Consider the following 72,089-nt stretch of genomic DNA (forward strand, 5'->3'; position numbering starts at 1 on the left):
TGCACTTGTGGGACTTTCTGGACAACTATTCAGCTAACTTCCCAGAGAGTATTCAGGGACATGGCTCCCTGCGTGGGACACAACTGGGACGCGTTGCCCAAAGCTGGGACATCAAATATAAAGTTTGCTACTCAGGATGTGGGCATTTCAGGATGTGGCACTTTTAAAACCAGATTGCTTATTTATAAGACCAAAAGTAGAAACATGTTGCTTATACTGACACTGCTGTAAATTAGTTTCATTGTCTTAGGCATGGCTTGAATGTATCCTGTGAGTGCCAGATATGCAGGAGCTACTTTACTTGGACACACACATCCAATTAGTGGTTGGCAGCAGTGCTACATGATTCATGTCTTCTGAATTCCCATGCCTGTGTCTACTAGAAAGGAGTCACCAGCAGTGGCACCCTTAGCATTTGAAGACACAGACAATGCCAAAATTGAGATGGAATTACTGAACTTTGGGTACCATTCTCGGTTGCATTTGGTGGAAACATGGCAACACTCAGGATCCAGATGTGCTGAAAGCAATGTCTCAGTGCTGACCCAGATGGTCACTTTGTCTCTTTATATTCCTTCTTCTTTTATCTGTTGTCTTACCAAGGAAAGTGCTGAGGGCAAGGAACATATTTTTAATCTGCATTTGCAAATGATCCAATAAGGGCATGGCTTATGAATGAGCTCTCGAGGCACTGCTGCAGTAACATAAGTGGTAAATAACAATAATTATGATAATAACAGAGATTGCATCTATTAGCAGAGACACTAATAGAGTTCTAATAAGAATCACAACTGGATGATGCTTTTTAATCAGAATTAATGACGTGTGTTGAAATATGTTGTAGCAGGATGCCATTGATTCAGCAGCTGTGTATCTAAGAGAACCTCAGATTTTTCTCTAAGTACATTCAGGCCAAAGGTAATTAGTTAGAATATAGGTAAAGAAATTATTAAAAGTTACATATTCCTTTGAGAGAAAAATCTATCTATCTATCTATCTGTCTATCTTTCTGTTATCAATTTCTTAGTATTAGAATGGAGATGTGAATGCATTATTTGCCACTAGAACCATCAGAAAATGCTAATATATGTGTCAATTTTCCAGGTGTGTGCATATGTATCAAGCACAAAATGTTTAGGTACTTTACCAAAATGTCGTCATCCTCCTAAAACACTGAAACACAGGTTACCTTGAAAGTGCTGCTAACAGAAGCCATGCATTAAGCAGATAACTGTCAAGATCTTGTATGTCAAAGTAATCTCCTCTGATCAGTAAAAAGTAGTTGTAATAAATACAAACCCCCATTTTACCACAAGCTGACCTACAGCTCATCACTTAGGACACAGCTAAAGAGAGGAGTGTACCTCACAGCAGTGTGGGAGTCAAGATTTCATGTGTTTTCTGCTGAATGTCACTGCTCACTCACTCAGTAGCCTGTCAGCACCTCACGGCACTGCTGGGCAATTGAACAGCAGCAGCAGCAGCAGCAGCAGTGGAAGGTGGTAGACAAGTGACTGTCCAGGACACATTCACCCTTCCTTCCTCAGGGGTCTGTCTCCTGGGCTTGAATGAAGAACACAAGGACAAAGCAATGACTGGTCCTCTTCTCCACTGGCAACTGGGCTGCCCATGGGTGAGCCCCTGGTCTCTGGGAGGATTTCCCTCTCTGTACGCACACCCTGTCAGCGATGGATCACAGTGCTGCTCTGCTGTGTCTCTGCTAACGAGCAATCATGAGTTTCTTGATGTAAATCTCCTTGCATCCCTCCTTAATGACACTGAATTTGTTATGATCATTGTTCTTTTGACATCCCATCTATTATGGCACCATTTATTTAGCGAGGGCTTTTTTTTAAAAAAAAAAAGAAAAAAAAAGGAAAAGAAAATGATTATTCCACTCTGTTCTCGTTCCAGATGGCTTCTATAATTAGTTTAATACTTTTGCAGATGTTGTATGAAAACTTCAGGATGTGAGCCAACAATGGGGAGATGAAGCTAATGAAAGTGAGTTTTCAGCTGATTATTCACAATGTAGAAATAAATATATTCTGTGTGTCAACTAAGTGCAATGCAGAATGCAAAGCATGTATCTGTAGCATTTCATTGCACCAAATGGTGTGTGTTGTGTCAATGTCTCTGGCTTCAGGTCATGTTTGTGTCCCATGTTTCAATGGGCAGGAGGCAGGGAAAGGCCATCATCTTTTCTGCTCAAAATACCAGGGCGCCATGACCAAGAACAAGAGTGAGAGTCTCATTTCCAGTCTTTAACTGCTAACCATTTTTCAGCCTTACCTGGATCATTTCTCTCCCTGCTACAGTCCCCAGAAGGGAGGATGTCCCTGCTTGGTTTTCATGTCTGCTTTCTTATACTTCACTGCTTTTACAACAGCTGCACCACACAAACAGACATCCTGGCCTTCGTTCATATGGTAATGAGATGACCACATAGTTGCTAGTTTTTTGGGATGGCAGTTATTTCATTAAGGGCAATTATTCATTCCCCTTTGGAATTTAGATTACAATAAAAAAAAAAAAAGAAAAAGAAAAAAAAGAGACTTGAGAGAACCTCTCTTGCATTGGAAAACAGTACTTCCCTCTGAAGAATGCCAGTACCCATTTATAAGTTCTTCTGGATAGGTTTCAATGTTAATATCCTTGGCTGAAAATGCTTAGTGATTAATAGCATTGACTGGCTAGTTAAATACATGATCAACCTGGGAGCAGTCATGCTTCTCAAGTAACAACAGTAATTGACAGAATGTTCAGCAAATAAAACTAGTTTAATGCTGTACTAATATATAATTAAAATACCTGTAACTCTTTCGCCCAGTGAGGATACAGTGCTGCCACAGAAATGCCAAGCATTTCAGCTTAAAAAAAGGTACCAGGTTTAAAAAGCCCGATTTTTCTTTTTGAAGCCTCCCTCCCCCTCCACCCCATAAATAGCCAGGGTGGTAATTTTGTATTCAGAGGTGCCAGCAAACACAAGACCATTTCAGTTTACAGTTGCTCCCACACATAGTGCCTGCAAACAGGAGGCGATGTATATTTAAAGAGCTGCTTATTGGCGTCCTCCCCTTCTGCCTGAAACGTATCCCACCTACAGCTCGGGAACATGAATTATTTACTGCCGAATAAAAAGTGGGGGCGTTTAGCCACGACACCCTGATGGCGTGAGTAAGAGAACTCAGCCTCTCCTGTGCATCTCCTGCCCCTCCCGCTGGGCTCGCCCGTGCTGGGCTGAGCACTGTGGAGGGTTCTGTGCAGCCTGTCTGCGCCCCGCAGTGCAGGGATCCTCCTGCTCGTATGGGAGACATCAGCTTAATATGCTTCAAACTTACTGTCCTACCTTTAATCCCCCCCCACCCCTCTCCAGGCACATCCCACATTACTGGCAATGCACGTTCAAATGGAGCGCACGTCTTGAGCTTCCAGAGCTCTGCAGTGTTGTGGTCCAGATCTTTCACCGTCCCTGAAAGCAGGAGCAGAGAGGAGACATTAACCCCGTGTCTGTGCATTACACTGAGCTGCCAGGCACAGCAGTGTGATAATCTCCTTTCTCCTTCCTTTGGCAACACATCTCCAGTTACAGCAGAATTACGACGTGTAGCTCCCCCAGCATTGCTGGCACTGCAGCAGATATTAATCAATGCGTGCTATCCATGGAACTATTTGTTTTTCCCAGATATGTTATTAACCTTCTTTCCATCAATCCAGTGAGGGCCAGAACTGTTTGGAAGTATGTGTGTGTTCATTGCTTTCACAAAGGGTATAGTAAAAAAATTAAAACTCTATAAAACATCAGGTCAGACTCACACCAGTATAATTCTTCTGCAGCTTGTGAAAAGACCAAAGGAGAGCTGGAGTCCAGCCCATCCTAGAGAAAAGCAACAAATATGTGCTGAATTTTGGATCTCTGTTAGAACAAGAGAAAAAAGAAGAAATTAAAATAATTACCTTTATTAATTAAATTAGCTCATAGAACAAAACCATAACCAGAAATAAAAAAAATGGTAGGACGATTAAAAGCAATATTTACTAGTATGGAAGTAGAGGAATCAGGAGCAAGAAATTGAAGTATCTGAAATCTAAATGCTGTGCAAAAATAGAATGAAGCATGAATCCTGTCCTAAAGACCTTATAGTCTTTGAACAGAAAAAGAGGGATCTTTCTCATATGTTTTCGAATTAGGAAACATGATTAGGATGAAGTGTCACATTAAAAGCTAGACAGAGAGTCTGTAGGATGCCCATGAATTATCTCCAAGAGTTGGGAATTGTCTTCTTTTTAAAAAGATTTAGCCCCTCTTTTTCTGGAGAGAAAACAGACTTCAACAGAAATAGCTATCAGATCCTTAACTGAAGAATAGTGAGAGGACATGGAGAGATGCAATGTGGATAAATTGTTGGAATAATGGAAAGTGAGAAATTTGATTGATTTTATACAGTGATCATCTCACTAAGGCTTAGGGTTGCTGTTAAATCTTTGTATTGAACAAAAAGAGAAAAATATTAATGTATATATGTTCACAAATACATGAAAATAAATCAAAATTGCAAAATATTCTCCATTTTATAGCAATTTCTATCTCAAAAGAGCTCCTTTACTCTCTTTTTATTATCATCATTCCCTGGCTGCTGCTTGCGTGCTTTGTGCAGCACCATTACAGAGCTGACACCTGTTGTGATGCATCTACTCTTATAAGCAGGCCTATCTTTAGTACCAGGCTGTGCCTTTTTTTCTCATGTGATTGTTCATGTTGTTGTTTTCCACTGGTTTTTCTTTTTAAGTTAGAAAAAGGAGAAAAAAAAGAGTAATCAAGGAATTTGCAGTCATTTTGCAGAGAGTTACTTGATTATGAGTGTGCTGGATCTGGTGGTGAGAGGGGCAAAGCTGTAGACCCAGGTGTGAGAGAGATGTTGAAACACTTTTCTTAGAAAATTTTTCTTGATGATTCAAATCAAAATCATGAGGATAGAAAAGCTTTAGGGGAACATCATACCAAGACACTGTTGCAGCAATGCCCTTCATGAGTTCAGAGTGTGGTTTAAGCAAACTGTTTAGTCTTTCGGCTGTAGACCTTCCGAGTTCCCCAGTACAGATTCATTGCTTTTAAACAGTCCTCTGGAGTTGTTTTACTGACCGTCTTCCTAGGCTGACCAATTCTTTGTGCGCTTCAACATGCTGATCTGCTCATTTGCATCTACCTTCATAGAACCTCGGAATGGTTTTGGTTGGAAAGCACCTTAAAAAACATCTTTTTCCCACTCCCAGCTGCCATAGGCAGGGACACCTTCTACTAGCCCAGGTTGCCGTAGTTAAGATCTCAGTGAAAATTGATTATTTATCATTTTCATGGGCTGGCAGCAGGGACCTTTCACTTGCCACCATCATCAAGATGAGGAGTCATCCAAGAGCGATTTGCTGCAGGTATTTGTGGAATGGTTGCAAGCTTGAGAACAAAATAAAAACATGATGGCAGGTGAAAATAGCAGGGCTGATCACTGTCCCTCACCTTCAAGTCTGACTAGCTGTGGAAGTTTTGTCTGAAAATCCTCCTATTGGCTCAGTATCACCTTCCTGATGAAATCTGATGTATGATACCAAAGTGTTGGTGACAAGTGATCCTCTTCAATGCAATTTTAGGCTCAGTGTACAGCCTTGCAACACCTCTGATTTCCTAGCACTAACTGCACAGTACACTACCTCTTTAGACAGACATTTTGGGCACTAAAATGCTTAATGCTCCTTACCTGCATGGAGGGTCCTTCAAGCACCAGGTAAGAATTGATTATAAGGCAGATCCACAGCATGCCCTTAATGATCTCAGTCTTGAATTATCTGAATGGTTGAATCACTTTTAATGGTGGAAGGGGACTTGGCTGACAGGTTAGGTCAAGGCTGATCCTAAACCTTGAGGTAAGCAGCACTCACGTCTGAATTTCACGGCTTCAATATTGACTTTATGGGCCATGTGATGGCTCCTATGATGCATTATTCTCTCTTTCACGTTGGACTTGTTCTACAGTTAATGGCTTAACGCCTTTGAGTCGGCACTTTTAGCAGAGGTGACTGCATTTCCTTTCACATGGCTCATGAACAGATAATCAGGGCACTGAACAATACAGCTCATCTCCTATAGGCATTACCTTTCTAAGGGAAAAAGGCTGTGGCATGTTAAACAGCTCTTAGGGATAGTTTCTTTTAATGTGATACAAAGTCTTTCTAAGAGTGATCTACATGACCACAGGACTGTTTTTTTGGTTGTATAGTTCACCTGAATAAAAAGCCTTTAAAATTGAGGAGCAAGTGTATATGGATCTACACATGGCAAATGGCCTCTAGAATCAAACTAAAATCTAAGGTTCAGTACATTCAGATCAAAAATGAATGTCCTGCTATTGCCTTGGCTCAAGCTACATCAATTCCCTGTCTCATCTGTGATAAAAATATCAGAATTAGGACATGATTTAACATCTGTAACTACGATAAAATTGTGCATTGTGGTGCTTTTAATGTCATGAGCATGAGATCTCCATAAGATCTTCTGCTCAGACAGCAGACAGAGTTAAACTTTTCTACCAGGAGAAAATCAGCAGACCAAAATGATACAACCCTAAAGAGAAACTAAGGATTAGAAAACCAACATGGTTTTCTAATCATCTGAATTCAGCACAGGAGATGAATGAACAAATAGAGGACCTTAAAAAAATGAGCATGGTTCTGGTATGTGGGAATTTTACATTCTGGGAAGGTTGTTTCAGAACCTAGGAAAGAGATTTGGTCATGGACCAATCGAAGGCTGAAGCTTGAAAACTGTTTAGTGTTATGTATAATTACTTTTCCCACTATATCAGGAAATTATTTAAATGCAAATTAAACTATGCTGCCAGAAGGTAGATGTATAGCCCTGAATAGAGCTGTTTTAGAAAACAATGTAATTTTAGGAAAATTACCTCCCTTGTCCTGAAGAAAAAGCAACTGCTGTGGAATTAGTGGTACAAATAATGTATTGGTAAGATCAGTTAAACATTGTTATTCTCCAGGTCTTGAGCTACTATAAAACTCCAAAAATGAGTAACAGAGGTTACCTAAGTAAGTCTGAAAGGAGACTTCTGAAGTGAAACAATTTTGCTGGATTTTTTGTAAAACAAGGCATATACCGCTTAACTCCAGCTGATTGGGAGGGTGGGTGGAAACCTGGGAAGGTTTTAAAGCTTAAAATTCTCTTTTTTTGATTCCCCAAACTGGAGGCTTTGTACCTGCCATCCAGATTGGTCTAATTTTGCAACAATCCTCTGAAGCTGCTAGCCATTTTAATTGGGGGATTCCTAGAAACCACCGAGGCCTCACAGTGCGCCTCTCTGAGCCACGTCATGAAAGCCACAGGAGGTCCTTCTAGAACCTTCAAAGGGAGGAAAAGGAAAAAAATATAAAACCACCTGAAAATAATAAATTAGCTCAGATTGATGTAGAGAGAATACCACAGCATACTGGAAGTAGGGAAGTAATTTGTTTGGCTTTCATGAGAGGACTGAACTCTATTGACATTCCCTTTCCATCCATCAAGGTTTACTGCAGGACCATTGCAGGCCATACCACTGGCCAGCAAGAGTCAGGCTTGTGTGAGGAGTCCAGTTCTTGTGGCACATTCAGACCTTCCTTTGCTTTCCCTGGGGATATTAAAAAAAAAAAAAAAAAAAAAAAAGAATGTTTTATTGTAAATTGACACATTTAGGGGATCAAGAGAAAGCAATTCTGGTTGGTTTGCTCAGCCTGACTTTGTACCATCTTACAGAGTGCATGATCAGGTAACTCCCAGCATTACGAAGTGGGGTTTACTCCTTCAAACAGGCTTGTGAAAGAGAAAGCCAAACAAGTAAGCAGAAATAGTGCCAGCATGTGTGGAGTGGGGATGGTGTTAGCTCCTGTCCTGTTGGTCTTTCTGTCAGCCCTGCTGGGACAGGCTTGGTAACAGGTCAGAAACAGTTTTTGTGTGTCCAGAATCTATCACCAAGGGCAAAATCTGAAAAAGATTTTGAATCCTTGGTGGATACAGGTCCTCCTCAAATTAAAAATACAAACACAAAAAACCCAGCTCAAACCAAACCTACAAACACTTTTCCCAAGGAATACTGGAAGCTGCTATCCCCAAGGCCTTTCCAATGATGCTCAGAAAAGGGGGACACAGAGACAAAACAAATGAAATCTTCCCTGTGGACTGTCCCACAGACTCCAGAGCAGAGTGAGTTTCCAGGACTGCATCCGACACACTTGCCCTTAATGTTTAGGTGTCAGTCACAGGTACAGGATGTGGGCAGGGACCCCAGTTCCCATCTGCTCAGAAATTCTGAGAAGAGTTGAGATACAGCCCCTAGTAAAGCGGGATTCATCTGGCTGTAGGAATAACACAAGGCAGGAAACAGCAAGGGAAAAATCAGATGGAAATCTTGCTGAGGATTGGCATTTCCACTAGTGTAAGGGAGCCATCAGATACACCAATGACAGGCAAAAGGGAGAGCAATTTTTTTATGTTGATAGCACCCAGCATGGACTCTCTTGGGCAGGGAATATGTGCACCCTTGTGAAAATACATATGGCCAAATATTTCTCTGGGGTCCGTCATAAAGCACATAATTGCAAGGCATTTCCCACACCTCCCAAGGAGCCGACTGTGACAGCTGCTGAAGGACAAATGCCAGCAGCAATCAGCATCTGGCTAGCAATGTTTCAAGTAATTGTTTGCCCAAGGAAAAGTTCCCCTGTTGCCTGTGGTGTCAAAAGCAAGAGAGTGTCTGGGATGAGATCTGCACCCTGAAACCTGAGGTGTCACTGTGCCTTGCACAATGTAGGGAATTGGGGACCAATCTGCCATCTATTCCCTTCTTATTTCCCCATTTCCAGCAGCCTGCACCTCTGTCTGCCTGGCATGGGAGTGTTAAGAGGGTGTTGAGCTTTGTGTGTACTTGGAAAACTTCTTGTCCCTTATTCCCATGGCTTTTGAAGGCCTCTTGCAGGCTCATTGCATTAAGAATGTCTTTCCTGAGGGCACTCAAACCCATCGTAAAGACACAAACCCATAAATGTTGATCAGGTTACAGTGGCCAGGTGTGCACCACATGCAAAGAGCCCTACTCGAGATAAAAGTTTAAATTACTATGTTGCAGATACAGCAGTCTTGTGGCACGCTGAGGCCTCTTTATGTCACCCTGGCAGCAGAAAGACGTTTCAAACCATTATTTTGCCTAAAGAGCCTCCTCAAATAGGCCACAAGTATGTGAATGCTTACTCATAGTTGAAATTAAACTGCCTAACAGTAAGGATTTTGCTTTCCAGAGCCTGTGGGAGGTAGACGGTGAGACAGCTTCTCCACAGGAATGTGAATGTACTGCTGGGGGGCAGGGGAGGCTCCTGCTGCACAGTGGGGCAGACTGTTTCCATATAAGTGTTGCTCTTCCCTCTTTCTCCCAGAAGATTGTTCTAAAAATGAGACCTTCATATCCTCTGAGAACAGTTATGTGGGGAAAAAAAGGTAATGTGAAGGCAGGGGACCATTCAGCAAAAGTCTGTCAGCAATTTGGTCAGGGAAACACTGAAGCAGGAATCAAGTTCCCTGTGAGATGATGACTTCTGTTGACAAATCAGCTCCTTGTTGAAGGTTTTTGACAGTTTGGCCCTGGATGACTGTTCTCACAAGATTTTTGTTGTTCTGGCATCTCTCTCTGGCCTGAAAGAATTGCCAGAGGAAGGTCATGTTTACCTAGCTATATATAATTTATATAAATTGAATTTGAGGGGGACGCTTTTGATATGAAATATGGATTGTACTGCAAAGTCTGACAAGCTGTCATGCTGGAGGTAGGGACCCTGTCTTTTGTTTAGCTCTGTGAAAAATACAGCAGGATGGTGATAAACACAAGATGTGTGCTGCCTTGGGAAGAGGCTAGACAGAGCATTTCAAAGGTGTGCCCAAGGCTGTTACAGATGAGCTGAAATCTTTCTGCCTACACAACTAGGACACCTTGGTACCTCCAAGGTCCTCTTCAACGCCCCCCTGTTAAGTTCCTGGCTTTGTTTTTACACTGCTCCGGTATCTGGTTTTAGGCTGCTCATTTAGGAGAGAGTAGAAAAGCTGCCAGAGCATCCTCACCATGCAGGAATATGTATCTAGGGAGAAGCTACAATTCATCTTTCTTGGCATCTTCTTTCTTTGCAAGTAACAAGAAATAGAGGACTTGGAAGTTCAGGCAGCCCTTTGCACTTAGACATAGTAAACGAGTGGTGTTCATTTACTGATCACTGATGGTGTGTGAAGTTCAGGTCTGAGGTAGTATCCACACTGTACACACTACTTTGGTGAAATTACTGCTACTATTGCTTAATCAGGAAAGATATTCTTTAATGACCTTCACATCTGAGAGGAAAAAAAGTTAAAAAAAAATCAAAGCAATGAAATGTTCTCTTAAAAACTTAATTAAAATATGAAACCTTTGATTTCAGGCAATTAAATGAGACATTTTGTGCCTTTAAATGAAATGTTCCAGTGCTCTCTCTAAGCAGAATATGCTTATGGCTGGAATGGTCTTCAAGATTATAATGGTCTGGATTAGCAGTGTTTCAGATGTGCATCTCAAAGCAAAAACAGATTTTGCTTCCGAAGGCTAATGCGAGCTGAAGATTCTCTGCTGCTGGCTGTCAGCATTGGCAGCTGCCTATGAAGCTGAAGGACATAGGTGAAAAAGCTATGGAAAATTTGGAGAAAAAAATGTAAATTATGGTGATTCTCTGGAGTTAGATGGCCAAGTAGAGGTGCCCATAAACATCCAACTGAATGCTCAGGCACAACCTGAGATAGTCACTGTCCATTGGGAGCAATCCCACAAAGATACCTTTATTTCCAGCTGAGCCATTCATCTGTTCAGCCTAAGGCATCCCTCAACATTTGGGTGAGGGCAAATGAAGAAGATGAGCTTGGTTTTCAGCCAAATCTCAGCTTTGGAAAGTAGCTCTTACCTGCCTGAATTTAATCTAATTGCACACGGTTGTAGCTTTTGCTTTTACACCCTGCCCTAAAATATTGAATAGCAGCATGCTAGGTAATTAAATATCTGTCATGCCTTCTCCCAGATCTAACAACACTTTGGGGATATATATGATGCATGATTTGTACAACCAGTTAGTAAAAACTTTGTAAAGCACTTTGGGATTCATCTGAATGAAAGGTACAACCATAAATGTAAGATCATTCTCATTATCATTAATATTCTTTTATGAGGGACCTTATCAAAAGCATTTTGAAAAGCCAAGTAAATTATACCTACCAGGTCACCTTTATGTACTATTTTATTAACTTTTCAGGTGAGTAATTGCTTTGAAGGAACAATATTTCCTTACGGTGACTAAAGTGGGTTTTCTCCCTATTGTCATTTATTTGCCTTCATTACGGTGACATTATGGGGTAGAGCTGAGGTCAAGGGCCTGTTGTGCTTAAGGCTGCACAAACACGAAAAGAAAGAATGGTGACATTTTAGGAAACTTGAAAAAAAAATTAATAAAAACTGTAATTAAACTTTCTGGTTTTGTCCATGCTGAGATCCCTGTACTTGGGTCCTGTGTGGCACCAACTGGATGGTGGCTGCAAGGGGTGGGGGATCATCTCCCAGCCAGGGTGTCTCTACCGCTCTTGGGGTGTGAGCCAGCCCAGGAACCGTGAGCTGCTCCCCACAGTGCTGGTGCTGGCTGCGCTGGGACCACTGCCTGGATGGCAGCATTTCCACGGGCATTGCAGGGTTCTGCTCCTGCAGTAGCTCCCAGGGAGTTTTCCCTTGTTGTTGATGCACAATAGGAGCCAGCACTGAATCCTTCCGTTTGTTTTCAAGGGGGATTTCAGCCTGTAAGGCGAGTGGGGCACCTTATTTGACAGGTTCACTATTGTGTGGTTTGTTTTCTCTACAGCCTGGGCAGGGAACCAGCTACGCCAGGTGATTTACTGCCCCAATGAGCTCCCGGCCACATAACTCCTTCCTCAGGTCCTGTTCACCTTCCACAGTGTTAAAGTAAATCACTGCTGAAGTCACTCTCTAATTTCCCACAGAAAGTGGCAGAGACAAGGAATCTCTTTAGTTACATCCGTATGAGTAACTCAGGCCAAGGTTTATTTCTGCTTCAGCATCCTCTCATTTTCAGCCTCTCCCTCTCCCCACAAAGAGGGCTGTGCAGAAGAAATGCCTGCTTTAGCACATCTGACAGCAAGTAACCATGGAGAGTGGTGTCTTCCAGCAGATACATATATTTGAGTTAATTAGGTACAATAAAGCTGTCACATAACAACAGCACTTTCTAAGTTTCACTCATTATATGCCTGGTTGGGGGTTTAATTTTTTTTTCTCTGCTGCATCAGAAATACCTTGATTTTTTTTTCTTTTATAGACCTATATCCCTTTCCTTTGTAGCTTGTCTGCATTTACTCTACCTGTCTTCTCCTCTTTAGTCAGATCTCTTTTTAATTTTTAAAAGAATGTTTATTTTCAATAAACCCTGCTCAGCCATGCAAATTTCATTCTTCCTGTTCTTATTTTCAGATCAAAGGTCCAACCACCATCTGCCTCTCTAGCACAGATTCTTAAATAGCCTCCAGACTGATTACATTAGCCAAACTCACCCTTGGTACAACTCCTGGGGCTACTAGAGGAGTTACACTAGGAACAAATTTGCTCTAAGTTGTTAAAGAGTTTCACTATGCCCTTGAGCCTTCTGTTAATAATTTTTTCATAGTTTTAAAATCTGGCCTTTTAAAGTTCACCCTCACTGCATTACCCCTAGGAGAGTAACCTTCTATTATGATATCAAATCTAATTGCACAGTGATTATGATTACCCAGTGGATTTCTTACTCTCACCTCCCTTAACTCCTGTGCATAATTTAGCACAGAGTTGAGATTCAGTCCCTCCAACAAAGGACTCCTCTGAAAAGCAGTCTTTAAATAATATCAATTAATTGGCTTTTTATACCATGGGCTTTTCAACTGATAGGCAGCAGAGGCATGGAAGTCAGAGCTTTTCCACTACTGACTCAGTGCCCTCCAGAGGGTCAAGCTGCATTGTCCCAATGGTGGTCCTCAGAGCCACAGAATCATGGAATAGCCTGGCCTTGTGCTGTCCCCAGGGGTCTCTGCAGCTCATCCAGCTGGCCTTGGCATTGGCTGAATGGTGACAGGGAGACAGAGGAACTCCTCTAAAAGCCAGAAAAGTGAAAAGGCATAAGGTTTGGAAGTTAAAAACTCTCTACGTGAAAATGGGCAGAGGATAAGGGAAAGAAGGGAGGTTGTGGGGTTCAGTGCACTTTTGGGACAGGTGTTTGGTGACTGCAGTTCTTGCAGCACATGGGCAATATGTGTTAATACAGCTGCACACCCCACTGAAGCCACTTGGACCTTGTCCTCAATCTCCTTTTCATCCCACAACTCTGTATAACGAGCTTGATTGCAGACCAGATCAGTCTGGTGATTTCCAGGAACTGAGACCAAATAACAACCTGTGGGGAGCTTGCTGCTAATTTCAGAATGTAATAGCTCCTGGCGACTGCACTGGTCATTACAAAAATGTTTCCCCTTCAAGGACTCTTGGCAATTCAGTGGAAATATTTAGGGCTGAAGACAGAAGTAAATATTCTGGTCTTCTTAGGTTTCTGAGTGGTAGTACTTTAGCTGAGTTTCAGTCACCCCTTTTATGAATAGTGGTTAGCAGAAAATGCAATTCACGAAACAAAAAAATTAACATTCATTTTCTTTTTTTAAAAAGCTGTGGTCACTGCAAAGAAATGAAGGAAATAAGAACTAGCTCATAAAGATTAATTCATCATGGGAGAAATTCCCTCTATGAGAGGTAATGTGTAGTAGGGTTCTAACTGCTTGTGATAAACGCAAATGAATATTTTCTGTTTGCCCTAGCGACTGCTAATATACATATTTATCTTAATGCATTTGGAAAAAAAAATTTAACTAAAATAAAATAAAGCTCAATGGCTTGTTCTAAATGGATTCCCAACGCTGGCAGAAAAAGATGTACAAGGCACTTTGCTAAACGCTGTTTGAGTGTAGAGCAGCGCTGCTGAAAACACCATAATGGGCTATTGCCTTTCAGCTTTGCAATTGTGACTGCACGGTGCTGTTGGGCAATCTCCTGCTTTATGTATGGGACGTGCTGAGCAGAGGCTGGTGCTGATACTGGGCCAAGCAGTAGCTGTGCTTGGATTGATACCAGTCCTGTTGTTTCCTGCTTTTCACCTGTCACTGATGCAAAGTCCTCCCTGCTGATGGTTCATGATTTCCTTAGAGATGGGAGGTGGCATGACAAGCTAAAGCACTCACAGAAACATTTGGAAGCTGCAGGATTTATTTTTACATGGATCTGACATACCACTTGAGTGTCCTCTCTGTTGTCTCTGGCTGACAGTTCAGTATCACCCTGGTCATTTTCTGTGGTTGTTGTTTGCAGCACTCTGCTTTCAGGAGGTGGTCATGCAAGCATTGGGATTTGTTCAGACAATCACATCAGCCTCTCAGTGGTCGCTCAAGCTTTCTCTGTGCTCCTTTTCCTTTTGAATCACTTGTTCGCCAGGATGCATCCTGCACATTTACACAAGGACCTTAGGCACAAATCAGCTGGGATTTCATCTCTGATATATCAAGAAAACACATCCTCGTCTTTAAGGACATGTGTTGTAGAATGCTATGCAATAAACATAGGAATAAAAATCACAGAGTCATTTAAGTCCAGAGTTAAAAAAAAAATCCCACTGATTTACTGTGCCTAAAGGCTTCCTCTCCCTGCAGTGGATGTTTTTATTAATACTGGATGCATAGAGAAATTGAAAAGAGAAATCCAGCCTGGCACCATCAGAGTAAGTCTTCGTCTCCCCATGCTTGAAGAAGTCTTACCACCAGCATCTACAAGTGCAGGATGATATGAAAAGAAATAAATAGTAGACAGGCATCCACAATAAGCCACATCCCACCCTGCCCATCCTGCCAGGCTGCTCCAGGCTCTGCAGGAGATGGGTGCCAGTCCAGGGTAGGGGATTACATGGGTCTGTGGCCCGATGGTACTAAGGGGCGAGCTATGTTCCCAATAGGTAGCTAATGCATTCCTTGAAAATCTTCCTCTCCTGAAGTAAGTCTCGCTAAACGAAATCAACTGAAGAGCTTTCAAGGACTTAAGAGTGTACCCAGTCTATGCAGTGGGGGATAATTTGTACAATCAGTGGAACAGAGGGCAGAACTGTGTCTGAACCAGGAAGCCAAAGGCAATAATAACTAACGTGCATCCATAAAAAATTCATGGGAAATTTCGTCTTGGGTAAAAGAGAATGAATAACTATGTTGATTAAGTATTAAAAGTTCGTTTTATTTTTAGAAGTACTCAGAAAATTGAAAACATCTGGGAACATTATGCAATTCTTTTTACGTAATATCTTCCATTTACATTTCATCAGTGCCATCAGTTTAACCCTGACCTGTATGGAGGCAATCCACAAGATCCAGGCCTCTTTCTTGCTGGGCTGCAAGAGGTGGCTGAGTCAGGTCCTTCTCCCTCTGTGGAAAAAGCCCCATGAGTATAAATGATGGTCTATGTCAGAGCGTAATGCCCAAACCTTCCTACACATCTGACATTCACCATCCACTAACACCAAGTTTGAGATGGGAATGGCAAGAAAATGTCTTAATCTGTTCAATCTGTTAAAATGTGGAATCCCTGTGAATTTGCCCTGGGACATCCCACAGGATTAGATGTGTCCCCTGTTATATCACAAGCAAGAAGCTTCTAGAGAGAGCTTAGATCTCCAAAGATGGTTTGATATGTCATGACTGAGGTTGGCATCTTGAGGGTAGAAACTGAAGTGCCTTTAAGGGTCTGCTGTCACTTCTGCAGTGACAAGCCCGGGTCTGTTGATACTTAACGGCAAGATATTTTACTCAGAAGTGCTGTGATATTATTCTTTTAATTTTTCTTTAAGGAGGTGAAACACAGAGCCATCAGGAGTATTAAAAGTGTCAGGCTGGGCATGTGGGGTTGTGTTTTCCCTGGGAGAAAACACCAGAGAGCAGATGAGAGCAGGCAGATGGGGTAACGTGGAGCTCCAACCCCTCCAAAGGTCTCTGGCAGAGGGTGGAGCAAAAGGACAGCAACTTTTTGGATCACCTTCCACCTCCAGCAAGCATCCTCACTTTGGCCCAGATTTCTGCAATTTTCATCAGGTACAAATACACCAGAGCGGATTTATTTTGTCCATCATTAAAAGGCTCATTCACAGTCATCGAATCAGCTCTCAACATGGGGGCGAGACCCTGTCCTACAGGGAGCTCTATTCTATACCCCGTGGAGCAATCACCTTTCAAGGACAAGGCTCGTCATTCCCTCCCATGCAGAGAAGCTGCCAGCAGGAGGAACCTGGTTTCATTTGTATGCATTTTCGAGACTGTGGCAGGAGATTAACTCATGTAGGATTTACCAGATGTCTCTCTGTGGAGTGGGCTGCTTTGAAGAGCAAAAGAGTTCTTCAGTCTATGCCTAACCAAAGGAATGAATCATACACCTGCGCACTCGCCTTTCTATCAAGGACACGGTGCCCTGTGGAGGTGGGGGGTTCTGTTCTTGCCTGGAGAATTTCACATCATCACAGGAAGAATATTAGAGGAATGGGGACGAGACAATGCATTGACTTTGCTTTATAGCCTGCCTCCTTCTTAGTCTCTCTGGCAGGTCAGATAAGCCCTGTCTAATCTTGCAATAAAAAGTTTTACCAGTGTCTCTTTCCTTTCTTTTTTTTTTTTTTTTTTTTTTCCCTATTTTAATGTCCCTTAACACTTGCTCAGCTAACATAAGGTCTTTCACCCTTTAAGTGCTTGCAGAAATATGCTTCTCTGGCTAATTTCCAGTGAAAGGAAAGTAGATGGCACACACTGAGAGCTATCTGAATCTAGGTAGAGGCTTCCTAGGAAGTCTAATTGCAGTGGGGGCAATTCAGCTGGTCACACTCATATGGCTGGCTGGGATGTTCCCAGTGAGCTGTGCAAGGTATCTGGTGCAGGAAATCATGCGGGGACAGTGGCATTTGCAGGGTGACTCAGGAGCTGAGGGCAGCAGTGAGGTGTGGAGTCCACCCTCAGCCAGTGCTGAGCAGTGTCTGGAGCTCATAGTGACAGATGAGTTGGATGGGTAATGGGGTCTGGTCTTTCTCACTGCCTTCAAGGACTCTGATTGATTTGTCCAGCTTGCCATGATGTAGTCATTAATCTTGATGACACTTGCTGCAGCTCAGCCTCTGGCATGCCAGAGTAATTCTTTTTGTACCTGCCAACAGTCAGGTCAGATAGCAGCATATGCACTCTCTGGAAGTTGTGGACCTGATTTCTAAGAAAGGTGTGATAGGAAGCCACTAAAGTGAACAGGTCAGGAGATGATCTGCTTTTGGCACAGACTGGAGACAATCAGCTTGTTTCCTGTAGTGAAAGAAAGGAGAGCATGGACCATGTTTTCAAGAGTTCATAACATTCCTGTGACAAATCCAAGACAAATACCACCAATATTAACCCTGTGAGTAGCAGTTAAATGTTTAAATTTCTGTCCACTGAAAATCTACCTTTTATTTTTAATCATGGCTATAACTCTGGAGGAATGAAAGTTCAAATGATTGACCATGAATCATAGTAAAGTCCTCTGCTAGCAAGGTTAGAGTTAGTAGATTATTGACCAGTGTAATGTTAAGTGATAAATTAGTTTTTCCCCATCAGCTCTCTTAATGGGTAGTTGCTCTTTAAGATGTAGCAGGGCTTTGCATTGAATTAGCTGGGAGAGTTAAATAGTATGAACAGCTGGTGGATTCAGCCCAGCACAATACCAGAGCCCTCTGGATGCTGTTGTTCAGACACGTTTCAGAGCTATGTTTTCCTTTACCACTGAGACTGGTAAATCCTTTGTTGAGAGCCGGGACAGGTTTGCAAACACCGAGATAAGAAGACTGTATCTCCCTGTACCATCGCTCACTGACACCTGTTTGCGCTTGACTAATTTTCCAATTATACAGAATCTTTTCAGTGCTGTGATGGGGCGTCCCTGGAAGAGAGGTTGCCAGTAGTCTTGCTGCACCTGAGAAGCTATCTGAATACGTGATGGCAAGCAGCTTCTGAGGCACAGACTTAGGGAAATTTTGTGCCTATAAAGGGGATAATGCTGGAAAATGTATTTGTTCCATGCACTTCTCGGAACTGAGTGACTGAAGAGGTCTCTATCATTACAAGCACCCCTTGGACACTAAAAACATCCTTGACTTACTCTGCTCTGTTTGTATGGCACAATATAATCTACAGCTTCCAGTTTTTTGGATGAGACCCCTTAAGTTCTTAAAGACTCCCAGGCTCAGATGGGGGGAGTGAGGGTGACCTGGTTCCACGCAGTGTCGTTGTCTTGTGATGAAACATCTGCCTCTTCTTCGGGGCCTCAGTGCTACGGTCCCGTGCTGGCTAGCACGATGTCCCAGGCACCGAGCCATCTTCTGCCTGCCCCGAGCGAGGACGGACGGAGACTGAAAGCGGCGCGGGAGGGCAGGCGAAGCACCTGCCTGGGTTCACCCTGCCTCCCGCTGTCGAGGGAGGATAAAGCAGAGGGACTCCTTTATGGGGAAAAAGGTTCATTCCCGAGAGAAACCCACAGAGAAGCCAAAGCCCCGCGGCTTGCGGGGGCCTTTCGTACTCCTGCCAAAGGGAGGAGAAAATGCACAGTAACCAATGATACATCAACCAGGGGGTGCTACAGAGGTGGGGAGAAGGGATTACAGCAAATGGGGGTAGGGGTAGGCAGGGAGGATTAACAAGGACCAATTAGCTGCTGAAGAACCTAGATCTCTAGAAAAGCGGCCAGATATGAGAAATATAGGGAAGGGAGAACTGTGGCTAAAGGTAAGGTACGGATCACAGCCTCTGGGGTGCTCCCTCTAATTTCAGGGGTTTTGGGCTGGGGCAGCATCAAGCCAGTGGACCTTTGGGTCCACCTGATCTGGCTGACCCTGGCTTTGGGCATGGTTCACCACAACACCTCAGGACTTTGGTGGACACTTGACAACACTCTGTTCCTGTTACATAGATTTGGCCTGGCTACCAGAGGTGGAGTTGGTGTCCGCCACTGAAAGTGAGATCAAAGCTTGTAAGTCTGGTCTAGAATAAAATAGTTTATTCCTTATATCTTATATCTTATCTCTTATCTCGATTTGCGAGGCCTTACTCTGTGCTGACTGATGCATTATCACTGTGCAGGCCCAGAGATCACCAAGGCACCCTGTACTTTCAGGAGCTTGCTATGCTTTCCATAGCAGTGGATGGATGTGAGATATATTAACGGGAAGAATCCATGGAAACTAACATGGGAAATCAGCAATGACCCTTGCTCAGCCAAACCTCAGGAAAAAATGGTTTTTCACCCTTGGAGAATTTCTGAGATGAGAATTTTTTCCCTCTTCTAAGACGGAATGAAAAAAATCAAACTCTTGATGTGTTTTTTTTTTCCATTGAACCAATAAGCTGTAAATAACTACATAAAAAGATACTTTCAAACACTTCACTTTGAGCTCTTGACATTTTCCAGTGTTTAATTCCTCTAAAGTACAATTTTCAAAGCAATAAAACTGCATCCCTTCTCCCTTTACCTCAAGTCTTCAAATTACGTTTTCCTGGGACCTCTTGCCTGGCTCTGTTAATGGGGAGATTAATTAGCAACCTTAGACTTAACCATCAGTCAGAGAGCAGCACCGGTGGTTTGCATGGGGTGGGTTTAGTTTCTTTCTCCTGTCTGTGGGTGCCAGGATGTGGGTGCCAAGCCATGCTGGCACAACAATGTGAGATGCTGATCCAAACACTTTTCCGATTGCCCTGGCTGGGACACGGGCATGAAAAGCCACTCTGGCTGTGACTGCTGGTTTGTCACCACAGTTCTCCCTCCAGAGAGATTTTCCTGGGAGGTGGTAGCAACCCCTGGCTTATGTCCCTTTGTCACACAGGGCCTGGGGTGACCCCTCTCCTGACCATCTGTCTGGAGAACACAGTAATCTGTGAGGTGCACCAGCAAAGCAGATTGCGAAATTCATCCCCTCATGAGGCTCCTGCTTCTGCCTCTGGCTCAGGGTACCACCACAGTTTGTACCTCAGATAAAAGTGGTGCCATTCAAGAGATACTCAATTCTGTGATTTCTCAAAGGATCAGACACCTTCTTTTGGTGACATGAAGTTTTACTAATGCAAACATTACACACACTCATACATAGACATAACATGACAATATAGGTATATGTACTTAAAATTGATGTTTATGCTTATATCTGTGCTCGTACACACACAGAAGAGAAAGGTTAATGTATGTTTTGCAAAGACAGAGGACACTTGTTTGTTCACCAGGAAAGAAGAAGGAATCAATATGTTTGGGTAGGGGAAATGGATTATCCTTAAACATCCTGCACAAGACAAAAAAGTTTCTATTTGATGTTGATGCTGATGTGAGTCTGCTCTAAAGGTCAGTCCAATCACACTGTTTTGGCTGTAGCCAGCACAATGAAACACTGCATTCAATCTTTCATTCAATCTTTCAGAAATTTGCATGTATTTTTCTGCATGTTACCATGTTACTGCCTTAAAAGCAAGTTTACTGTGTGGAAGTGGGCAGGTGGATGTGGTGTTTCTGAATAAAGATGAATACTTTTTGTTTCAGCCTCCACTTATATCTTTCCTTTAAAGAGATTTTTTTTTTTTCTTTTCCCCCCATGGTTATTCCATTTGCAATATTGCAAGTTCCCAGACAATAAAAATCCACTCAACCCTAATGCAGGAATAATATAAGAATTTTGGATCTGATATTTTTCATTTTTTTTAAACCCCACTGTATACATTAGGATGTTGAAAAATTTAGGGTGTGTGCCCAGGTGTGTTCTGTTGGTCCGAATTTAAACCCCATCTTCTGGAGATCCAGATGTCTATGCAAATAAACAGTGTTTGCATGGAGTAACTCCACTAGCAGACAGCAAGTGTTGGCTCAGATCTTGCTTCAAATAACAGTGAAGGGGAGCACAAGATGTGCTTGAGATTGCAGACAACCTGGCTTTCCCATCCCAGGCTAATTTTGGAAACGATTTCCCAGAGTAATTTCAGATAAAGAGGCAAAGCCTTAAGCATTTTAGTGAAGTGAAAAAATCAATGATTGCTGAAGGGAATAGGAAAATTTTATTTTTCAAGTTTTTTTTTTTAGATTTCTGACCTCCACACGCAATAAAATTTATAAAGAAACAGTTGTTTAACACCTGCCAAGTGGAAATAAAACAAAAAAAACAACACCTCACAGCAAAATTGTGGCTGTGAAACTACCACAAATATCACTGAAACAGAGATGGGCTGCAAATGGCCTTTTCCTGGCATCTTTCGCAATTTTGACAAATTCACCAGGTGTACCGAGCTGCAAGTGCATGGTGAGCATACATTTAGAAGTGACAGTGTTATACATAAAATCAGCACCGTGTAAAAATCCTTCTGTTCCTTATTTGTACTTTTGAAATGCATGTAAAGGTGCTGCACTCTTATAAGGCCCTATGCTGTGCAGCACCATGATGTGGCCACAGGAGCCTAAGCATTTGTTTCCATAAAATATATCCAGATGTTTGCCTTTTGGCAAGGAGTGGAGCAAGCTGAAACAGCAGTGAAATAAATTTGGTAAGTAATAAAAAGCCTAATACCTTGTTCCTGTCTTCAGTCCTGATTGTTTCATCATTTGCTTTACTTGATTTGAGGCTGCAAGAAGGAAACACAAAAGGAAATTTTTTCGATGAAGCGTCCAAAATTAATACCACTGCCCTGACACAGCAGCAGCAGTGACATAAAAAACAAGTAATGCTTAGCTACAGAGTTTTGTTTTCAGACAGATAATCAAAAGGGAACTTGGAGAAATAATCAATTGCAAAGAGACCTGGTGGTTTGAACAGCGTCCCAGTACAGCGTGCCTCTACTGCGGTTGAAGGCACACGAGATTGGAAAGTGCTGGTGTGGGGGAGGGAAAGTTCTTGGGGGTGCTGGTTGTGGTGGCATCTGTCAGCATCTCTGCTCCCAGCCAGCCACAGGCCACAGCATCTGATGGCAGAGCTTAGTGGAGTGAGGGGGAGAGGAGGGGATGTGCAGGGGATCCACCAGCGCTAGGCACTTGTCTTTCTCCACATTCATCTACTCGTGCTGTGGGACCCTGGTCCTGCTGCAGCACTTTCTGAGTGTGTCACAGAAACTCTTAAAGCTGAGTGAAGTGACAGATGTCTCCAGCTGCACCGCACATGGGTATCAGATGAAAGTGCCCAGGTGTATAATTAGATGCCAGCAGTGGCAGGCTGCTGCAGAGCAGCTGATGTAGACATCTCACCAGGAAATCTATTACTGCTGAGGCTCAGCATGTTACCACATCTTTACAGAGAGGTGGTATTTAGTTGAAGGAAATGAAGAAAATAGCAGGAATCTTAGGATTTCTCACCTGCTGATGTTCATGCACCTGAAGTAAGGAGGCTGTGGCAACTGCAACCTGATTTCCCTCCTGGTTTGGAAAGAGTAGTTGGGGTGATAACCAAAGAAATGGTTCTCCTCAAATGTCTTATGGACTCCTGTGTACTTCCTGCAAACAGTAGGGAATCAGTGTTTCCCAGGACAAACTCAGGGAGAAACTCACTCTTGGGGAAGACCTCACTACTGGTTTCAGCTGCCTGACAGGAGTAGGGAAGTGAGAGAGGAGACTGTGAATACAAGTTGCAGAAAGAGAGATACTCAGATTTTTCCCCCAGTGATAGTGGTCAAACATGGTGACAAGGGTCCAAGGAAGCTGTGAATTCTCCATGCTCAGAGGTATTCAAACCTTGACCAGACACAGCCCCGAGCAACCCGTGCTGAGCTGGCCCCGTCCTCTGCAGTTGTTTGGGCTGGAGAACCCACAGATTTAATGCCATAGTGGAGAACAATATTAGGCTCCTAAATGTCTCAATTCAGGTGAAGTTTTGCAGCAAACAAGAATGACAACAAGATAGTTTTCCCTCCTCCAAACTACCTTTATAAAGAAATGCCATACACTTTGTCTGGAAAAGCCAGGCTCCACATGTAGCCTTTTGCTTTTCATTCTGCAGAAGTCATAATCCTCCTTCATTGCCTGTAAGCCATTGGTTTAATCTGTAGCTCCTTGGTGACCCTAATCCAGGTATCACCAGCTCAATCCTTGCTAAATTAACCAAAACAGATTCCATCACTCAAGTCTCCCTTCTCCAGGAGTTTTTCTGGTTGTTAGCAGAGGGCTGATGTTCACCCATAGTCTGCAGAATCACCATGTTACTTAGTTACATTAGAGTAATCTTCTTAGAAAGGACTTACTGATGACTTATATTCAAATGTGCAAATAATATGCTTGTAGAACATTAAAATGGCTCTAATAGTGTGGTAATAAATTTCTTTTTTCAATATAGATGATTAGAAATTTCAGTAGTTAGAAGCTATTAATGTACTCACCATAAAGCATGAAAGTCCGTCCTCATGAAACCCTAAATGACGGTACTGCCTATAAATTTTACTGGAGGTGGAAAGAGCAGTAATTATATGGTTGGCATTAGATGTAGCTCTTTCTGCGGAGTGGCAGATCTTTTCCTCCTGTTGTTAAGCACTATTTTTGGCCATATCCAGCAGCCAGGGTATACTGTAAATAATATTCTTTTTTGTGATGGATTTCTGCACAAACAGAAAGAAAGAGATTTTTTATTAAAAGAAAAATTGGCAAACAGTCAAGCGTAGATGGCTTTGAGAGTGGCAATGAAATAAAGAGCAGTGAGCATCTGGTTCAATGTTGTTTGACTGACCTATGTGGATGGTGATTGAAAAACCCATCAGCTGCTGACAGAGAAATGTGTCTGATATTAGCATCCAGGCACTAACATGGATGTGTTGCAAAATCACCAACTCCACTGGCATTCTCACTGGCAGGAGCAGTGGAACTACCAGGAAAGGCATAGTCTTTTATGGAGACTTTGCCCAGATAATTGAAACTCCAGATAAATAGAAAAATATTTACGATTTTTTCCCCTGCTTCTCCAGCTTGGGCAGTGAAATGAGATGTAGGTACAGTCAGGTTGCTTCCTGCCTCCCATGCAACAGTTATTCTGAGGTACCAATGGCACATGCCTTCCTCCTCTATAGCCCACGTTTGAGCGTCTCATCCAAACCAAGCCAACCTTGTATTCAGTAAAACACTTCACAGAAGTATTTGTGTCCTTCTCCAGTTTTATGACTGCAGTGTACTTCTTTGACAAAACACCTATTTTTACATTCAGTTCTTGAAAGAAGTTCATTGTGGCAGGACAAATTATTGTACTTCTTAGTAGGATTCTTCAACTAGCAGGATCTAATTCTCAGGCTGGCAAACTCAAGTGTTTGCAACAGAGATCATAATGGAAAGCATCTGGCTGGCGATGCCTTCTGATTTCTCATTAAATAAATGAAAAATGTTCAACACAATGTCATATATTTCTGCTGGAGCTAAAAATACTTAAGAAGAAATGCCTCTTCTACCCCCCAAGCTATCTCTCTGATAGCCTTTGATCATGTACGTGGAGAAAAACAAACAGGAAACAATCATTATCAGAAATACAAATAGTTTACCAATATGATATAGGAAATAATTTGGTTTTGCTTATTGATATTATAAACTGCTAAAGTACAAATCAGTCAGTTGGGAAATAGGTTTTAGGATAAATTTAACATGTGAAGATCATGACAGGTTGGATAGAACTGTCTCTGCGTATAATATTGCTTAGTCTATATATTTTTTTTCTTTAAATGTTGAGTTCTAATTCAGCACAAAAGTTAGAAGAGCTATTCTTGGGCATAGAAATTTTGGAGGGAAAATGGAACATCATCTTCTAATGTTCAGGACCTCTTGAAGTCTTGCACTCCAAAACTTTCCCTGTGACATCATTATACCATCAAACCCCAGTGGTGAAACATTCGGAAGGACTAAGGTCTTCTGGCAAATAGAATGACACAAAGGAAGCCTCAATAATTTCCACTTGAAAGGTTTTTTTCAGAAAGCATAGATGTGGGCATGGTTCATTAACCCAGTATATCTTTTCCTCTGTCTTCTGCATCACTACTTCTGTGGTCAAGTTATATGGCGCAGACCTCAGCAATAAATGTTTTGCCCAGAATTACTCAAGCATATAACACAGGGAACGTGCAAAAAGTCAGCTCAGAGAAATTTGATTTAAGGTCTTGATTTCCTGACTCTAGAAGAAAACTCCCTAGTGAGTGGTAAGAACTGGCAGATTTAGATGACAAATGAGTAGACAGAGGTTTGGGGGATCAAACCCAAAGACTTTTCAAAGAGATTCCTCATGGACATCCCTTTCTGTATCTACTATGCAGGGTGATGGAGTACATCCTTTGGATGGGTGGAAATGCTTGAGATGAATCTCATTGTTATGCGCTATTCCTTGGTCAGAATTTAGAAACGTGAGAACCTGCGAAGTGTAAAGGAAAGGATACTGATGCCTAAGGAACCACAGGCTCTTAGACACCTATTTGTGATTTATGATTTATATCTCCCTGGAAACGTGGCTTGTGTGTTGCCCTACTCCTCACCAGCAAAAATGCTCCCTGTGAGGCTCCACGCTTCTGTAAGCTGGGGTGATGTATGGTGGCACTACATAACCCTTTTCTTCTGATAACCACTTTCCCCTTATGATGAAAGGCCCTTCTCATGGGCTGCTTCTGATGTGAAAAATACCACTCACATCGATTTCCAAGCTGAAAGTATCTTTTCTCTTCTTCTGGGCCACTTTGTCCCTGCATGTCAGACGCAGCCAAGACCAGATGCCTTTAAGAACATCATAGAATGTTTGGTGGATAAATGAGTATCTGGTGCCAGTGACATGAAGCTACACAATCTCTGTGAACTCAGAGCCCTTTTCTCACCATATGTCACAGAGTGCAACATTATTAAAAACACGACACATTAGGCAACACGCAGTGGTGTTAACTAAGGTAAAAAGAAAGCACCCACCCTTTTCAGAAAATTGATGCCTCTGAATATGCTGCTTAGGGTCATGTTCAAAAGATCTGGTGCTTCATCAGCCTTTGCAAGTACATTGATTTCATCCTGGCCAGAATTTAATAACATGGAAAGTGTCCTCTTACCAATGCACTGGGGATATCACAAGCTGTAATTAGTTAATGATCCTCATATTTCAAGTCTCTTTGGATGAATAATTTCCTTGTTGAAAACTGAAACTTCATGCAAACCAAATTATTCCTATTTAGTTGAGGATTGTTTTGGGGAAAAAAGGAACAAAAATGTTTGTTTTGTTATGCACAGAAGGCATCAAATTTTCAATTTGATGGAAACAACCCTGGCTGTGTTTAACTTAAAAACAAATAAAAGTAAAGCAAATAACATGAAACAAATTATTCATTATCTTGGTAAACAAAATATTGTACTTCACCAGACAGCTTGTGAAGAAAAACAATGTCTGGGATCAACCAAAGGAATATTCTGATTTTATTTTTCATTTCTAATGAAAAAAGTTGCTCACAAAGCTGTGGGTGCTGGGTCTTCAGAGAATGTTTCTGACAGAGAAGAGAAGAACAGAGGGCTCTTCCCTGTCTCCTTTCCTGGAGTGTTGTGCAGGCTCCCTGACTGAGCTCACTGTGAATGTTGAATGGCTGGAGCACTATCTCATAATGGAGCTGAACATTTGCAGCCTTGCAGGTCTTTAACAAATGCAGGGACCAGTGATGGGATTGATGTCCATTTAGTCTTCTATCCTCAGCTACTAATAAAGATTTCCTTTATGGTCAATGGAGCCTGGGAGAAAAATTTCCAGTGAAGATTTATCTCATCCCAGGACAGATACCTAAACGGGATTGGATTATTCATGGACATCCCTTTCTGTATTTACTGTGCAGGGTGATGGAGTACATCCTTTGGATGGGTCGAAATGCTTGAGATGAATCTCATTGTTATGCACTATTCCTTATGCTAGGGAAATTCAGGTATTTCTCCTCATTATTTCTGAGTAAAAATGAACACCATTAGCAAACTGACATTTTCACTGAGAGGATCTGCTTCTCTTTTTACTTACACAGATATTAAAAAAGGTGCATCTTCATTAAAGCCAACAGACTTTATCTAGTGTAAAGGTGGTAGAAGATAGCGAAGGTCTTTTATGTTCACTGTACATACAGTATGAAGAGTGTCTCAGCACAGGCCTGGAAGGTGTTAAACATAAAAAGCAGTTCATCCAGATACCTTTGCAGGCTACAGCAAATAATAGTTTCCAGTCAATGCTTGAATTAATTTTTTATATAGAAAGATTTAGTTAGTTGTGAGTTTGTTCTCATCTCTTACCATACACTGCATGGTATATGCAGGGCAACTACATCATTTTCTGACACCATAAGAATTAGAACTTTTTTCCCAAGAAACTAAGGTTTTTGCTTTAAGACATGTTTGAGAAGAAAACAAGATGACACTGCACACTCCCTAAACTTTTGAACACGTTAACATTAGCTGGAGAAAAATTTCAAGATGTCTCCTACAGCACCTTGCCCTTAGCTAGTGATGATGGTGAAAATGCAGCCACAAATCCATGGCATTTCAAGCACTCTGTTCCCTAACCATGAAGATCACAGAGCAAGGAATGAGTGATTCAGCTCCAACTTTGTGAGGGAATAGTCTGTCTGCAGAGCCAAGGAAACAACAGTGTCAAGGTGAAGGGATCCAACAAGTCAGGCCAGCAAGTCAGGATGGGTAAGACACATCTTCTCTCTTTGCTTTTCTCTCCCCCCTTATCCTTTTACTTTGTTTGCTCCTGCTCTTTGTGAACAGGGGATGTTCCTGGCTGTGTGTCTGCATGTGGCAGTTACAGGCTCATCTCTGATGGATTTTTTGTTACAACAAACAAACCTCAATGAACAATAATAATAATAATGCAGGGCAGAAATGGAAAATGAAAACAATTGAGGACTGCATCAGGGAAGGTTCATTTCTTGAGGACCAGCCTTGCAGTCCTGTCCCTCAGATGGTTGGTCTCACCTGTGTGTCACAGGGTCTTTGTGCAGTGAAAAAGAGCTGAGGTACACACCGAGCTAATTATCCTGTTGGTTGTGGTCCAGTGATGGCTTAAATTTGCAACTTATTAGAGAGTTTATTGGATTGCCAACCCAAGCATTTCTTAGAATAAACAGTTTTCCCTGAATTTTGCTGAAACTTCACATGCTTATAATATGATGGTTAAAGGCAATAAAATTTCAGCATGTTAAATATCATAAATTTTGGATGTTCAGTAAAGCAGAACTAATCTAGTTTCAAAGTAGAAGGCTTTCCTCTAACACGTGGAGTTTGCTGAGGAAGCCAGCCCCTAGTCCAGCTGGAGGCAGAAAGAGCAGGATGGATTTGGTTGTAGCGCAATACCCAGATTGTGCTGGCGACCTTGGCACCTGGGCCATGCCTGCAGACAACTCCTCTCCCTGCAGCAGCTCCTCCGCAAAGACATTGGGGTTTGCAAGAGGAAAAAAGCCAAGAAATATGGAAACTTCTGCTCCTCCTGCATCTGAGACCCAGTTTTAACCTGAACTGTGTTCAAGCTTTCAAATCTGGAAATTGCTTGGAAATCTGTGAAATCTTCTGGGTATGTAATCAGATTTCTATCTGAGCAACAGGAAGTGAATTCTGACCCTGTCTACGTATCTACAGCTTTCTGTGGATCAGGAAGAAAAGTTTGGTCTTATTGTTGAAGAAGATTGAAAAATGGAGTTTCCCTCGAGGAATTATGATATTTAGACACTTTTTTTAGTCACAAATTGGAATGAAAAATTAAAAGATCAAAACTTTTGGAAAACAAACATCTATTGATCTATAAATGTCAAGTTGCATTGTTTCAACACATTTTATTCTAAGACGTTTTGACTGTCTCCGACCGACAGAATTTGAGTGCACTGGCATTTTGGGGCTTGGTTATTAGTAGTCTGTGTGCCTGTGCTGGCACCATAATATTTTGTGCTGTAAGTCCATGCTCTAGTTATGCAAAGCTGCATCTCAGTGCCTCATGGGGTTTATAGTCCAACGAGGGCAAGTAACCTGTAATGAATGATGGAAAAGTGATGGGGCTCACTCTGATCACTCAGATGCAGCATTTTAGGGTGACTTGGTCCAACCAAACATTTTACTTTTCTTTAAATACAATTATTTCAAAATTATATTTCTACCAAAAATTTAGATTAAGATAGGACTGAGTTTTCTGTGGGAAAAAGTTCAACAGGCTTTGTGTATAATGTCGAAGATTCTTATAGCTTTGCTCTGAAGTTGTTCAGTTTTCAATACAGCTTCACCTATTTATTTATTTTTTATCTATTTTTTGTTTGTAGAAGTGAAATAATTTAGTCACTGTGCTGCCAAGATTTTTTTCCTAGCTGGGATGCAGTAATCTCATCTTTCACATTTTGTAACAGTTGTGGGTATGGTTTTTGCTTTAAGCCCACCTCAGTCTTGCGACTTCCCTCTCTTTTAATCTCTCTGTCAGGTTTACAGGGTATATGACAAGGATTGCAAGGGCAGGCCTTAACTTTTGGTAACCTAGCTGATATGACTGGAGGACCAGAGAAGGTTTTGACCTTCTCCCCCACAAGGCACATTAGGTGTTTTTCAGCTCAATCAGTGGGTCTAATTAAAAGATAATTTCTCTCCCTGTTCTCCTTATACAAGGAACATGTATAAGGAAAGCAAGGCTTGTTTGTAGCCCATTCAGTGTAATGGCAGATGCCATCCTGACTTGTTGCAGGCTGTATAGCAAACATCATTATGGAAGTGTGAGATTTAGGCTATCCCCTTCTGTTGTCCCAGATTAAAAATGTCATCGAGAAAATAAAATCCTTCCCTAAACGAAACTGTGTTCTCATTTAGTTCTTACACTTTTGTCTTATTTCCAAAAGCAGGTCTGTCCTGATTGCCTAAGTTTGTCTCAGCCAGATTTCAGAGGGGATGAGGATATCAAGCTTTCACATTTCCAGGGAGGCAGGTAGCTGAGCAGAGGGCCTGCAGAGCTCACCATGTAAATGATGAAAGATCTATGCAGGAGAAAGGTAACTCAAGTGCTGTGAGGTCCCTGTTCCCCAGCAGGCATCTCGGGTGCTCCCTGGGGCTGGCTGGAAGCAGGGGGCTCTCACCCCTGGGGACGATCACCTTTGGCCGCTCTGCAGCTCGCACGAATTGGCCTCTGGAGCTTGCAGCGCCTCTGGGATCAGCTGGGCTGAGATATGTAAATATTAGACAGATAACATGCAGAGAGAGGAATCCTGCCCTTGTCAACAAAACTCAAGTCATGCCTGAGCTTTCTCTCTGAAGAAGGAAACATTGCTCCCTTGTGTCTTTCACAGAACAGGGGATTTGCCCTGACCCTGGTGGTACTCGTGACCCCTCTTCAGGCCATCAGAATTTGGGCACCATGCTGTGGCCAAGGCTGAATCATCACTCCTGGCTCTGCTCCTGCATCTTGATGCTCTGCACTTACTGTCACATTCTAGGGTACATTTCTCATTCAGAGTTAAAACTCTTGAGTATAAGTGAACAGTTCTTATTGATTTGAAAAGGCTGAACTTTAAATAGCTGTTGTTTAACGTCCTGGAACATTAATATTAGATTAGAAAGATGTCCCTGACTCGATGCCCTGAACACTAGAAAATATATGCATCAAACAGTTCTGCTCTTCCAGGACTATTTGTGACAATATTGTCCTGTAACAATGAGTTAACACTTGGGTTCGGGTTCCTTTTGCTGGGCTAGACAGAGCTGGGGAGAACAATGTGATCATTCATCCCAGTTCCTCAGTCTCAGAAAACTGTAGAAAAACTGAGGTCAGAAGCACCCACAGAGAACAAACACCCTGAGTCTGCAGCCTAACTTACTCAGAAGACATTTGTCAGCATCCCATGACAAGCTTGATACCTTTCAGAAATATTAGACCAAAACCCTCAAAAACTCCTTTGCATCACAGAGGAGAGTAACAAACATCATAAAGTGTTGGTAAAGTTTGTTATTTTCCTTCTCTTAGCAGTTTTCTTAAATAAACCTGAACTACATGTTTATTATTACCACCTTTTTTCTGGTCCGGAAAGTGCATATGCATATGCAATATATCTATAATCCATGCATGCACACTACCTCTGAGTGGGTCTGTATATGTGATTTATGTGGATGCATACTCCTATATCTTTTTGCTGCTCTCACTTTTCCGTTAAGACATGTAATTTTTTTGTCAGTGAACTTCCAGATAGTAGGAGTGTGGCTTTCAGGTTTTATTGTGAAATGTCTTTATATGGTTCCAAATCTCCCTATCCCACAGCCCCCCTCCCCATTCAGATACTCTCTTCTGGCTTGTTTGGCACATTACCATTTCCAGAGCAATTTATTATACTACCATTTAAAGCAGCAGGTAGTTGTAATCCTGGTTTGGGTTGGTGTTGTCTTTGCATATGGCAAATGTGATTAAATTAGAGTTACTGCATTGTGTCAGTAGTTAACTTTCAGGTGCTTGAGGGCTTTAACTGTTGCAAATAAAGGTTATATTCATGTGTCATAGATGCAACCCCTTTTGAATTTTTCTTTTTCCATGGCATATTATTCCACTCACTAGATAGCAACTCTTCCTTTAGTCACCATATCTTACACAAATTATTTCTTTCTAAATGTCATAGGTGGCTGTAATGATCAAGTGAAAGAAAACTGTGCTACAGAAGGACTCAGTAATTAAAAAAGCATGACAACAAACACCTTCCAGCCAGGCAGAACAGCAAACAACTCATTATAATTATTCCAGCCTGTTTGAACCTGCCTTCTGCTCATGCACTCAGGCAGAGCTGTAAGGCACTTCTTCTCCATCAGGTCTGAATCAGTCTTTTGCTCACTTCTTATAATACTGGGTAGATAAGAGCTCTTCAGTGGTAATTTGCTTGAGTTCTTAATAAGGAGAGATTTTAGAAAGCAGAGACTAGCGCAGGCAATAAGCTAAGTGTATCCATATCTGTAAGCAAGCAGATCAGAGTGCTGCTTCTCTATCCCCTTTCCTTCCTTGTGCTTTAGAAACTGAAGCAATTAAAGGGCTCGGGTGTGTTTTGTTTTCCTCTTGGCTATTTAAGCTATGTGTTCCTACAGTTTGCAAGATGCTGTTTTCACAGCTGTTCTCCTGGATTCATGGCTGTGAACCAGGTGGTACTGCAGGAGCCCGAGGCTGCATGGTGTGTGACACTGTGAGCTGTGCTGCTCCAAGGGACCACAGGGGCTGACTGAGGTCAGGGCTTGGGCACTGCCCAGAGAGAGCCCCTCAAGAGCTGCGTAGTTATCACAGGCTGTTTGGCATGCCATCTATGCTTGGAGGGTTCAGATAGATTGTTTCAGTGTACTAGAGCGTTAGTCTCAACCTGAACATGAGCTTTCCAGGGTGACCCACAGGAGCTTTTCCGGTGGGGAGATCTGGGATGAGCTTAAGGCTGGTTTAGAGAAAGAGATACTTTGAGGTCAAAGATGATGACTAAAGTGATACCATGGTCAGCACCACCTCTCCTGGGTTAAGGAGTTTAGGTATCAAGCAGCTCACAAACAAATGAAAGGGGCAGTTTGAGGACATCTTGGCTCCATGGTTATATTCACAAACTATCAGAAATCTGTGGTGTTATGTCATGATGGAAAAATGGGAAGGTGAACCTGGTGTAGCTGAGGTATGATAGGGCCGCGTCTGCAGGATGATTTGTGAAAAGCACAAGAGGCAGTGTGACACTGACCTTTAGGACAAGTCATAGCCAGGAATGAAAATATTTGGGGCAGACCTTCTTAAATGGAGGTTACCAGGTTGTGGCAGTTAGGACATACTGAGCAGCAGCTCGGTGGTTCTTGAGGTGGTGCCCAATTTAACTGGAAAGAACTGTTTGGGTTGTGCACTTTCATGGCTGGGCTGAGACGAGCCAAGGAGGGAGATGGGTTGTTTTGCAATGAACTGTGCAGTGGCTAATGTGCACCCATTTATTTGGAGACTGCGGGTGAAATTAATCAAAAGGCCAGATAGGATCTATGCTCCAACTGCATTCCACTCAAACCTTCGTGCACAGGAATGAATTTCACCTTGTCTGACCCACGAAGATGTATGAATACTTATCCTCTTTTCTTTAAGCATTTATTTTTATAGTTTCAATTAGCTAGATTTTTCTTTCTCAATAGTAACTTTCCTTGATGTACATCTGTCTCCAGTTTAATACTTCCCAGTAACTTGACATGAATGGCAGAGATGTCTTTTGTTTGCAGTTTAATACGGAATCAACTGAAACATTTTCATTTATAAAGTGAAATCCATTTCTTCTCAAGTCCTCTGCAACAGAGGTAATGTTTGCAAAATGCTTTGAAGATGAAAAGCACTACAGTATATAAATATTAGGTATTATTTTTATATCTTCATCATCTCTGCTTTGAAAATTAATACAAAAAAATCCTATTAATACCCAAATGCCCAGTAAAGTGCATATCCTTCTTCTAATCTTAATGCTTCATTTTCATCTATGAATCCTCCTAATCTTTGGAATTAATTACCATGATTAAAAATGGGAGATGTGTTTTCCCAGAACAATCAAATTGTTCTGTAGCAAATTTTCATATTAGTTTTGCATCATTATTTTAATTTCTTTTGATATTAAAACCCTGACACACACACTCACATTCCTGGATATAGGATCTACTCTCTCTTTAGAGTAAGAGGAAGTCTTATTTTGCTTGTTGCTGACTACAGCCAGAAGTGACCCTGTGCAGACCCAAGAAGGAGAAGGGGCACTGCCTTGCCTGCCTCGGGGTCTCCTGTATGGGCAAAGGCCAGGGCTTTTGGCTTGTCAGCCAGAGCTCAGGAGAGCACATTCATCCACCAACCAGGAGAATCGATTTATAAAAATGAGACCTTCAACAGTCAGGGCATATTCACCCTGCTGATGAGAACGTTCCACTGCCAGTACAGTTACAGTTACCTATAAAAACTGCAATTTGAGTTTAGCCTGAAGCCGTGTTTCTTTTGGTCCTCATGAGCCATCTGATTTCTACACCAGTAACAGAGAACCAAGTGTGAGAGTAATTTTATTGTGTTGGAGAAGCAAAATGGAACAAAGATGGATACTTCAGTGCCCAGCTGGTGAACAGGGCCAACACATGTGTTTCCTGGCAATCAAAGCAAGAGAAAAATCTCATTGAAGTTGGGTTTTGTTCCAGTCCTCTCCAGATATTGTGACATTTGAATTCAGGCTTGTGTCTTGTTTTTGTTCAATGCTTACTGCAGGTTTGCACACCTGAGCCCTGTTCCCTATTAACTGTTTACAAAGAGAAGAGGGAAAATATCAAAGACCTTACACTGTCCAGATTCCCTGATCAGAACCAGTGGGAGAGAAGGGGAGAGGAAACTCATTTAAAATATTAGTGTCAGTACATTTCGAAGGGCCTCTACATGTAGCACTCACAACCTGAGCCTTTAAGTAAGTCAATTGAATGGATCCCTAGGAAGATCTTTCTTTGATACATCACTGAGAATTCCTTTTGTTGCAAAAATGGCAAAAAGAAAGGGGACAAAATGTGTGAGCTGAAAAGGAAGAGGAACTGAAATAGAGTCACATCACAAGTGCTGAAAATGGATTTTTTTTTGGTAGATCACAACAATACAGAATTTCTAATGCAGAAAGCATTTGAGAATAGAAAAGAAGGCATCCAGTGTGCAAGAAAGGCACAAGAAGATATGTCTTTTATTGCCTTTTTTTTTTCCTGCCCCTCTCATCAGAACAATGAGAAGGGTCAGGCATGAGCTGTGGAGATTATTTTGGCAATACAGACACTGTTGTAGTGATATGTGACCGACAAAGCAGGGAGATCATCCACATGGAGACCTCACTGGACTGCTTGTTGGTCCAGAAAATGGCCAGTTGGCTGTGAAAGAGGTGAGTGTGTGGGGGGGAGAGAAAGTGAGACGGAGTAATCTGATATTTCCACATTTTCCAAAGCAGGAAGTTCCAGGTTATCACTCATATTGAAATGACAGAGCAAGTGACTACAAAACTGCATCTTGACCTCCTTCTTCCCCTCCTCTTGGTGCAGAGAGAGGATTTAGCTGTAAGCTCCATTCCATGGTCAGTGCCTGGGCTCACTGTATTGCTTCCTCTCTTTCTGTCTGTGATTGTGGAAAGTACAGAAAAGCTTTTATGTAATGAAAGCTAGACCAGGAAAAGGATCTGCTCTGATGAGATTCCCCAGAAGACAATACTGGCTCTAATTCCTCCAGTTTAACTTTCTACTTCCGGAGGATTTGCCAAGGAAGGAATTTAATTTTTTCCCTAGACAAATGTATTAATTTTTAATAAAAAGCAAAGCCAGATGACACTCCTAGAGAAATAACGAATTTACATAAATCTTTTGCTGTATTTGAACAGAACAAGATAAATTGAGGGGGCTTAACTCAGATATTTTTTTTCTTTTCTAAAAAATAATAACTGTAAAATACCCAAAAGGCTTCAGCTTCAGAAAATGGGTTTTTGTGTTACTCCATATCAAGACATACAGGGTCTTAAAGAATGTATTACATCCTCTTTCCCGCTGATTTGTCTCCTGATTCTGACTTGCCTTCCTAGCCTGTTGTTGCCCCCAGTACCAGGCACTGGCAGATGGCTTACCAAGAAGAAAACACTGAGCCAAAGAAGGTTTTCCACCTCAGGCTGTCTCCTTATACTCTGCCTAAGTTACTTAGCCATTTCTCAGCATTTTCAGCCATGAATATTTATTGTTCACCCCCTTTTACAAGAGGCTCCATACAACCTGTGTTACTTTTTGAGGTTGTCTGGAGTCTAAAAGTTTAGATGGACTATTTTAAATAAAACCAAGAGTTCACCCTAAGGGAAGCAAAAATGAACTCTAACACTTTCTGTTGGTGGGTAGTTCTGCCTGATACCGAGTTCATTACCCTGGTCCTTTAATTTTCCTTCAACAGCCTGTCAAATATGAACTCCCTCTGGATGCTGGGGAGACACAGATTTCACCTCAACAATTGACAGGGATCAAAAAAGAGAAGGATGCCACAATGCAGCACCTCCAGCTTGGCACACCGAAGAAAGGTTTGACTTGACAGTGCCCTCATCCCAACCTGTTTCACTGGTTTTCTCTTCCCTGTGCTTGTTTGTACCCCACAGCAGTGAAAGCACCAGTAAAAGACTGTTCAGCTAAAGAACATTTCCCTCCTTGCTCTCCATTTTGCTTGAAAGACTGCACAGGGACATTTACTAACTCTGTTTTAGAAGGATATGTCAAGTCTCCTAACAGGACCCTGCACAGACTTTTTCAGTATCAATTTACTCTCCATTGCCAAGCTTTTAAGCAAAAATAAACCAAGATAATGTCAATAAATCATCTTCCCTCCTTTCCAGCACAGCACCAATGGAAGACTGTGGTAAGTTATCATGTTTTTAACTATGAACTTGTCTGGCTCTTTCTCATTTATCTTGTGTCTCCCACTCTGGTCTGGCTCAAGGCTGAACATTAGCAAATGATGAATGCAGGGCTGTCTCTCCTGGTTTGTACTGGCATTATTAACCCATATTCTCCTGAATATTTCATACCACATACATTAATCATGAGTTGTTGGAGTCATGGCAATTGACTCTCAGGTTAGTTGCTCTGTGTGTGAGGGCAGGACAGAAACGTTTGCTATTGGGTAATCCCTGTTCTGCATTCTCAAGGATTTTCTTTATCCCTATGATGCTGATCATTGTAAAGCAAATTGACTGGTGTAAATTTGCCATTCCACATGTATTTACATCAGTATCTGTCCTAATGATGTTTTTCAGGTGGCTATAGTATCATATTTTGAGTTATTGTGATTCTAAGAATGCCAAGAATCAATTGTATAATGTAACAACTCTGTAGCTGTAACATATAGTCATCTTTCTGCTGATTCAATAATGACCCATCAACTATTGTCCTCTTTTTCCTTTCTTCCTTATATATCTATTATTTTCTCTCTTTTTTTTTTTAGTTTGTGTTCTTTTTTTCACTCTGATTCATTGCCTCAGAAAACAGTTGCTACACAAAGACAGCAGGAATAGAATAAGACAGATCTTGTATTCCCCTCTGGACATGGCTAAGCTTGTATGAGACAAACCTCTGGAGACCAAGGGTTCAGTAATTTGGTGGGGAGAATTGGACTGGAAAGGTGAAATTGTTTCTTGTTGTGCATACAGGAGGCAAGGTCTTCAAATTCAATCTGGAAGTGAGTAAAGAACCATCTTTGTGTCGTCCTCTGTTTTACTGTCTGTTTAGGTGCACATGTCACAGACCAACAGCTTTATGCCTGATTTTTCTCCAGGGAACCCCTCACTGAAAACAATTCATAGTGAGTGTCAACACTCCATATATACAGGCCTGGGTTTTCCTGGGAAACTGACACATTCCTGCTGATCTCCTGACCATGAAGCAGTCTTTGTTTCCAGATTGCCCTACACGTGTGGTGGTAAATGAACAGATCCCCAAGCAAATAGCTGGCACAGATTTCAGGGTGTTTGGTTTGAGAACTACAACCTGCATTTTGTATTTTTAAAAAAATAAAATGGTGAACACTTTTGACCCACTTTAGCCAAAGAAATTCTCCACAACTTGTCCTATTTCCTCCTCAGGCTCCTGTTCCAATGGTCCATGTTGCCACTGTGTTCAACCAGCAGAACTGCTCAATTCTGTGCTCCTGAAAGACAGTATTTAGATGCTCTGGTAGTAACTGAGGGAAGGACCATGAACCTATGTCTATAATACCAATATAAGTAGATGAGGCAAAATTGGGAAACATGACTTCCGAGAAATGAAAAGATGCTCCAGCAGCCCCCATCACAGACTGCTTTCTCCTGCAGCACAGGTGGCTGCACTTCTGTCGTCAAGGAAATACAACCAAAAATGGATTATGTTACCTGTGGCTATTTGCATACTTACAAAATTATAACAAAGAGATAATCTCCAGGAGAGCTCAGGGTCATGGCTGGAGGAGCTGAGTTTTTCAGCAGAACATCTGCAGATCCCCCTGCAGTGATGATTACCAAGCGGTGTGTCATGTAATGAGGGGCTAAATATGGCTGAGACTACAGGCACTGTGGGGAGATGGTTAATGAGGTGCTAATTGGGTAAGAAAAAAACAGAAAGAGGAAATGAGTAGGGAGGCTAGTGCATCTGATACGGAAGAGCTCTGGAATGGAGAGTTATACAAGATATTTTTGGCTCCAGCTTGTATTCCTTTACTCTCACCTGTGTAGGAGATGGATCTTTCCCCTGACTCAGCTGCAGCCCTCATTGTTCAGCATGACCACTCTGCTGGTGCCCAGACATGGAGCTCATGTACCATTTCATCTTGTGGCAGCTCGGCTCTGCCAGCCCTGCCTACACGGAGCGGGGAGCAGGTGCTGGGGTGAAGGTCTGGCAGGAGCTCCTGAGAGCTCCTCACTGATCCTGTGCTTGAAGTTAACTGCTGTTAACTGGTACACTTAGAGATCTCCAGAGGTCTTATTGTCCTCCTGACTTTGGGCTTCAGGGCAGTCTGACATGGAGTGAGGGTAGGGCAGGAGCGATGCAGGGGCCAAGGCTGTCAGAGCAGAAGCACTTGCAGCCACAATCTTGTGCATAAATGGCTTCAGAGATGAGCTGAAATACTTTATTCCTTCTTCCCTGTTATCCAGCAGCCAAATGAGCATTGATTCTTGTTAATCACAGTTTTGGGGACTACTGGAGACGAGTCATGGGGCTCCCAGGGGGAGGCATTGTTTGAGTCTACATGCTGCTCTGTCCACTGCCACTTTTTCTCTGCTGTCCAAGGCTTGTGCTGGTGGCTGTTGCCTGAGGTAATCCCATTATTACCTATGCCCACTGCAGGAAAGGCCACAGACACTGTTTTTTTCTTCTGACCAAACAGATGGTCTTGCAGGCTCTAAATTGCCCAGTGACTCAGTTGTTGTGGGTTCCCCTGACCATCCCATTGTTTTGTGACAAGCATCTTCTCTCTTCCAGTTCTTGATGTGAAACATTCGTCTTGCTTCTCTGTCTTCAGTACACTAGGGAGTTGCATACATTTGGAAAAACCCACTCATTTCCTCCCTTCTTCTCTGCCATGTTGTCATTTGATAATGATCTTTATGAAAACATTTCACTTGAACATCATAAATTTTTGTATTAAGACTGTAGAAACTGTATACTGGCAGCCTCAGTTTTTCAATATAGTTTAATTTTCTTTGAAAAGTTTAATTTCTAATTATATAACTATGGACAACCCCTTAAAAATTTATATTTCATTCACAGCACTGATTTAGACTTTTCATGTGCCATAAAACAGTTCCTGTGGTTTAGCTCTTTGAAAGAGTGTTATACCCCCGGTTGTTGCAGGGTAGGCAGTAAGATTATGGTAATTAGTGATCATTCTTTGATTGAAGGAGCATGCCCATACACATGCAAAATGCTAGTGTTCCATATATTCCTGGTGCCTATAATTTTTACCTGCCTTTCAGGCTGAATTGCACTGCATTGCTCAAAACACATTTAGATCCTCCGGGTACGGCAGGATTTTCAAGGTCTACAACCATGTGCAGTGAAAGATGTGATAAATGCTGAAGTGGTTTCCTAAGTGAAATGAAGAAAACGAAAATGATACCAGTGCTGATGAAGGTGAGCAGCAAGCCTGAGACTTAAAGAGGGAAAATGACAGTGTTATCAGTCAGGTATCATGGCAACCAAGGAGCCTAGAATTTGGTGTCAACTTTCCATTCATATTGTCTCTTTACTTGGCACAAGGTACATTTTCCTTCAGAAAATTTAATCACATCCACTGGAGGTCATTCAAATGTTTAAGCACCTGGCCTTGCTCAGGAACTTGAGGGATTCAAAGAGCTCATGGATACCTGCATCCATGTACTTGTAGAGGAGAAAAAAAAATCAAACAAGCCCCCCCACAAAACAACCCACCAGACAAATCTGTGAAATCCAGGCAGAAAAATCACAGTTGTATAAGACATCCTGTTTATTATTGAACCTCTTGGTTTATAGGAATTTTATGCTCAGTGTTATTTAGTGGCTGGAATTAAAATACTGTAAATCCATGCCTTCTCTAGAGACAGCACAGGCCACTTTTTGCACAGTGAGCTAAACCAAGGATGAGAGCAAGGCCAGAGGTCCACCATGAAAACTCATCTTTGAGTGACACGCTTGTCTTTTTGTAGACTCACACACATATATATATGTATGCGCTCATGTCTACATTGCAGTCTGGGATAGGGGAATTGCAAAAGGCTTTAGAAGGATGGATTTAGTCAGGAAAAACTTTTCTTTGAGGCACAGAAATGAGATTGTGATGTAAAATAAATCAGTGGCAGAATTAGAATGCGGAAAGTCTGAGATCTGGAATGTTTAATCCTTGACCCGTCGCTCAAATGATGCCAAGAGCAATCAGGTTACACAGGAATCCTCTTACTGAGGGTAATGTATTACTAAGTTATGAACACATAATGTATTCCTAAGTTATGAACTGCAGGGGATTTATTCAGACCTGATTTTCTTTGCTGTCTGAGGTAGGGCCTGAGAACAACACCTCCAAGATATAAATGTAAGGAAATGGTTGCTGCAGGTGAGGGTATGGCATCTTCCTAGCACTGTTTCCTTCAAATTGTGAAGGCATGCAGGTTTTTTTATCAAATAAGTATCAGTAACCTTATGACAAAAAATGTTCTTCAGCAATCTAGTGCCATATAAAACAAGGATGTGATACTGTGCTCCTGCTTTTATGCAAAGCTTTTAAGCTTAATTGTATGGCCTGTATACAGCCTTCACACTTTCATTTCTGTATTGAATTTAAATCTGATTGGAAAGCCTCAGCATTTTATTCAGTTTCTTGCTTGCTTTTAAAACCAAATAGAGGGTGGATAAAACACTATTTAAAAACAAAGCCAGAAAAACCCCAAACAAAACCAAGCATATTTGATGCATTGTTGTTCAGAGAGCCACATTAGGGTTTAAAACCATGTTGATACATTACTAGTCCAGTGGAAATCAACAAAATTTCTCACCCTGACACTAAAATTCAATGAATACAAGAGTCACCAAATTCAACCTGTACCATGCTGGGCTCTTTGTTTTTTCAGCAAGGTAGAGAATGGGGACAGGACTTTAGAGCTAATTGCATGTCACTATGAGTGGTGTGTTAAGAAGCTCTCCAAAAGCCAAACTCTGATGAGCAAATTTATAGGACACTTGGAGCAGTGGCTCTGTTAAGATTATTGCAGTGTGGTTATCTGTGCCTGGGACTTGGAAATGCTCATCAAAGCATCATCTTCTCTTTCCAAAGCCCCTCAGAATTATAGCTGGTGCAAAGGATTCAAACTCCTGTTCAAGCAGAGTGGTTTTGCTGCTGTTGAATTTCGGTGTTGGGGACCTGTGTGCAACCTGTGCTCAGCTGATCCTTGGTTTGGAAGTCACCCAACATCCCTCTATCTCTCCAGCACAGTGCTTCAGGTGCCTCTGAGTCTGGTTCTAGGTATGCCTAGACTCAGTTGTGGAAAACTATGTTTTGTATTTAATCCTCCTAAACATGTATCTGCACGGCATGATCTGAGACTTTAAAGATGGTTTGTTGTCCAGGACAGGAAGGCAAAAGCTGGAGGAGCTTGTTTATGCTGGGTATGTGACAGAAAGGGTTGTGCTGGGGATGATGCTGTTTGGGAAGGAGAGAGGCATTAATGACATGAGTGGTGGCAGACAGAATAGTCCCTCAGGGCTATTTTAATTAGTGCACAGCATCTCAGAACCTTGCATCTGTTGAAGTGCCACTTCTTCCTGCACAGCTGCACTTTGGAGAGGGGTGTGTTTAGGGAAGAGGAATTGGGAGCTTTGATGGTTGTCTTCCACATGAGGGAAATACAAACCTACTATTCATCAGCATTTAGCAGTCCCCTTAGGGCTGCTACAGTGACACAAAAAGGATTTATGGGGATGAGCAGACTTTGGCCCTTTTGGTCCCACAGAGATTGTGTGAATCTGGCCCCTGGGTGTTATATCCTTCCAGAAAGAAGTTGTCCCTTAGTCTGCATTTGACTTTTTGTACTCATCTTTATTCCAGGTTCTTTTGTTATAAAATAAGTTTATTGCTAGCAGTTATATGAAGGTCGGTAAACACCTTTACACATTAAACATAATTACTTCAAAGCCAAAAGCAAGAAAAAACATGCTGCCTCCTATAAATGTGTTGTAAATTGTGTTAAAAGTTGGAAATAAATAGCACAACAAAGTGCTGTGTAAATTTGCTGCTTCACCTGTACATTTTCTCTCCAAAACCTGAAGGCAAGGTACCTCTTCTCCCTGCCATCTCCTCTCTTCAAAACCCTTCCCAGACTGCAGTCTATTCAATGCCACAATGCCTGCTAGAGAGGTCAGTCAGGTCCATGCCACAGTGAAACAAATTAAGAGCAGAGGAGATTTCTTGCAGGTATGAGAAATGCTGGGCTGAAATAATGTAACAACAGACATTATGAAAGTAATTCTGCATCTCCCATCTTTTGGCTGGTAGAAAGCTGGCAGCTGCCAGACATGGAAAATGATTTTCTAATGTGATTGCTCTGAAACATCCTGCAGTTAAGAGGGCTTCCTTATTTTATTATTTTTTTCCCAAACAGAGGCACTTTGCTACACTGTAAGATAAGAAGTATAGGAAAGTCTTTGCCCTGAGTTTGTCTGGAGTGGTTGCTTTCTCTTGAGACTGATACTAACTGCATTAGTGAGGGATCATGTTTATGCAGTTCAGGAAATCAGGCTGAATCTGTTGGTGAGGGAGATAGGGGATGGACACTCCTTAGCTAGATCCTTACTGTGCTATAGCCTTCACAGGTTTGTAAACAGGGAATGAAGGAGTGTGTCAGAAGGCCTCTGCATTTCTTGCAGGGAGGTTAGCAGAAGGTATTTTAGTAGAAATTTGTGCCATCAACTGCATTTTTCCTTTGAGGTCTTAAGAATCTCCTACCAGAATTATTATACTGTACTGTTACTGCTGCTGCTGGGACATGGTAATTTCTAGGATATCTACTCACGGATGACAACCTTAACATGCCAGGTGCTGTACAAACACCAGCCTTCAGTAGACAGGGTTATAATTAAGTATATTCCCACAGATCAGAAAATATAACCTGAAGGGTTTTAAACCAGGCCCTTCCGCCCTGAAATACGAGTCTGACTCAGCACAAGAACTAACTGGTCGAAAAGGAGCTGGAAGCAGGTAGTGCAGCTGAAGGAATGGCTGCTAAGCTGCAGGTGCATCCATCCCCCACAGAGATGTGTGAAACTTTACCACACTGGTGGAAATCGAATCATGGCGGCTCAAAGATAAGGAGGTTGGTGTGCCTATTGCTGTCTCTATCCAGTGTCATTTTCCATTTTGACTTCAGTCTTACTGCCTGCATTAAGTAGAAGGCTGTAATTTATCTCCCCTCTGACTAGAAATTCACCTGCAGAGTGTTCTCACACTTGTTCTCCATCTTCTTTTTATTTTCCTTCTATTACTGCAGTCCTCCTTCCTCCATCCCACCCTGAAGCATCCCATGATTGCTGTTGAAGGAAGACAAATTGATATCACATTGCATAGATGGGCTCTGAGAACTACTGCCAACACTTGCCTCAGTGTGCATTTCCCCTGCTTGGGACACTCCTCTCCCTTCCTACTCCTGCACTGGGGAGAGGCCAGGGAGGCTGCAGCGAACAGAAGGGTGTTGTTTTGAACTGTAGTGGTTTTAAAACACTTGGCATGTCCAGCCAGCAGTGACTGCAGGTCTGTGATACAGTGTGCCATGTGAAAGCCAGTGAAATCCTGCTGAAATCCTGGAGGTTTCTGTCCTAGAGATCACCTCAAGTAGGCATATCCCAGCTCCTGGGGCTGGGTAGTCCTGGAGCCTCTGCCCTCCTCTAACAGCTTGTTTGCTGTGCTGGAATCCCTGTAGGAAAGGTGTGGGGATTTTGCTGCTGTCATTATAATCAGGGCTTGATGGGCACTGACTGTCACTAATGCTAATGCTACAAAGGCTGGTGTTTTAGCTCTGGGTCTATCTATAATCAGGTTGGAGGTAGTTTCTGCTGCCTCTGCAGTCTGACATCCTCTTTCAGATGGGATGAGGATGAGTCAGCCTCTTTCTCCACCGAATTTCTAAGAAGTCTGTAAACTAGCTTGGAAAGGGTTCCCAAATTCAGAGTTCATATTAGCTGAGCAGCATCCCCCTTTGGGAAGAATGTCGCTAAAGTGTGGGCTGCTAATTTCCGTGGAAGTATCTGTGAACCATATCTCCCCCAAGGTGCCTGCTTCTTTGTCAGCAAGCATCAGAAGCTTTTAGTGAAGCCTTGTATTACTAAGATTTCATTACTTATACTAAATACACTCCAGAGCATTTATTAATGTACTGTAAAGCAAAAGGAAAAATTAAAAAGAAACTATACTTGTCAAAGAAATAAAGTGCCTCTTACACTGGATGTTCCTAACTTTTTTTCTTGATAATTGCCAGCGTTCGTTTGCCATTAATTCAGGGCATGAAAGAATTGCAGTAAGGTCTGCAAGGTGTTATAACAGTTTAATGATGCTGTTCTTTAAAGAACAAAGAACAGCACCTTCATTTACTGTAAAGGGAGAGCCAATGACAGAAGCCCTCAAGCCTTTTACATCAGGATTTCAATGGCATAAGTGATTTCAAGAAAAGATTGTAAAGTGTCCACTGCACACCAGTCCACCTATTTGAATTAGAAGCTGTCCTCAAAAAAGTTTAGTTATGTCTCTCAGTCCAACAGATATTTTCACTTATTGGTTAACCTGTTTTTGCTTCTGAAATGGAAGCTTCCAAAATTGTAACTTGTAGCTCAATTTTCAGGTTTCTTCTTGGTAAAACATCTCTTCTCTCATTCTGTCAAGAAAGAAAGCAGAAGAAAATAAGGACAAGTTCAAACCTAACAGCTGGAGACCATATTCAGAGATGGCTGTCTGCTTCCCTAACATAACATCTTTAGATTTGAGCCTGTACAGAAACAAGAAATGCATTTTAAATTTAATCAGGCTATTATTGTCTCAAACTGTGGAACAGAACTGCTCTTGCTTATCTTTCCCTCAGTATCTCTATCTGATAGGAATGTAGGAAGAATTGCCTCCAATCTCATTAATGCACTCAGGCCCATTCAGTTGTATTGTTTTCCCAATGGAAAATTAGGGAAATTAAAAAAAAAAAAAAGTTATTATGGGAATGCTGCCAATACATGCAGATAGAATTAAAAAAAAACCCCATCATTCATACATAGTAGCTGTTGGGGTTTTTTTTTTGCTTTTGTTCAAAGCAGACTTGCTTCTCATTTCTGTACTCCAGGGAAAGAGGCATTTGCAACTAACAATATTTGCAAGTAGAAGAATAATTAGGAAGAACAACAGCATATATCGCAGAACTAGTACTAGATTTTGAGCTTGTTCTCTGTGATTTTGGGTTTTTTGTCCTGACCTAATGGGATGTGTTTCTCAGATGTAAATGATATGAAACAGGGGTTGTTTATGGAGCAGTTGCTTTCCAGAAGATGTTTGCATGCTAAAATGCTGCTCCACTGGTTGAGTTTAAACCATTAAGGAAGAGAATCACTTATCCTATTCATAAAGATAGGTCTGAATGAAAATCTGTGATTCAAATATATTGTCAACTCTATTTTTTTTTTTCTGCCTTTACCAGCTGAACTTGTGTTGAACTGAAAATGGTGTTTTATCCTAATTTTACCAGGATATCACTGGATGAACATGGGGAAACCCTCATCCCTAATTTCTCCACCTGCACAAGATCATCTTCACTTTTTGAACCCTTTTGAGTCCCTTAAAAACATATTTTCAAGAACAATGTTACCTGTATATCTTACAGTACAATTTTCATCAGTAGTCATGTTACTTAAGTAACAGTGGAAAAATTATGTGGGAAAACTGATGTGAAGAAGGCATCCCCAGGAGATGCCAAGGCCAGAGACAGAAAATGAGAACATCTCCACTTGCTGGGAACAGCCTTGATCTGGTAAACTGCCCTGTTGAGGTACAGGTTGACATCTTTCTGATCAGGAAACAGTTACCTCCATGCAGGCCCCTTCAGCCGCCCCACAAGGAGTAGGACTGCTATTCCCAGTGGTCTGATCTCCCTGAATTGACAGACAAAACAATGGCCAAACAGATCTTGTGGCCATGGGAAATCTGGCACAGGGCTTCTCACCCTTGCCTTGTCTGACTGACAGAGAGGAAGAATGCTCTCATGTTTTGGTCCTCAGGGGTCTTGGAGTCAAGGCTGAAGATTCCTGTTTGGACATCTAACCACCCTTCCCATGCCTCAGTTTCCCTCTTATTTTTCTCCTTTGACACTTTGCCTTTTGGAGTCTGCTTAAACATAATTTATTCTAGCAGAAACCTGCTCCATGTTTTTTGCACAGTACCTCATATGGTGAGAACCCGAGGCAACTGCAGCTGATAAAAATAATAAAAGCCTTTGAGAAAGGGTAGCAAATTTGTTTCCATGCTACCAAGATGCTTCTTGTTAAACCCTGAAATCTTTTTACCTATGGGTGTGAATGAGGTTTGGGATTTTTAGTCACAGTTCTCTTGGGAGGAATATGGGCAATAGTTATTGTAAAATACTGATACCTCAACAACAGAGTGGGCTCAGTCCCTTTCCAGCCTTCTGTATTTTAAAGAAATTAGAGTTCTGAGAGGTTAAGAGAGGCTTTTATTTTCCTTCATAGAATTCCTTATGCAGTCATTCTATGATCTGACACTCCAGATGGGAACAGAGAGAATAGAAGTTTGGACAATCATGCTTGTATATTTAAGACAAAGTAATAGAATTTTAAAATGTTTTCTCTTCTGGCAAATAAAATACATTAATTTTATTTTATTTTTCTAATTATGTCTGCTAGTTCAGCTGGAGAAAGAGGTCTTCACTGGGTTACAATAAAGACAAAATAAACCGTTTTCCTACAGTGTGTAACCAAATATGATACTCTGGCTCCAAAGAGGGAAAGGACTCTAAACCAAGGGAGGAAACCTGAACAATTAGACCTGATTAAGAAGAAACAGAATTTCCCTTGCCTTGATTTGAATCTGGGATCCAATTAAAACCACATTAATTTTGGGAAGAGTTAAAAAGTCCCCACTGCCATGTAGCCAGGTGCCACTGGAATGAGGTAATTTGGTTTTCCAGGGAATTGGTCTCTTTTTTCTGCATTATGTATACAAAACTGACCCCAGTCCACACAGTGGGTATTGGGAAGGAAAAAAGCATTCACACACTGTGGTTCATCTATTCACCTCAAGTGACTGATAGCCCCAGCTTGCTCACCTGTCTCCAGAAAGGAAAGGTTCTTTTTTTGCCCTATTTACAAAATTTTTCCCTCTTGTTTTTTGTTCAGGAAACATAATCCTAAATTCACCCCTCAGTTGCTGGGGTAGGTGCGAGACAGGACACAGCAAGAAAGGAGCAGTGTGGTCTCTAGGTTGCTGCTGGTGGTTTGTGTCCCACTTGGGAAGTAAATGGCTACTGGTACAGGTTTCATACAGCTGTGCTGCACAGTTTTTCTACCTAATTTAGCATGGATGTGAACTCATAGATGAAAACACCTGAAGAGCTGCCTCTCCCATTCCCAGACCACCTTGTGTGAGACATCTGAAGAGGCAGAGTATTTCCAGTCCGTTAGATTGCATGACAGGGAGTTGGGTTGCCATAGCCAGGGAGCTGGCTTTCCACAAGACCACTGCCTCTTTCTTACTGGGAAGAGTGTCTGAGTATGATGGTTTTATCTGTGGGTGGTGGTGGTGCTGGGGAAGCTGTGAAGGACAGGAAGGAAGCTCTGGCACTTGTCGCACATGGAACACTGCGTGCCCTGGCTTTGGTCCAAGCTTTGTAAGGAGGACACAGAGACTATTTTCTACCCAAGGCTTGGATCAGAACAGCTCTGTAGCTGGTGGGCTGATGTCCCACAGCCCTCCTGCAGCAGTGAAAGCTGTGTCCTATGGGGACTGGGGTGATAGCATTGCAAAACCCAGGAACATGAGTGGGAAGGATGGATTCTCACTGTGGGAAGTAACTTCCTAAAGTGGGACTGCCATTTGCACTAGACAAGGAAAGACTTTGCTTGTCAAATTTACCCTAATCTTATGTTACCACAGCCTGTGTAAAATCTCGCTTCACATGAGTCTTTGTGGAAGAGCTTTATGATTTGCAAAGTTAATTTGTGGTTGGCAATTTAATAGTCTCACATAATTGCAAGCATATTCTTGATTTTCCTGCCTTAGAGTCAGCTTACGACTTTCACCACCTAAAGCAGAGCCAAAATTGTGTGTGTTATGCTTTTTTGGTGTTGGATACTGTCAAGACACATATTTCCAAACTGATCTAGATTACATTTTTGCTTTTCAGACCAAACAATTTCTCCCTATGTCCTTGCAAACAGCCAGGAATATAAAACCCTACACAAAAAAAAAAGTCTGAAACCAACGCCACCCGTTTGCCGATAAATCAGGCAGGCTGAAGCCATTTGTCAAAAAGATATTTGCTTGAATCAAATTCACTTTGTGTGCAGGGGATGGTTGGGAGTTTAGTACTTGCTAAATGATTAATCAGCCCATGATTTTTTCAAAGTACAATGCAAAAACAACAAGCATAAAATGAGGCTTTCAGCTATTGTGGCTTGAGCATTTGAAGAACATTTAATTATGTCATCCTTTGATCAACACATGGAGCCTTTAAATATAGACAGAGAGAAAGAGTTTCAGTGGGGTGGTTAATAACCTTCTCATCTGCTGATGAACATTATTAACACATTATTAAAAGAGGAAAAACCGTACAATTTTCTGGATTATTCTCCTCAGAATGGAAAGCACTGTCATTTCTTTGTCTCTCAAATCCCTTGATGGTTCCAAGTAATTCTTGTGGGCTTGGAAAGCTGTGAGAAAATCAAAAGTGTAGTTTTGGTCACTGACAGAGCCACTAACACCCACCATCCTGCTGAGTGGCAGAAGCAGCCTCTGGGAGACCTGGTAGAGAGCATTTGGCATAACCATATCTTCTTTCTGGGAAGCTTAGGGTGTTTCAGGGCCCCCTGGGTTATCTAGTTTGTCTAAAGGTACACAGAGCAAACTGGATTACTGAGAAGCTCAATGTTACTTCCAATTTCAAAGTAGTGCTCTCAAGACAGACCCTCCTCTCAAAACAACAGTTACTATTTAAGGAAAGGTCAGGGAATCCATCTTTATAGCATCCATGGAGAACCCATCTGGCCCTATCTTTCTGGGTAAACAGGAACACCTCCTGGTGCAGGCTAATACCAATTTCAGACACAACTATGAGTAAGGTGATATTTGTATTTATCCTTTTTATCAGATTTGAAGTAGATCTGTACATTCTCCCAGGCTTATGGAGCTAGGGGATGAGTCCCTGCAGGGGTGCTATTTGTTACCCCCACAAATGACTCAGTAGGTGAGGTGCTTATTAAGCATATGGGCCTGGTCAGCATCCCAATAATTCTGCTTCCCATTAGTCTTGCTTCTTACAGGATCTCTTCGCTTACCCTATGTGTCACATTCAGTACTCTGACAGAATTGACAATGAGAAGATTGCAACACTTTAAATTCAGTCCATAAGTATTTGGAGACTGCAGGCTGACAATGTTACAGGTGAGATTCATGGTTTTCTAGAAAGTGCTCACCTGAGAAATGAAAATGGTTGTATCTCACCTTGTCATCAGCTGGAACAGAATGCCTCTTGCTGTTATGCTAAAGATGTCATGTCTAAGACTTACAGCGTGTGGTCTGATTGTATTTTCAGCCTTTTTTTTTTTTTTTTTTAAGAGACTTTTCAATCTGAACCTACTTTGTAGGATTACAGGCAAAATTTAGATTATTTCTCTTTACGGACAGTTCACAGGTGGTGTCGAATACGGCACAAGATCATTCCCTATTTAACAACACAGAACAAGAAGGTTCCCATGTGAACCTGGGTGGCATCTGAAACAGCCTCATATTTCAATATTTGCCATTTTTATGGTACTAAGTTCACAGAGAACATTATAAACATTTGCTATAGCCAGGGCTGATCCAGAACTTGGATGAAAAAATTCCTGTGTCCACTTTATAGGAAGACAAAGTGAGTTTGAAAGAGGTTAAATAATCTGCCCAGAGCTTGAGTGTAAATCAAGGGTAGAACCTGAGAGAAGGCCCTGGGGTGCTGACACCTATTCTCAAAAGACAAACACGCATTAAAAATAAGGAGCAGTAAATCAGGCAGTGTTTCCTAGTTCTCTTGATTAAGGAAACGATTTGTACAAGCCATTTGCTAGGAATTTATGGCTGATTCCTGCTTCCCCTAATGTGTGTGGAAAAGCGACTTCCACTCTTAGTAGCAATTAAATGGCATGAAACATCAAAGAGTAAAAAGTCAGAGAGAATGCTTGATTTGATAAAACCCCCATGACTTCTTGGTATAATTAAGAATGTCATGAGGAGTATTCACTTGTGTATTGATTTTATTTTTTTAATTTTCAGAAGTATATTTTCATAAGCCCTTTGAGCTGCTCAGCATGCTGCGATTTTTGTTAATTTCCTCTTTACCAGGTTTATCAACCTTAATTATAGCTGAAAGCGATCTTTGTCTCAAGAAGATGAAAACCTTTTGTAAAGATGCACTGATGCAGTTTGTTTCCAAACCCAGATATATTTCCTAATTAGTTCCTTGTTGTAATAGGTTTCATAATTAATGAAAATACAGGGAAATATTCAAAGTAATAATTTTCTTTGAAAAAATGTATATAAAAAGGAGAAAATTAAACGACTACTTTAATTAACCTGCTTTGAAAGGCACTGTCAATATCAAGCTGGGTGTTCGTCCTTTTGGGCTGTGTGGTATTTTATATCTTACCTGGCTGTTAATCTGTTTAGCCTAAAGACCTGACACCTCCCTCTTATTTCACAAAGCTAAGCAGGGTCAGGCTTAATTAATAATGTACTTGGGTGAGAAATCTTCGTGGGAAATCCCACATTTCTGTTTGTTCTGATACTTCTGTGATGCCTGTTTCATGACATGTGCCCCTGCCAGCAGTGATCCACAGGCTCCAGTGACACCTTTCTACTCTTCCCTTGCAGCTGTCCTGGGTGCCACCAGCTCAGTAATCTGGCAGGAAACTGGCAGTGGAGAAACTAAGGAATAAATACATCACCTGGGTGTGTCTGTGTCCTCATGGAGGTGACTTTGCAGTGATGGGGCTGGTCTCTTGCCCTGTCACCCGTGGGACCAACTCTGCTGATCCTGGGCCACCCTCCAGGTGGGAGACGGCATCCACTGTTTGTTCCCTGAGATTGATGTTCTGTAGCACTGTGGGACAGAACAGGGATGTGTGCTGATGTGCTGGTGGGATGACTGATCTTGGTCAAACCAGTTCCAAGGTCTCCCCTTGTTTGGAGAGTCTTTCCCGGATGACATTGTTCCATTTATCTCAGTTTTTTTCAGATCTGCTGAGGCAATATTCCTGTACTTCAAGATTTGCTGCTGTCCATGGAACACATGTTGTTTCAGGAGACAGACTGAGACCGTGGTTAAAGCAAACTTGGAGCTTTCAACCCTTTTTTTTGCCAGGGATCTGCTTGAACTGAAGGCCCCTCACCCTGTTTCTGTTAGTCCCTTTTCCTGCATGTGCTCTAAAACCATCAGCCTGCTTCTCAGGGTTCCTTCAAGGCACTGCTGTTTCTTATTGCAAAATGTCACAAGACTGATAAAACACTGTCCAGCAAAAGCAGCTGAGTGACTTCAAGAGCTAAAACACAGCAGCTGGAGACTCCTTCTCTCTTTTGCAGCAAGGACAAACTTCTCACTACTCAAGGGGCCAGCCAGGTGGGGTCCTTGGGAGAGGGGTGCTGTTACCCCAGGTTGAGGGGGATCCTGAAGCTTCCTCTAGATCCAGCAAGGTTAAGCCCTTTGCAACTCAGGGTGTGCAAACATACTGGGAGTATCATGAGCTTTCCTTGGATGTGGTATAGGGAATCTCCAGGGAGCTTCGAAAAGAACTTCTGCGACTCCCTGCTCTTGATTCTTTGACCTCCAAAGGTTGGAGTTGACATTTGATTTAATGCCATGCCTTTGTACTGCCTCTATTGCATTTATATCACTGCGGCACATTTGTGGGACAACTGCTTCACACATTAGCCAGGGTCTGCGAGTGACAGATAAGTCTGTTCTGCTTTCAGATAATGTAGCACCTCCTTGGTTTTGCGCAAATGAGAAAAGGGAAAGGAATATCCCTGCATATTTTGTTCTGGCCTGTTGTATAAAGCAGGCCTGCTTTCTGTTACACATAAAGGACATTTAAAACAAAAGAGGAGGGAAAGTCTAGCCAGCAGCCTCCTTCCTTCTTCCACTACAAAAGACTTTTCCCTTCCCCAAAAACCAGGACACAATTCTTGACTGATGACTAAATAAAGGAAGACTTGATAGGAGGTGACTTAAAGGTAGTCAACTTAGTTGGAAGCTTTTGTATTGTAAGAATTTATGAACAGTGGAAGTGAAATGAATGCATGGTTGCATTTAGATTCTGAATTCCCCATTGCTATGCTGACATTAAATTTTCAGGATGTTTTTGCGTGTATAAAACACAACAGCTGTCCTATGGGAGGTATAATTACAATTAAAAAAAAGGGAAGAAAATAAGCTGTGAGCATACAATCAACCCTTGAGGAAGGGAGCCAATATCTCAGGGAAATTACAGAATCAAAGCTGCCTGAAATCTTTCAAGGCACAGCTTAGCAAGCAGTTAGGGAGGAAAGGCCAGAGCAGAAGTTTCCAAAACTAAAATGCTAGGAAGAGAAAGTAGTGGGTATAAATATCCAGAAAGGGCAGAGAGGGATCTAGTAGAGTTCACCCCCTACTTTTAAAGGGGCTGAAGACTGGAAGCCCAAGTGCCCCACAGCAGGTGAAGCCAGATTTAAAATGAGCAGGAGGAGATGAGTCTTCACAGAATTTGTGGTTGACCTGTATAATTCATTTCCTGGGGATAGTCTGGATGCAGACATACACAGGTTCAAAGGAAGACTAGAGAAATACTTGGGAAAGGGAAATCTTTGGACTTATTACACAGACTGGCCACAGGAGGTTTAAGGAAAACATCATATATAATTGTGCAGTTTTACTTTTCCCTAAGGACTTGTGTGTTCAATAGTGTCAGACAGTGTGGCCGTTCCTGTAGTTTTTTGCTAAAGTTGATTGACCTTTAGCAGGATAAGAATCTGGAATTTGTGTTCATTGCCATTGTAGAGAAAAGAGCAAAAACCTGTTCAAATATCAGCCCTTCCCATCTTCCCAAGTGTTAATAACATGGCACACACTATCTCCATTTGTGAAAATTTTAAAATTGATAGAATCAGATAAAAAACATTTTTCCCTTCCTTTTTTTTTTCCTCTTTCAGTAAAATTTTTAACTCCTCTGAAAGGTCACCACTTAGATGTGACTAGCACAGCACACAACAGATAATGTGCTTTTCCTAGGTGGTAGGACTGAAACAAAGGAGGAGAAGGGCTCAGGCAAGGCTGCAAGACAAGAGACAGGTATAATGGCTCTCAGTTCTCCATTCCCACATGGGATGAGGGACATACACCTTGAATGAGCATCTGAAATCCCCAAAGTAGGAGTCTGGCAATGTTTGGATCTCATTTTTATGTCCTTCACAATCCTAAACAGACTTACGCACAGACAGAAAAAACCAACTTGACCCATTTGGCAGCATTCCAAATTCATCAGAAAGAACTGGACAGCGCACATTAAAGCCCCAGTAAAGGATACTCTGCTGTCTGAGCAGCATTCAGTCACTTCTTTGAGATTGTCCTATTTATGTCTTTGTTCCTGACCAGGGATCATCCCCTCTGTACTATAGTCCCTGGTTTCTAACCAGCCCTACAGAGGCAGGACAAGACAGCAGGATGGCTGCATCCTGACCCTGGAAATCCAAAGGAAAGGAGGGGTGGGCTTTGGCCAGTAGATCCCTGAGCAGCAGAGACTCCTGGGTGGCTCTGCAGAGACCAACTTCTGTCCATCCAGCTTTGTTATTGTTTTGGGTCTCTTCCTCCCAGAGTCCATGTGTAGCCCTTGGGGCACTGGAGAGCAATCCTGGGTCTATTGAAAAGTGAAATGTCTGGTGAATAGCTACATCTTCCGGGAAAGGACTTTTATGAAGCCAGGATCCAGGCATATCGCGCTGACTGGCACCAGAGAGAATATCCACCGGACCTGTCCCTCCCCTCTGGCCTGTTTCTCTCACCTTAAATTGCAAACACTTCTCAGCAGAGACCATGGCTTGACCGTATGATTGTCTGACTCAACAGGGCGCTCCTCTTGAGGCATACTTGCAAAGCAAGAAACAATAATGGTGGCTTTGTTCTGGTACTTAATAAGATGGTGTCTTCCAATCCCTACTGTCACGTCCAGCTGCGTAGATTGTAGGGCCAGGAGAGATGATTAGATTATCTGGCTTAACCACCCATAAAACACAGGATGCAGAATTTCATTCTCCATCACAGCACAAATAATAAATAGAATAGTCCAAGGCAAATTCTAATATCCAATTTTTAATATCAACTACAATATGCATGTAGAGGGAGACATTAAACAAACCCCTGTGTCTACCAATCTACAACCCCCCTGGCAGTACTTACATATTTCTTATTGCTCACTAGCTTATTTACTGCGAAGGAACAAAGTTAATTCTGAGCTCTGGAGCATTTCTAATGTGAACCAATTTTGCCCTGCGGTTTCATAATGAGCTCCACCCTTCATCCACCTCTGCTCCCCTTCTTTCTACTTTCCCTTATTTAATTTAAAAATAAAGTGAAAATATGCCCTTTCTAGGAGGCAAAATTCAGATTAATTTCCTTTAAGTGCTGTTTCATGCCCAGGGCAGTAGCTTGAAGCCAGCCCTGTGAATCACAGGTTTGATTACTCTGATAGGGCAGGAAAGTGTCTTTCTTAAAAGATAGGATTGAAAAAATATGTTAGCAGGATTGGGTTATTATTTTTTTCAGGAGGAAAGAGTAAGACAGAGCTTTTTGGGGAAACTCTATTAAAGTCATCAACTTTCTTTTGCTTAAGGTCAAAAATTGTACAGCACCACTGGAATAATATAATTTTAGAAAATTTCTTTGCAGCCTTCTTTTTAATTTTTTTTCCTTCTCTTTTTTCTCTTGTCATGTTTATGCCTGGGGGCTTTTTATTTGATCACTGTTCTGTTAATGCCTTGAATCAATGAATGAGCAACTACCTTCAAAGTAAAACAACAAGTAAAAAGGTGGGGAGCAGGAGAAAATAGATGATGTAGACTAACCACATGCCATGGGGAACCACACTGCCTTACCTGCGAGTCCTGGAGACAGCTTGGCAAAGGACATGTGGTGAAATTACTGGGAACAGAGTAAGGCACAAGGGGAGATGGCATGTGGAGTTGTGTAGAAAAATCAAATCTGTCCTTCCTTTCTCCCAGCATATTTTATAGCTCCAAGGCGTCATTTGCTGCCTGCAGATAATGTATGCAAAGTGCTTTACCCTAAGGTTGGGATTTGATGCCAAGTGTTACATTTTGCCAATCAGGACTGAAGAAATCTGGGTGTGATCAGGACCTGAAAGCATCCCACCATGGGCAATGTCAAGTATCTGAGCTCGTTAGCTGTAGGACTAATGAGCCAGAGAGAATAAATTCATATGCAAAAGAATTAAGTTAGTCATTACACTTAATACAGAGAGTTTAAAAATTTGTCCCTGGTCTGTCATTCACAGCAGCTCCCTAATTCTTGCACTCGTATTGCTTTTCAGCAATGTCTCCTTCTGTAGCTCAGGGAAACTCATTTCACATCCATTTCTCGGCTTTTCAATCCCCAAAATGGGAGGATGTGCTTATCTTGTTGCAGCTAAAATTTCTAATTAGCACCTTAAAAGCCCTATGGAGGGTCTTTGTATGATTTATTTTCAATAAATAGTAATGCGAAATGAATTAGGGCTTGGTTTGAAATAGTCTTTTCATTTTAAGCAATTGCATATGGCATTGTAGCATTCCACACCAGTAGAACTGGACACTTCATATTCTACATGGGTGGATTTGTATTTGCTTAAAAATGAAGTTTTTAAAAAAATGATAAATTGTAGGGGATTAAGCAGGATTAGGCTTCCGTCTTCCTAGGTGTTACACAAGCATATGACAATGACCTCCTTTTGCTGGAGTTTACAGTTTTGAACTTTGATCCCAGCAGTTTCAGAAGTGCAGAGATAAGCATTAGTTTAAGTACTTTCAATGCCATCATATTCAGGGAAACAACCATGGACTTAACTTCCCAGTAATTATATAATCACAGGCTAATTTTTGCAGCTACAAAAAACAGTTTCAGAGTCTCCTTCGGGGGATGAGGGTAGAAAGACTTCAAAACCTTGCCCATAATTTGAAATTTGGAGAGAAAAACAAACTTCCAGCTGACCTGTGCTGATGGAGCTGATGAGTGGTAACCTTTTGACTCATGCTTCTGTGTTTGGATGGTCAAGTCCCTGCTTTCATGACCTTGGGGCCAGTTTGCACATACAAAGTCCCTCAATCTGTTTCAGGATACTTCACCTCTTGCTTAATTACAGAGACTTCGTAAAAGTCATAGAAAAATGCTGTTCTTGCTGTGAGGGGGAACAGGAGGAGAAGAATTTCCCCAAACTGAGTGCTGGATTTGCTGCAAGTAAATTTAGTGCTTTGAGTAACTCAGTGGTAGGTGGCAAGGAAGGGAGAAAAAGAAAGGGAAGAAAATTGGTTCACATATTTTTTAAGCTCTTTGGCGGTAAAACAAACACTTGCAGAGCCTGAATGAGGAAAAAACCCCACATGACCTGTTAATACAGAAGAAAGCCCCATTTCTTTCAAATCATGTGCATACAATGTAGTATTTTCCACTACAGCTTTAGGATTAGCATCAATTATGATGTGACCAAGGCAGGACAACTGAGTCATTTAGGACTGTATTCTCAAGGTACTCAGACCTGTGTGATTCAACTTCTGATCTTTGCCTTTCCCCTCAGTATTCTCTTTCTTTTAAAGGGTTTTTTTTTTTTGAGATTGAATTCAACAACACAAAATTGTATCACAGAGGAACCTCTAGCTCTGCACCCTTGGACCAGTGGATGTTGTGGGCTGCCTCCACAGCTGCTGAGAATTAATGCCTGGCACCTGGGATCCTGGATGCTGACACCAGCTTGCTTAATTGAAAAGAGGAACTTGTCTAGGCTGAGCCCTGCTCTTCCATGTAGATAGATTATCCACTTGTTCTGGGCATAAAATAAATGCAAGACTCTACTTTTATGAGTGCAGTACTCTCATTTTTCATGGGGAAAAAAGGACAAAAGTGATTAAAAAAAGGACAAAAATGATGAAAGTTTAATTTGGGGTAGAAAAGAGAAAGAATCCCTTTTAGCTATAGGAGGTTACATTGGAGTGGGTTGGACACTGCCTCCATCAACTGTCAGGAAGCGTTTCTGGGTTTGGATATTAGTGGAAAGGGAAGGTTATCTGTGGAACACTAGGTCTTAAATTTCTGACACGCTCCCTTGCTTTTCTCCTATGCTCTTTCCCCAACAGCACACTGCAAGATGCTCTTCTCCCACCTCTATCTTGCAGTGCTAATCCCTGCCTGCCTTCAACACCCTTAACTTAATGCAATCTCAACCTTTGGAAACTGCATTCTTAGAAAGAACAGACAGGAAGCTCGGGACAGTCTTCCAGAGTCCCCTGTCAAGGTCTGTGCAAAGTCCTTGTAGCTCCTTCTTTAAATAGATGCTGGCAAATGACAGCAGTGTCATTTGGTCTTCTGCTTAACAAGCTGCGTTTGCCATTTCTTACCGTCAGCTCTATTTTCCCAGGGTTTGTCAGTTGTCAGATATCTGCCAAAAGGACCAGATGAAATCTCAGCCCTCAGGGGAGACGTTGCTCCCTCACTTCCCTTTAAAGCCTTTCTCCCACTCAATTCTCTTTTTGGCCACTCTTTATTTATAAATCAAATTCAGCTGAAATTGGGTTTGAGGAATTGGCCTTTTTCTCTGCGCTGGTTATGAATAAAGCATGGCGCGGGCCTTTAGGTTTTAGATGCCCCTCATTTTTTTTCTATCATGTAAAAAATGACTCCAAACTGGATTTAAAAGAAAAGGATCACTGATAATTCAGTGCTGGATAAGCTTCAGTAGTTATGGCTCTCTTGATAAATGGAAATACACTAGTGGGTTGGCAAACACATGGTTAAAACACATCAGCTTTCTTGAGCATCATTATTATTTCATAAGATGCTCTGGTTATTGAGACTGAGGTAATTAATAGGCCAAGCAGAGCCTGTAGAGTCAAGCCTGATGGATGGAACATGCAGGATACATCTGAAAGCTTCTTCAGCCCCTAAATCCCTCTCAGGATTAGGGCAGTTCCAAGCAGTAATTTTCTGATCTACATTTTCTATAAATACTGGTTAATAAGATCTTCTGTCCCCCTGGAGGAGAGATTTCTTATCTTTAAGTAAATTAAAAGAAGGATATTTAATATCTCAAATATTCTTAAGCATCAAAATTTGTGTCAGAAAAGTAAGTATTATTAATTTAGATGAGTTTGGACTGGTTTAGATCATATTCACAGTTTGTTTAAAAACTGTAGAATCCACATTATTTTCTTTGGAATGAGATAATCTGTTTTCTGAGATTAGAGCAAAATGTATCCTTGTAAATAAAGAGTTAGCAAGGATTGCGGACATAGGTTATAACACAATGGTGAGAGAGTTAGAGTTAACTGGGATATGGCCTGAAGTATAGTCACTATTTTGACATAATTCTTTGCAAGATGGAAAATACTGAGGCAAGGTTAGCATTCCTGTCAAGAACGAGCATATAGGAAATGGAAATCATTACATCTGACGTGGTAGCAAGAATTCGGAACTCAATATGACTGAGCTTTGGGACATCTGGCACTCTGTCTCTTGGAGAAAAGAGGTTTTGGCACAGGAAATGCACTCATGGACTTGTAAAGGAAGAGAGGGTTCCGGTGCCAAGCAGGCAGCTACTGACACATATGGTGCCCAAAAGACGGTGGGCAGGAAGAGAGGAAGAGGAAGGAAGAGGCAGCAGGGAGTTATTCCGACCTTGAAGATAAGGAAAGTATTAGGGCAAATCTGAAGGACAGAATAATTAAAGGATGTGGAGATAAATGGGAAAATATTGCAAAAAGGTAGCAGTGTTTACTGGAGGTGAATGTTGCAGAGTAGTGGGATCTATCTGTCCAGCCTGATTTGGTTCTAAACCGGAGGAATTTAGTGGAACTAATCTACCTGAATTGCAACAAAATGCTGGGTTTGAGGCTGTGTGGGACATGAGAAGGCAAGCCAGAGAGGATGAATAGGTGAATTACAGGTGGATAAAGTAACTGATGAGACAAATTGTGCTGGAAGAGGAGCTAATTGAGTTGGAGTTTTTTAAAGGATCATCCTGGGGACTGATCACATTTGGTATTTTCCATAATGACCTTGGCATGAAGAGTGGGCCTTTGCTGGTGAAACACAGATGAAAAGCTTTGCCAGTGTGAAGGAAGCCTGAATTGGTACTTTGGAACAATCAGACTACAATAATATAATGGGATGAAATGTAATTGCCCAAATTGCCAGGTCATGTGTGCAGGGACTAATGAATTGTATTTCTTCTTTGGATGGACCCATTGGGGAGGACACCAGCTGGAAATGAGAGGCAAAGAGAAAGGCCTGGCTGTCTTAATTGCAGGATCTCTATAAGCCAGCAATGAGATGTGCCTATAAAAATGCAAATACAATCCTATCAGGCAAGACTTTCCCAAAACGTTTTCCAAATTTTTTTTTGAGACAATTAGCAGAGAACTCAATGAGGTCCCTTATCTAGAGCATACCAGGTGCTAAGGAGGAGAGAACTCAAACAGATGAGGTCTGCACAGGTGACCACAGGGACACTATTTTAAAAGTTCACTTTTAAAAACATCTCTTTTAAAAGAGGAGAAAGAAGATTCTGGTGGTCTTAGCCTCAGAAAGATGTAAGATGTGACTCACTGCAGTTGTGATTTAAAAATATCCCACTCACATGAGCACTCCAAGTAATTTCCTACAAAATAAAATCACTGCAGTGAAAAGAATTGTCATGTAACAGACACTGTTGTCCAAATCAAGTGAACGATGAGGTCTGTGTGTGTTAGACTAACACATAGCCAGTGCCCAGAACTGAGCTGTGAGTAAAGTGCTAATGAACGTGGGAGGTTCCTGGTGTCTTTCCTTCAGGTAACTCAATGACGGTGACAAGAATAACCCCTTAGTTTTTTCTGTTAAAAATGCAGCAGAATAAAGTAGATGTGTATATGGTTTGAGATCTGCAGGGGAGACGCTTGCTGGGATTCTGGATCTATCTCTTCTCCGAGGAGTCTGACTCTTGGAAAAATTTCAAAACAAGACAGTAAAAAGCTTACCAGAATCAATATGTTCTTGGCCTCAGTGGACTGTGTTCAATCTCTGGTTAAATATTATAAAGTATGTCTGCTCCTTTTTTAATGCACAAAGCACAGCCTAACCACGATTCTGGAACTGCAGCTGATGACACCACTTATCGGGGAAACCACGTAAAATTTTCAAGTCAGATCTAGCAAATCATAACTCCAAACCAGGTCTAATTCCTTGCTTGTTCCTGGGCTTGTTTGTGAGGCAACCAGGTGTCCAGGTTCTCTTTGGCCACTGCCAATGTGCCAGCAAACTCTGTCTCCTGGGAAGGTGAATTGGAGCTGGAGACAGATTTAATCTTCTCAAGGACACCTCCACTGGTATTTTGTGGGCCTCCCACAATTTCGTCCCACAGTAATTTTCAAACCAGTACAAAGCAAAAAGAAAATTAAGTTCTCCAAACCAAAATGGATCACTTGGGCTCAAAGAGTACCGTGAGCAGTACCTTCCTGTACATATGCATATGAAAAAAGAGATTATGACTGCAGTGTTATTAATATGAATTATTTGATAGAGGTAGGAAGAGCTAATTGAAATGAACATTCTGTTTAAACCAGAGGAAACTTCTTGCTGCTGTCTGGTTTCACATTTAAAAATGTATTTTCTTTTGAATGTGCAAACCAAGTGGATTTTTAGGGTGTTCAGAACCTTTTTAAATGAAAAGAAATGCCCAATCCTGTACTCAAACCTTGCCAACACTGTAGAAATACTAATGTGTCTTTGTGTATCCCTAGGGACAAATCCTTCTCCAGTTGCCCCAAGGACACTCAGCTATGGACTATCAAAAGTGTTTTTGTTAACCTTTCAAAGTGTATGAGAGAAAATTAATGAAAGAAACATCTGAAGTTGTTTCCACTCGAAGAACATCTTCCATCTCCACCCAGTTCTTACTCACAGGACTTTACGCCTCCTGCAGAAATTGGTTTCAGGTCTATCTTGTACCTTGTATCTCATGCTGGGGTCCTGGTAAAGAGCAAAATATTGGAACCCAAGATTGCCTTTCAAGTCATTTAATAACTCCAAACCATGTGTGGGAGCAAGGACCCAAAGAAGGATCCATCGAACCCTTAGAGTCAGCCTCCACTATTATAAATCTGTCCTCTTATTTTGCTTTCCCATCATTCTTGTGGATGAGTACACCAGAGTGCAAGGATTTTTTTTTCCCCTAATAACACATTTATTACTTTAAGTTAATTCACATTATCCTCCTCATGACTTTCCTGTTTGGCATTACTTTTTAAACTAAGCACCTACCTTACTCATTGTAGATCTATTTACAGTAGCAGAGACACAGCCAGCATGACTTTAGGTGCAATATTTTCAGTGCATCCCAGTGCAAGGATGTTTATGAAGTCTCCATTTAATACTTCAGCTCTCTTACTGTCCTTCCTAATCACATCATTTCCATTTTTTTTCCACACAATCTTTCTCCTTGAAACAATTCTAGGTTTTACAATGCTGGATGTATGTACACGTACATACATATATATACATATAAACTCAAAGCAGTTACAGAATTGAAATAGAGCATTTAATTTCTTTCTTTATATTATTTCACATCTTCTTTTACAGCTGCCTGAGAACTAGCGCTGAAGATACATTCTTGGCATTTCTGGGTCTTGGCGTGGGGGATTTCCCTGAAGAATCTTGGGCAGGTAGACATAAAGGATATGGTGGAAATCAAAGAAGCACAATCCACAGGCATGGTTGCTTCCACCAGCTGCAGTGATGGAGGTTGCCCCCCAGTTCAACCAGTATATCCCCACAATAGACATTTGCTGTGATTTCCTCCAGTATCACTCTAAAAAGTCCCAAGCAGTGTGTCTGCCTCTAATTGAAATTCTACACTAATTTCCTTTGCAAGGTTGATGGACAGGGTGAAAAACGGATCAGTCCTCTTTTTAAATCCCTGAACTAAAGAATAATGGTTCATTTGATTAAATTAATGACTTGCAGGTTTCAAAGAATTAAAAAGTACTCAAGCTGTGAAATTCACTTCCCTAAGAGAGTCACTGAGTTAAATGTTGTTAGTAGGTTTTAGAAGGGATAGGGATAGTGTTACTGTCACTAGAAACACACAGGTAAGGTTTACTTGGAGACAATGATCAAATCCATTTTTTTTCTCATGGAGAAATGCTGAGAGCCTGGAACGGTTATTTCCCCTCCCGCTTCCCACCTTCTATGCCATTTACTGTGGGATTTGCTGGTCTAAATCTTACACTTTTCACAAAGTGGACTTTACACACTTCTCACTAACGTGACCCTCACTTGTGCCCTGACCCAGCCACCTCAAGTAGAGCAGACATGTGGCCATGATACCATGGCAGCAGTCCCTGCATTTTTTAAACATCTGGTAAGGGCTGGGCTACTCTCCTAGATAACTCCAGCAGCAAATACATCAGTGTCCTGGTAGCACAGGCAATAATGGCAGCTCTTGTTACCTTGTTTTGTGTTCACCCTCCAGATACTGAACACTGTCCTGGTGAGACAAGGTGGACACCCTACGTGTTTTTCTGTCCCAAATGCTCTCTATGGTTATTCTATTTTCTTCTTCCCATGACTACTTAGGGACATTATGACTGTTCTCCCTTATTTCAGCATCAGCTCTCCTCCTGAGAAGCAGGGCAAGAGCCAATCCTAGTCAGGAAGCTGTTCAGGTTTGCACATTATTACCTTGCACATTATTACCTTTGTGCCAGCTCTCAACCCCAATGGACATTTTGTGTGGACTCAGTCCCACTGCAGAGGGCATCTTGTTGGCAGGGTCTCCCCATCCCCTTGGGACCATTGTTGCACAGGTGGAAAAGCAACCACAACCCATGGAGCTACGGCCACGTTTTGTCCTGACTGTAGTCCAGGGAGCAAATAACCTCACGTCCCATAGAAATGTCTTGCAGCTTGGATGAAAAGCTGTGAAATGATGTCACCTTAAACAATTTCAATACTAAATCTGTGTCATTCTCCTCTGTTTATCCTTTGAGGTTTGACTTTTTCTTATATAACAGATAGGGTTTTTTGATATATGGCCTTCAGATTAACTCAAAGGCAAAATAAATAATCTTTAGGCCAGAGAGAAAATAAGCATCTGCTTCATTGCAGCAAATGCATTCAGCAAGCTCAATAGAAATATCCCATGGAGATGTTTGAAATGACAGGGAAATCAGCTCTGCGAATCAATATGTTTTGTGAAAAAAAAAGGCTCAGTCACATCTTGTTGGGCATAATGGAAATTGATTGTCAGTTATCTATTAGTGATAATTTCTGTTTTATGACTTGCCATATGTTATCAAGCTCGAAATCAGAAGGGAGCAGATTAAATGAATAGATTTTGTCACGAAAAAGCACAAGGCATCGGCAGCATAGCAGAGGATGAGCATGCACAGCATCTTTCTAAGAGAAATGAATTCTTTAATCTACCCCAATTTTAAATATGCAGGGTCTGTGTAGACTGTCAGATTTACAGATTTGGGACTCGAAGGGACCCTTTCACTCAAATCTTTTACTTGCTGGCTTTCAGTGACAGGCAATAAGTGAAACGTCTATAGACCTTTCAAATGATCTTTCCTTTAAGATTCAATAGGACTTTACATCTACTGAGGCAAACCTATTAAAGGAGACTTTGTGATACAGTCCAGAGCTCTGCCTAAGTGCTGCAAGCTACACTGAGCTAAGTTCTATTTGTGGGAATGTCACTTGGGGAGGAGGGTCATCTGTAAAGCAGTTCCCCCTGCCAATTATAATTACAGTGAGTTGAAGAACAGACCCTGAAACTCAGTGTAAGATGTTATGAACCTCCAGTCAAGTAAAATACTGACATTCTGTTGAAGCCCCATTAATCCAATGTACCAATCTGGGCATGGAGCGTGAATTCGGTAGTGTGAAAGCTGCCTTGTTTCATCTTCAGGAACTACCTCTGATAGTGTTAAAATTTTGCTTCATTCTTCAGAGAAAAATACTGTCATGATTACACAAAAGATGCTGTGCAATGCTTATGAGCAAACACATCTTAAGGGAGCTCATTTCAGTGAGTGCTGACAGAAGTTTTAATGCTATTTGGGAAAATCCAAGTACCTGAATTATCCAGCTACCTGAATTACTCAGCCACCTGATGCCTTCTTATGGCAGGAAAAACAGGAGATTGAAGAGTCTGAGAGAGATATATCTCTTAACTGAGTGTCCCCCCGCTGATCATCCTAACTGTGGCTTTACAGCAATGCTGTGTATGACACCAGAGCTTTGTCATGTAGACGACCTTGTGAACACAAAGAATAAAACACAAATTCCCTGCCATGTAGGCTTATGCGGAGGTCTCTTCATTTATGACACAGTGCCTCACCTTTTCAGACTTAAATTTTCCTCTTGGTTTTCTGTGAATTGTTCTTGTAGAATCACTAATTTCCTGAAAATTATTGAAATTTAGCCCTGAATGATTTCAGATTCAAATTGAAATCCCAGAGCCGTAGGGTTTTGGAGGAAGCTCTCCCTGCCCCCGGAGTCTCCAGTCCCTCTCTGGTATGTCTGGGAGGACTCTCTTCACCACTTCTCTGCTGACTCACCCAGCTTGACAGAAGCAGAAGCTCTAATGTGAAGGCTTGTATTTTACCTCTGAGAGAAAAAAAATAAAAGTACTTTCCATTTTAATTTGAAAACACAAGCCAAAAAGAAAATGCTTCCATAATTTATTAAAAAAAAAAAAAAAAACCAAACAAACCACGAGTCTAATGCTGTATTCCCAAATTGAATAAAAGGGGCTGCTAACCAAAACTACAATGTCCAGAATGACTGTTGATTTGCAAACTATTTGTCCCTGGTGGGAGGAGGAGAGAAAGAGCTTGACAGTTCCCACTGAACAGGGAGATATGTACGAAAAGTTAAGATGAGCATGTGGGTGCTTTTCCTTCTTGCATTATTTGGGGCCTGATGCTCAGTACAGCTTAGATATCCAAGGTGGTTCTGCCTGTCTGTGGCTGAAAGGCAGTGATTAGCACAGCGTAGAAGAAAAATAGCCTCACTTGATCAGCATTACACCTTTTTGGAGATAACAATTTGCTAATTTTTTCAAAAGAGTTGAATTATATCCTGGCAAGGGTAGAGGAGTTTTTTAATCACTTAACACCAAATAGCTAATGACTAATAAATTGATGCCTAATGCTGCCTTCTGCCTTGCAGAATCTCTGCAAAACTTCTGCTTATTCACTGCCGAACAAAAGGTGTTATTTCAGCTCAAGGAAAATGTCACATTTTCAGTATAAAGGGGTGTGAATAAATGTGGGGCCAGAATCAGAGCCAAGCCAGTATCCAGCAGAGCAAATTGTTTCTGGAAAAGCTTTCTGAGCGACACAAAGCATCCTTCCCAGTACCCTGTTCCAAGAAACCCGTTATGCACCAGTAGGAATGCAGACACACCTGTGCGGAGGTGGGCAACAAACCAGCTGTAATTGTGTTTGTGAAACAGTCATCTCTGTGCATGAAGTGCTTTGTGGTTCCAGCAGGAGTTCTCAGAGATAGCCATGCTGGTAGAGACTGAAGCTTTCAGTATTTAAATAGTTTTGGGTGAACTGCTTCCCACTCCTATTCATTTGCAGGCTGGAGTTGCCAACAGAAGGATTAGAAAATCCTATATGAGATTACTCTCCTGAGACTGGCAATCCAATTTTGCATACTATAGAAACCCAGATAAGACTCCAAGCTTCTGGATGCTTTTTGCTGCATAAACCCTTTGACATTTATCAGGCTTGCACCTTTGCAAGGTACTAAACACACAAGAGAAAGCCGATAAAATAAATCTTTGTGGTGTTTGATGCTCTTCTGATCTATTCCCAGTTGTTTAAAGACTTAGAAACTGAGGAAAAAGAAAATATGGCAGTGAAATAAAGAGAGAAAAGCTTGTTTAAGGCTAGTTACTGGGCAATTCAGGCTAAACACATCAGTTGACCTGCAGAACCAAAGAACTGTAATATCTTCACTGTGGGTTTTAAGGACTGCGCCTCATTGCTGTTACTGATGAGTCTGCTGTCAGCTCATCTTTCCTGAAGGTAGGTGCAAAGGATGTAAACTCAGGATGGGAGTGAGCTCAGCACACTGCACCACTGTGGGAGGTGAGGGGGCTGCCACCAAGAGAACTGCAGTCCTGAAAGTAACTCAGATCTCAAAAAACCCTGGAACAACTGACTTATTGCCCTAGATTCTGAAGGGGCTTTAGGAAAAAATAATGAAGTTTGCACTTTAGGGCATCTCTGCTAATTGGAAGAAAAATATTTTGATGGCAGTCTTTTTGTGCAACTGGATTAATTGCTCCTCTGGGCTCACATCTGCACATGCAAACTATCACCAATCCCCCATCTTTTGCTTTGCCTCTCTGCATGTCCCCAGATGAAGCCATGATCCCATCTAGGCCCCTTGAGAGTGAAGGATACCCTCCTCCTGAACTCTTCCCTTTGTACAGGATGCTGGCTCAGAAAGCTAAGTGCTTCTTTTACCTCCTAATGCTGTATTTAGGAGAAAAAGATTTTTAATTACTCTGCTGCTTTCTCTGGGCTTTTTGTGTTATGTTTGCCTTTACAAAACAGAGGGGACTGTCTATGGAGCACGCTGCTGTGTGCACAGCTTCAGCAGAGGCTCTGGCACTAAAAAGGCAACTCTGTGGAAAAACCCTTGGAACACAAGGGCTGTCAGGCCTGCCCTGGTGAGAGCAGCAGTCCTCTGTGCCCCTGCTGGGGGTATTTGGGGATAATCCAGGTGTTACACATAGTAAGATTTTGTTGTGCCTCAAGTGTTGCTAATGCTTCCTTTAATAAAACCCGAATCCTTTCCTATTGATTAAACAGTAAATTCTGTATTGACAGAAAGCAACAGGCCACAGGCTGAGCCGTATGTCTTGCTTTGCATAGAGGCCCTGTTTATGTGGCCTCTAAAGAATAAAACAGCAAGCAGATCTCACCTCAGTAACAAAACTGTCTGAATCTGCAATAATAGACACTAAACTGGACCTCACAGTCACTCCTGTGCAAAACACCATTGTTGGATGTGAGCTCTCCTGAATTCTGTGAGAAAATGGAGCCAGCCAGGACCTACGGGTGTGAAGGAAGAGTGGAGCAGGGCATCAGACCCCCAGCACGCTGCACTGCACCTGCCACAGCATCCCTGGCTCTCCCACTCCATCAGCAGTTCTGTGCTAGTGCTACACAAGAAATAGGACCAAATTTCGTGTTTTAAATACCACACAGGATAAATGTTTGACAGAAGGATGTCATAATAGAAATATTAACATTGCATTAAAAGCAGGGTAATTCATCTCCCTGTGAAGACTTAAAGGGCTAACATTCAATCTCTTCCTTTAACCCTCTAGATATTTTCAATGTAAGGTAATGGATTTGGAGGGAATTTGTTTTGGGGATCAAAACAGTTAAGCAGAAATTATATCAGTAATGTTTTGTCAGTACCATAAATAGAGAAAATATTTTTCCACAGCATAAAAGATCTCAGTACTGTGCCACTAGGAAGTTTAATTACTAGATGACTTTAAAACATGGTAATTTAGTCCCAATTAGTGTTATAATAATTTATTTATAAAATTCCAGTATGAGTAGTTAGGTTCCACAATCCATTTATTCTTGTACAATGTGTGCCCCATTAGACAGTGAAGTAGAAGGTCATTAACCTGCATTTCTAGTTTGGATTATGTTATTAGATTGAATTTAGTTTCTTCACTGGTGAGTGTTGACATTTTAGAGTGCTTTCAGAATAATTTATCTATTGTCATTCTGTTCTTTTCAGCCATTCAGAAACATTGTGGATCTAAAATAATGCAGGCCTGATGAAGACAGATTTCTTGGTTAAATTTCAGCTGTGGCTTGTTTTGTGCTTCTGATATTTTTCATGTTTGTTCTATGAAAGTGAGTTTATGGCACCACTGATGCAAAATATTAAAAAAATTATGAGTCATGTCGCATCAAAGTCAGCAGCTATAACTTAAATAGATCAATTTTAAATATAATCAATTCTGGCTCTTTTGTTCTGATATTTTCTGTATTTAGAGATTTAAGGATTACCTTCAAGGTAACTGTTTCTCCAGCTTTTTATTTTGTGGGTTTCTTCTCTCCACATCCACCTCTTCTCCACCCTTTGAATAAGCAGATGGAGAGGGCTGTCCCAACAATGAAGTGCGACCCAAGAACAAGCTTTGGCAAGTGAGACCTGGGAAGGGAAAACCCCCAGATTTACAAGTGCAACTACAAACAAACAATCAATTACACCAACTGAGGCTGTGCCTCTCTTGGTGCTGGCAAACCCGTGGACCTCGCACAGGGCAGGAGCTGCCTGAGAGTCTCACAACTGTGAGAGGCACTACAAGGGACAGGATGGTCCAAAATGGTGGCCCCCTCTGTCCCCTTCACTGTTTGGTTTGCTACATTGTGAACTCAGAAGAGAATGCAGCATTCCCCGTCTCCTCTGGGGTCCACAGTCCCTCAGGGCCCTCCGTACTCTTTGCTTCAAAGAGAAGGTCATGTGAAAATGGGAAGTCCACTTTGGTTAAAAAAAAGAAGGGGGCAGTGGAGGGGAAGGTTTTAAACATGCGGTGCTCCATCTGGGCTTGTTGAGTAAATGTGCCTTATTCAATTCCTGAAAAAACACAGGAAAAGCATCCAGATAAGGGAGAAGACCCTGCTGTTGAGAGTTTGAAAAATCTCATTTCTTCCCATTGCTTTGCTCTGGCAGAACTTGCAGAGGCCTGTCTGCTCACAGTGAGGATTTTTTCCTCAGCTACAAATCCTACCTAAGCTTTCAAAGCTCTTCCTTTCTCAAGAAAACCTTTTGGTCAGCCATTTCAATTTATTTTTAATAAATGGTCTTCCCTCAAATTGTCTCTGCTACAAGAGCAATTCTGGGAAAACAGATGACTCTGCACACTCTTAAAAATCCCAGCCTCTCAAATGGCTTGTGCAGATACCATACAATGATGCTAAAAGGGGTTTTGCAAATTGTTGAAAGGCAGAACCAACAGCCACCTGGTTTGCAAGGAAAGCCTTGTCTCTGAGAAGGTTAAAAAGAAGATATTCCTGTATTGGTCAGGATTTTTTTGGTAGTTGTTTTTGGTTTGTGTTTGTTTGTTTTGTTTTTTGTATGTTTTGAGGGGGTAGGTTTTTTTTGTTTGCATGTTTTGGTTTTTCATTTGTTTGTTTGTTTGGGTTTGGTTTTTTCTTTTTTGGTTTCTGTCTTTTTTTTCCAACAGCTTTCAGTCTTATGTACCCTACCCCCCAAAAAAAGTCATAATATGGTTGTGGGTAAAAAAAATAGTCTCACCACCCACACCTGCTTTTAATGATCCTCATGCCTTTTACTGAAAAGACAACACCATTTCTTGTTTTATTTCTACTGCAGCTCACAGATTTCCGTCCAGTATCCTGAGCACCAGGAAAGCAGTAGAGACCAAACTGAGGAATTTTTTAAGGGTGTAAGGGCTCCTCCCTTGCTCGGAGAAGTGCAGTGTGAGTGCCAGTGTTCATGGGGATTGTGTGGTGTGGTGTGGTACAGTATTCCCCATCCCACCGCACTCTCCTGTTTGGCTTGGGCCAAATCTCTTTCAGACTTAAAGCTCTCTGAAACAGTGTTCTCCTGCCTGACTGATGTTGATTACTTCAAAATACCTTGTATCAGGAGCTCAGGCTAGGAAAATTGTGTTCATCTCAGGAGAGAAATCTTTCAATCCCTAAAGCTGATTTTAGGAAAGATGCTGGGAAACCTGTTTCTCATTTTCCTTGCTTTTGCTACCTGCCCAAAGGCTGAGAGAGGGTGAAAGTGTCTCTGAGCCCCAGACACCCATTTGATTATTTCTGCACTTAAATTTGGAGGTCAATTCAGTATTTCAGGACTTGGAAAAGTAGCTTTTCACTCAGTTTTGTCAGAAGATCTGCTGGCAGGGCTATTGTGGTGACTTGACCACTAGATCTGATGTCAGGAATATTGAGGAGATTTGACCCTGCTGGATGAATTTCAGCACTCCTTTGGTATAATTAACAATTCCAGCTTTGATTTTGAACTAAAAGTAATTATAAAACACATGGGTGAAGTGAATAAATCTCAGCTAATCAACTGGACAGCACTCCATACAGAGGAGGGAAAGAGGATTTCTAAACAGTCTTACAGTTTCTATATAACAAAAGCATAAATGAACAATGAAATTTTATACTCGTGCATTCATGTCCATTAAACATACAGGAAATAATGCAATTTTCACTGTTAACTACAGCTTTCCTGTCTGTTTGGGACAGTATAAATTATTTTTTAACTGTTGGCAGCAGAAGTACTACCTAACTTGTCAAAATCTTGCTCTGTGTTTCCTGCCATGTGTTTGATCAATAACTAGTCTGATGGAAGGGCATTACACAGGCCCAGCCACACTGTAGGTGTTACAGCCATCGCTTTGTTCCACTGCTTTGCTGTTTGGATGCATTTATGGGCTCAACAGGCTGGCTGTGGATCATTTTTTCTCTTGATCTCTTCCCACATTACAAACAGCTTCTTCTCTGTGTTAGTGTAATAAGAAAGAATAACTGCTCAGGGGATTTGCAAAGGAATCCATGCACCAGCTGGCTTATAGGGACTGTAGATGCTCATTAGCACTGCCCAGTGTGGCCTGTGCACTCAGACATGTGGAATCAAGCTGCCTTTTCTTCATGACATAGCATGGCTAGATCCAGCCTCAAACTGTACTCCTAAAATTCATGCGGTGATCCAAACGCCACTAAATACCTCTGCAGGATTCCAATAGCCTGTCATTTTTTACAGACACATCAATCTGATAGTGAATGAATAATGTGGGTTATCATTGAATGGAAAAGAGTGGGACAGTGTTATCCAATCAGTTTAAGCCATGGGGGTAACTCCTCTGGGAGAAGTCTGTGATATTGGTCTGTGGTGAATTCTAGGTGAAGGCGGTGCTGAAATGATGGTGGAAAATGTGCTAAAGGTGGAGCAAAGTGTGAGGTTTGTTTTAGCAGTGGGAAAGTCCACGGAAGGAATATTTCCAGAGTGTGATAAATACTCCTGGAGTTCAGTTCATCATTAATTCATCATAGTCTTGAGGCAAATTCCTGCTCAGAAAATCTTGAAACTGAGGATTACCAGGAACTGAAAAAGGTTGTCAGGAAATGAAGCCTTTTAACTTGCTTGATGCACCAGTTCCCTAAATGTCTGCTACTGCCAATGTTCAAGGCAGGTTACGGGGCTGGGATACAACCCTTGTGTATCTGTTAGGGGCCAGTGACCCCCAATAAGCCCCAGTGCCCACTGGACACACACTCTGCAAATGAAGCAGGGAATATAAGGTTACTGGGTTCCCTGGATCCTGACACTGCAATTAGCACTTCTGGCTCACTGAAGCTGG

The sequence above is a fragment of the Corvus cornix genome, chromosome 6 (genome assembly GCF_000738735.6).
Source record: "Corvus cornix cornix isolate S_Up_H32 chromosome 6, ASM73873v5, whole genome shotgun sequence".
Classification (NCBI taxonomy): Eukaryota; Metazoa; Chordata; class Aves; order Passeriformes; family Corvidae; genus Corvus; species Corvus cornix.